The 72,089-nt window shown below is 43.1% G+C and overlaps 1 protein-coding gene across 2 annotated transcripts; it reads right to left on the bottom strand.

Moving 5' to 3' along the window:
• Nucleotides 1-17,241: 17,241 nt before the first annotated feature.
• Nucleotides 17,242-64,281, bottom strand: LOC147453989 (mannan endo-1,4-beta-mannosidase 2-like). 2 transcript variants are annotated; one of them, XM_086516014.1, is made up of 6 exons: nt 64,143-64,281; nt 63,551-63,700; nt 61,093-61,290; nt 60,585-60,707; nt 18,725-18,936; nt 17,242-18,618 (listed from the first exon to the last, which is right to left on the bottom strand). In XM_086516014.1, exons 2-6 carry the CDS (start codon nt 63,641-63,643, stop codon nt 18,225-18,227), a joined length of 1,020 nt encoding a protein of 339 aa, XP_086372140.1. In that variant the 5' UTR covers nt 63,644-63,700; nt 64,143-64,281; the 3' UTR covers nt 17,242-18,224. The 2 variants fall into 2 exon arrangements, with proteins under 2 accessions (XP_086372140.1, XP_086372139.1); XM_086516013.1 differs by lacking the exon at nt 64,143-64,281 and having other exon boundaries at nt 63,551-64,136.
• Between the last annotated feature and the right edge of the window lie 7,808 nt (nt 64,282-72,089).

Genomic DNA, 72,089 nt, shown 5'->3' with positions numbered 1-72,089 from the left:
TCTCTCATTAGACAATGTGTCTAATTCCTGGATAGTAGATTCCGGGGCTTCATTCCATGCGACACCACACAAGCAACATTTCCAAGACTACACCAAAGGTAATTTTGGGTATGTATACTTGGGAGATGATGAAGCTTGTGAGATTGTCGGTGAGGGCGAGCTTTTTGAAATGGGGCCTCTAAACCCAAACCAATGGGCCTACCCTCACAAAATGTTCGTAAAGAGGTACGCACATTACTTGGGGCACCACCTTCTTTTGGGAGTGGAGAAGGAAACCAATCAAAAAAATAACACTTGCACTCACCCACCCAAGCAACACACTTTGAAAACCCCCTTACTCTATATACACTTTGGACACTTGAACACCATCAACGATTATGCAACCCAATGCCGTGCATCAAAAATGAAATATGCAATTTGTGGAATAGCATTCACCTTCTCCCCATAAGAATACCCATAATACATCCAAACTCTTCCTCTCTCAAGCACTCATCAAAAAAATCATGCGCGCAAGACTTGCCTCTCAAACACACAAGAGAATCACTTACATCAAACTAACACACTTTGCATAGAGAGCTCATCTCCATCTATGCAATGCCGTGACACAAATAAAATCACCATGAGAGGTAGCCACATGCATATGTAATGAAGCAAAAGAGAGTTGGAGTGAGAAATTTCTTTAGACCTATTGAATAAGTGTGGAGAAACAAACCAATGGTAAATTGAGAATAGAAGACTTACTTGATTTCTCGCACACCTTTTAAGGGGAGGACAGACGTTGGCTAACCATCACGAAATTGCGACACTTGAAAGTTTTTGAAGATGATTTCATGATCATTAACATAACCATGAGAGAGATCATGATGTATTTACAAGTTATTGAGGTGCTACAAATGATTTATTGGGTTGATGGAGTAAGAGATTGTAGAATGGAGAGAGTGGAGAATAGAGTTGCACTTCCTCCAAAGAGGAGGGTTAGGAGGGAGGATGTGAAAGAGGGAGAGTTGGGGTTTTCTCTACTATTGATCAAGAAACAACATGAATTTGAAAATATAGGTGTGTGTGTGTCCTTGAGTCTCTCCAAGGGGGGCTATTTATAGTTGTGTAGGAGTGGGATTATGCTACACTTAATTAGAGTAAGTGATTAGACCTAATTAAGTGTCCTTTGACCACTCATTGAATATTGGACATAAAAGGGACTATTTATTCACCAAAAATATCATTTTAGACCGTGAAGGCTCCATAGGGGTGCATAATGTAGGTGGGCCCCACCATGAGGCCCTACGGGTGGCTCCTGCGGGGTATCTCCACTTGTCTGTCTTGGCATTTAGAAAGCATCTTTAGGTTGGTCCCATCACATGCCAGTGACCTTGAACACTCATTGCTCTTCTAGAAGATGAGTAGGGGAAAAATAAGATCTCACTCTCTTGATTTACTTGATTTACAGTTCCCTTTTGCTGCGAATCTGACAGATTTACACTATTTTGACCATAACTTTTTACCTGTAGCTCGGAATGACATGCTTCAAAAGGCAAAATTGACCTTCTCAACATGTTTGATATAAATTTGGACTATTCTTCACGCCCATGCACCAAGGAATTCGGTTTGGAAGGTCCACACTAGGCTAGGGAACCTTTTGCTTCAAAGTCTTCTTGTATGGGCCCTTTGCTTGTATGCATCCAAGGGGAATCATGCTTTTTCAAAAAGCTATGATGCTTAAACAAATAGAGGAGGGCCCAATATTATTTGATTGTGAAAAGAATATACAATTGGAGTCTTTTTGAAAGGAGAGAAACTATATGTATATTCTTAAGAGATATTGGGCCACCTATGTAGGGGGCATAGAAGACTTGTGGAGAGGGACCATAATCTTTGGTAAAGACAAGTGGAGAGTTGATTTCCATGGGAATTTATCTATAAGGGGTGGAAGATGGATATATTATTTTTCTACTACTAATTCACAAGAGGTAAGAAAGTTTGGGGGTATATAGTTGGTTATTGTATGCTTATTCTATTTACAAAGCAAAAAAGAAAAGGGTGGTAATATAAATATATGACTAAGGTGACATTTTTGGGAAGAGTATAATGTATGTGTCGCCACAAGGGTTAAACGAAGAGGGGGAATTTACTCTAGATAACTTAATAGCATAGAAAAATATATACACATATGAGGAAGAGGACGTTGAGTAGGCTAACAAATGTTACAAAAGATTGGTTACCATTTTATGCCACTCATCGGCAAAGGTACAGTTTCTGTCAAAACTGCTAATGGAAATGAATGGAAGCTTAAAGATGTTAGACATGTTCCTTCTCTTCGCAAAAATTTGATCTCTACAGGACAATTGGACGATGAAGGTCACAACATTGCATTCGGAAACAAACGGTGGAAGATCTCAAAGGGATCTTTGGTGGTTGCCAAGGGTGAAAAAGTCGGTACACTTTACTTGTGTACTGTTAGCACGCAACCTTCAGCTTGTGACAGAAGTTGACAGTGCATTGTGGCACTACCGGCTTGGGCATATGAGTGCCAAAGGAATGTAAATCCTTCAAACAAAGAAGCTTCTACCAGGTTTGAAAGAAGTGGACTTAGAGTTCTGTGAAGATTGTGTTTATGGTAAACAAAAGAGGGTAAAATTTCAAAAATCAGGAAATGAAAGAAAAAATAAAAAACTTGAGTTGGTTCATTCTGATGTTTGGGGTCCTGCAAGTACACCATCACTTGGTGGCTCATTGTACTATGTAACATTCATAGACGATGCGACTAGAAAAACATGGGTTTATGTCATGAAGAATAAATCCGATGTATTTTCCATATTTCAAAGGTGGAAAGCCTTTGTGGAGAATGAAACAGGTACCAAGGTTAAATGCCTCAGATCCGACAATGGAGGCGAATATTGCAACCAAGCTTTTGAAAGCTTTTGTGCTAGCAATGGCATTCGGAGGCAAAGGACAACCCTAAGGACACCTCAACAAAATGGGATTTCGGAAAGGATGAACAGGACAATCATGGAACGAGCACGAAGCATGCGGCTACATGCAGGCCTACCCGCTTGAGCTTTGGGCGGAAGCTGTAAGTACGTTTGTGTACTTAATCAATCGGTCACCCTCAACGGCATTGGATGGGGGAGTTCCAAAAGAGGCATGGACAGGTAAACCGGTGAATTATGTATTTCTCAAAGTGTTTGGGTGTGAGGCTTTCATGCACATAGATAGAAGGCTAAGATCAAAGTTAGATGCAAAGTCCAAAAAGTGTTTCTTCATTGGCTATGGAGAAGGAGTCTTTGGGTATCGCCTATGGAATCCTGAAGATGGTAAAATCTTAAGGAGTAGGGATGTAATTTTTAACGAACAAAATATGTACAAAGATTACTTGGAAAGAAAAGAAACAAAAGAAACAGGTGATGAGTACATGGAGCTTGAGGACGGTGAAGACTCAAGGACTGCAAACGGTGACAATGTGCAACAACGTCAACCAAATGAGGAGCCTCAACCTATTCCCCAAAGATCTACAAGAGCAAGTAGACCTCCAGAAAGGTTTGTTCCTTCCTTCAACCATCTCTTGATCTCAGATTCTGGAGAGCCAGAATCATATGAAGAAGCTATGCAACATGAATCCAAAGAAGAATGGACGAAGAGCATGCAAGTGGAGATGGACTCACTACATCGCAACCAAACATGGGAGTTGGTTGAGTTGCCTAAAGATAAGCGGGCACTTCAAAACAAATGGGTGTACAAGCTAAAGGAAGAAGAAGGTGGGAAGAAAAGGTACAAGTCTAGGCTTGTGGTAAAAGGTTTTTCTCAAAATAAAGGTATTGACTTCAATGAAATATTTTCTCCAGTTGTAAAAATGAACTCAATTAGGCTTGTCTTAAGCCTTGTGGCTGCTCATGATCTAAATCTCGAGCAAATGGATGTAAATACGGCATTCCCTCACGGTGACTTAGAGGAGGAAATCTACATGCTTCAACCAAAGGGATATGAAGTAAAAGGTAAGGAGAAAATGGTTTGCAGATTAAAGAAGAGCTTGTATGGTTTAAAGCAAGCATCAAGACAATGGTACTTGAAGTTTGATCGATGGATGTTGGATCATGGATTCACAAGATGCAACTCGGATCACTGCGTCTACACGGAGAATTTGGGAGATGGGAAATTCATCATCCTAATGTTGTATGTTGATGACATGTTGATTGCAAGTGCTAACATGCAGGACATCAAAGACCTAAAAGAGCAGCTGTCCAAATCTTTTTCAATGAAAGATTTAGGTGTTGCAAAGAGGATACTTGGTATGAAAATATCAAGGGACAGGACGAAGAAGACAATAAAGCTATCTCAAGAAGATTACATCAAGAAGACTAGAAAGGTTTGCAATGCAAAATGCAAAACCAGTTTCTACACCTTTGGCTGGTCATTTTAAACTAACGAAGGATATGTGTCCAAAGACACAAGAGGAGATAGCCTATATGTATAAAGTTCCATATGCTACAGCGGTAGGTTCTCTAATGTATGCTATGGTCTGGACAAGGCCAGACATTGCACATGCAGTGGGAGTTGTGAGTAGGTTCATGGACAACCCAGGTAAAGAGCATTGGCAAGCTGTGAAGTGGATACTTAGGTATCTAAAAGGGACAACAACAAATGCTTTGTATTTTGGAGGAACTGATATTTTTCTAGAAGGGTATGCTGATGCAGATATGGCAGGTGATAAAGATACTCGAAGGAGCACTACTGGCTATGTGTTCACGGTTGGAGGCACAGCAGTAAGTTGGGCTTTAAAGCTGCAGAAAGTGGTTTCACTTTCTACCACGGAAGCAGAGTATGTAGCAATGACGGAGGTAAGCAAAGAAATTCTGTGGCTTCACAGATTCTTAGAAGAGCTTGGATTCAAACAAGACAATTGTGTCTTGTACAGTGATAGCCAAAGCGCTATCCATCTTGCAAAGAACTCAGCCTTTCATTCAAGGACAAAGCACATTGAGGTGAGATATCACTTCATACGCACTCTTTTGGAAGAGGGACAGCTAAAGCTAGGAAAGGTGCATACAAGTGAAAATCCTGCAGACATGTTTACAAAGTTGGTCAACAAGGAGAAGTTGAGCTTTTGCTCATCTTCAATCGGCATTCAAGGATAAGAAGCCAGAATAGAAAGCAGTCACAGGTTTGGTTTGGAGATCAGTCTCCAAGTGGGAGATTGTTAAGTATGGAGCCTGATTTACTCTTGTAATTTTCTGTGGTAAAAGCGTACATTTGTAAGGCCCCCATTATGAGGAGAAGCCATCGTGCGTGAAGGAAAATCACTCACCGAAAACCAAAATTTTCACGGACAGAAATCAGGGGCAACTTTAAAGGAATATTCGCCGGACTTTTTTTCGCCGGAATATTATGGCCGGACGGCGGCCGGAAAGTGGTTGGAAAACAACTGGTCGGTTGGCCGGTGGCCGGTAGTCAATGGCCGATGGCCGGTGGTCGGAAGTCAATGGCCGGTGGCCGGTGGTCGGAAGTCAATGGCCGGTGGCCGGTGGCCGAATTCAAAAGCGGACTTGTCTTCTCAAGGGCGGCTACACATGGCTGTCTCTCATAAGAGAGGGCAGCCCTTTTGGCCTATAAAAGGAGGCCATTTCTACACACATTTCATAGTGTGAAGTTGATGCAACAAGGTGAGTGTGAGGTGGTGAGAGTGAATCAAGGTGGGAGCTCCATTAAGAGTATAATCCCTTTGTAAACTACTTCTTGTTTTGAAGTACTAAAGCCATTGAGTGGCTGCTTTCCCGTGGACGTAGCCCACATTGGGTGAACCATGTATATCGTGTGTTCTCTCTCTCTCTCTCTCTCTCTCTCTCTCTCTCTCTCTCTCTCTCTCTCTCTCTCTCTCTCCTCTCCTCTATAATCTCGTGTATATAAATGTGTCTCTCTCCATTAAGTAATCTACTCAATTATCTATTTAGCTACGTCTTATTTCCTATCAATTTCTAGGGCCTATTCAGATGTAAATTGTGGAATCACATAATAGTTACTGATTTTGCTATCAATGGGATTGACTGTCTTACACAAGATAACATCAACGATAAAGATTTGTCAACAAGTCAGCCCTACATCATTCCTTCTCCTAATACTCGATTACAACCGCTGGAAGCAGCATCAAATTGGCACACCAATGCCATAAAGGAATTAGTTGTGTTGCAATATCAGATACTGTCTAAATTGACAACTCTAACCACTCCAATGTCATCGGCCAGACAGGTTTTCTCTAATGAATCAAAGAAACAGCCGCAACCTATCCTTACTTTTGGTGACAGCAATCTGTTGGAGCTATATATGGCTCACTCTACTCAACTTGGTCTCACCTATATATTTGTATCTTGTCCTCAATATGAATCAGTCTTTGGGAGCGTATATGGTGTGTCTCTTGTCTGGTCTCTCTCTCTTTCTCTCTACATCTCAACATGGTATCAGAGCAGTAACGATCATGCGCCGATTCAATTCATGGTGACAAAACAGTATGTGTATGCGATTTGCATGTAAGATTCAAAAATTGCTACAAATTTTATTTTTGAGCATTGATTCTTGTTAATTGTGGTTGTTTTGTATTAAGAAGAATATGATTAGTGTTTTGTGTGACGTTTATTGCTAATCAATCTAATCGTTGATTACGTTTTCTTGTTGATGACACCCTGAACTTCATCTCAATTTTTCTTGCTGTTTTGCTCAAAATTTGGAGAAACGGGAAAAGCGCAATGGAGCGTAGCGCAATGGCACTTTTCATCCAAAACTTGTTCGTCTCCTCGAGCTCTTCGATTTGAGTTCTAGGTTTGCGTCAATCGGAGTTCACAGCAGAAAGTTATGCTGTTTTTACTGCAATTGAGCTTGACGCAGCTTTCTTCGTCCTACTTCTTCGTGAAGCGTCCGCGATCGTTTTTCTTATTTTGGCGTTAACTTTTTCGAGAAGATTTAGCTTTTTGCTATTCATATTGTGGCCGTCAATCTTGCGTCTCACGCCACTCTATTTTGAGGACTCTTTTATTATTAACGTCTCCTTTACCCTGCCGTTTTTGGGTGACGTCTCTCACATCTTTGGAAGTTCCTTGAGCATCCTTCTTACGTTTATCGTTGACAGAACGCAGTCCTCATATCTCTCTCATTCTCAATTGCGGCCTTCACCATATATGGTGTGCAAATTCTGCGAACTTATCTTATACGTCTTCTCGCAACAAGATATGGCTATGAATATTCTCGTCAACGGCTTTCCTTCTGGCCAGCGTTCTGTTCCTCCTTTCCAAGGTCAAGGTTTTCCAGGCTGGAAAGCAAAGATGTTGTTAATTCTTGAAGGCGATGAACTCTCCGATGTTGTTCTTGGAAATCGTGTTTGTCCGCCTCAGCCTGTTGATACGGATAATGATAACGTGCTTATCACTGAAGGACCTATATTTGAAGATTGGAATGTTGCTTATACGGATTGGAAACGACGTGATAAAGCAGCTCGTTGGTATATTCTTTCTGCTCTTACCGATTCCCTTTTGCTTGATATGTACGAACTGCCTACTTCCCATGACGTATGGAAGTACCTTATTGCAAACTTTCAGAAGAAATCTATCACAGAAATACTTTATTTGAGAGGGTTGCTTAACAAGTTACAATATGAAGTTGGTACTGCCATGACGGGACACATTGAATCTTTCAAATCTATTATTAATCAACTTGCTGCTGCCGGTGATCCTGTTCCACAAAAGCAACTGATTACACTTCTCCTTGATACGGTGAAGGACTCTTCTTATGATAACATTGTTACTATTCTCTCTAATAAAGATGGTCTTGATTTTGACCAAGCCTGCATGTCCTTCTCTTAAGCATTGGTCTGCTGCAAAGCGTGTGTTGAAATACTTGAAAGGCACTACAGATTTTGGTTTAGTTTATCGACGACAACTCACATCGGATTCTATGCAATCTCTTTCTCTTTTGGGTTACACAGATGCAGACTGGGCAAGCTCACATTTATCTATGCGATCTACTAGTGGAAATTGCTTCTTTATAAATGGTTGTCTTGTTTCTTGGACTAGCAAGAAACAACGTTGTGTTGCAGTTTCTACGACTGAGTCAGAATATGTTGCGGCATCACTTGCAGCTCGTGAGTTGATTTGGCTTCGACAAATGCTGGTTGATATTGGTCACTCTCCTCTTTCTAGCACACCCTTGCGGTGTGACAACCAAAGTGCTATTAGTCTTGCAAAAGACTATGTTCAACATAATAAGTCAAAGCACATTGCTGTCCATTATCATTATGTCAGGTATGAAGTACGCAAAGGAACCATTATGGTTGAACACTGTCCAAGTGACCAAATGATTGCAGACATTTTGACCAAAGGCCTCAACGAGTCACGTTTCATCCTCTTGCGCTCGGAGCTTGGAGTTGCTTCGACCTCACTCTTTCTAGATTAGCTTCTTTGCTATTGTAATAGCTTTGTACATATGACATTGTAATCTTTTAGGTACCATGCACTATGCACACTCCACATTTGCACATTGTGATCTCTAAGTCACTTGAATATTTGTACATAGATGCACAATTCACTTTCACATCATCATCGCTGGTTCATATTTTCACATTGTATAGGGGCTTGGGTTTTTCCCTTGAACTCCCCAAGGGTTTTTTCATCCAAAGCTAGAGACCTTTGTTTGAGTGGGGGTGTTGGAGCTATATATGGCTCACTCTACTCAACTTGGTCTCACCTATATATTTGTATCTTGTCCTCAATATGAATCAGTCTTTGGGAGCGTATATGGTGTGTCTCTTGTCTGGTCTCTCTCTCTTTCTCTCTACATCTCAACACAATCAAGATAAAACATTTCCTAGGATGTTTTTGGTAGTACTACATGAGCTAGTCATCGAGTCTGTCTCTCATTTTCCTCTACATATTTCTTTTTTTCTTCATGAAGATATCGTTGATGTCTTTGATCCTCATCTCCAGTGAGGGGTAAATGCACAGGTCCAAACCTGGTCAAAAAGACAGCAACTTGGGGAAGAGGTACGCTATATCTTGCCAGAGGATAGAGATATATTTGATTGTTTTTAAAGATGATGCGTGTGTTGAATATGAAAAAATAGAACTGGATGAATTGGATGTCTTCCTACCACAAATATTTCCTAATCTAACAGCATCCTCTGAAGACTCAGACATCAGCATTGATGATGAGATTAGGATCATGAATTTTGTCAGTAGAGAATCAGGGAAAATGAAGGTTGAATCCCCACCATCATCATCTACCAGTTTGAAAGGGGTAAGCAAAATTGGAGATATGACCACACTGGACATAGATGGTCTTACCCAAGAAGAGATATGGAAGGTGTATGAATTTTTTTATGATTATGCACATTATGGGATCCTGTATAAAGACCTAACTCAGCGCCAATATGTTTTTATGATTGTTTCTGGATTTCAAGGAATGTTGAGAGCATGGTGGGATGCTCTCAGCGTGGAGAGTAAGACCTATATTATGCAAGGAGGACCCGAAGGTAGGCAAATTTTTGATAATGTCATTTCATTGGTCCTTGCTGCCCTGGTGATGCAGTTTTTAGGGTCTACTAGAAAGATTGAGGATCACAACAGGGAAGCCTTCTTTAGAAGCAAGTTATGTGACCTGACTCAGGTAAAGAAATATCAAGAGCACATGACGCAACTCATGTATCAGTTCCTTGGATGATATTTCAAAACTGAGTACAAGCAATTATATATCAATTCTTTTCAATAATCATTTGCAAATCTTATAAAGAAAAGAATTAAGGTTGCAGGTCTACATTTGGATGAAAACACCTCTATTGCCCAGCTCAACTCATTCATTAATGAGGTCACAGATTTGGAAGGTGCTTGACTGTGAGTAAAAAGAGATATAAAGCAAGTGAAGGGATTCAATTCCAGTTTTTGCACCAAAGAAACCAAAGCCCAACAATTTGAATGCAAGCAGTATGAAGAGTGCCACTGTAAAGTCAAACAACAAAGAAACAAATATGGCAAGCGTTTCAAGGTGGTCAAAAGAAAGCGTAAGCTAAGTAAGGAAGAATGATAGCAGGTAAAATGCTATTTCTGCAACAAACCTGGTCATATTGCACCAAACTGCCCTAAGAAAAAAAGGAAATTTGGCAACATTGTTTTAAAGGACAGATATGAGTATGAGATAGTTTATTGCAATGTTCTTTAGAAAAAAGACTTCCCCATTCGACAGTAAACTCATTATGATTTTGATGATACTGACACTTCTATTGAAGACTCTTCTGCAGAGTCTACACCCCCAGAAGAACCAATTTTCTTGGATGATAGTTCTGTAAAGATGTTTAATATGGTAAGAAAACCCTATGCTTTTCCCAGACAAAAGAGGTATGAATCTTCTACTGAAGATAAGACAACTACCAGTACTACTGATGAATCAAAAACATGGAAGAGTCACGACCTCTAAAGATGAATTTATCAAGAAAAGAACAGCAGAACTACCAACCATTACCTCTTTTCAGAAGCATGGTTGAACAAACCTCAGAGATTGTCAAGCAATAAGAATGGAAGCCAAGAATGTATAAGGGAGCTACTCCTAACAGTCATCTGATTGCAACAGATCAACCTACAAAACTAGCTACAACTGAAGGTGCTTCTACTTCTAGACGACAACCATTTAACCAAGCTGCGGAATACATTCAGGTATGCCGCAAGAATGATAAGGCTATTATGGAAACTATCCAACAAATGCATATGTGTTGTGAAGAATTGTTGCAACGCATGAAAGTGGTAGAAACCCAACTCGCTGCTATTGAATCTAAAGTTGATCATACTTATGCTTTGGCCAATCATATTTCGGATATAGCAGCTTTGCAACAAGTAGCCAATGAACCTATGGAGCAATGGGTACCTGATTGCACTCTGAATGCTTGTGATGTCATTTATTTTGATTATAAATTCAACAGATCATTCTATCCAAAAGTATGGATTAAATTCCCTCAGACACAGTCATTTCATGTTGATGCTCTTTGGGACTCTAGTTCAGTAATGTCTTACAGGCTTTAATACCACCACATTTTATTCAATATTTACCCTCTAGAATAACTGTGTGCTATGGTAATAATACCAGAGGATGAATTCAAACGGTGGTTTCATGCAAAATTGCAATTGGACAAACTAAGTTTCAAATCACTCTTTATATGCACCCACACCCCAATACTGATCTTACCTTGGGAGCAAATCTGGTCTCACAAGTAACGCCATTTACTATTCTACCTGATTTTTCTTTACGATTTTAGATTCAAAACCGGGCTTATGAAGTTCTCACCAAATCAAGAGGAACTCGTCTGCTTGGGGGATGATTTCCACTCTCCCTAATCCTCACAAGGAAGAAAGGTTCAATATTTGGTTTGCATCAGAGAAGGCTAAACATTTTGAGCAACTTGAAGAAATCAAAACATTACTGACACAGCAAACGAGTGATAATCTGTTGGCATTCTGGGAACGTGAAGCATATTGGGTTTCACTTCCATGCAATCCCCCGACTGTTGGGTTAAAAGCAACACATCCAGGAATTTCTTTAGAGGACACAAAATTGTGTAATGAAGAGATTAGTCATCTACTGAAGGATGGATTGATCTCCACATCAAACAATGCTTTTGCATGTCAAGCCTTTTACGTGAATAATCATTCGAAACAGAAAAGGGGGAAGAAGAGGCTTGTAATCAAATATAAGCCTATCAACAATTGGCTAGAGCCCAGGAGATTTCCTTTGCCTCTTAAGGATGAACTACTCTGAAGAATAAAGCACTGCAGGGTTTTTCCTTAATTTGGTCTTAAAAGCGGTTTTTGGCAATTCAAAATACATCCTGCAGATAGGCATAAGACGAGCTTTGTGGTACCACAAGGCATGTTCGAATGGAATGTTTTTCTAGTGGGTCTAAAACCGGCTTCATCACTATGCTAGGAGAGAATAGAATTGATTTTTGCAGATTGTAGAGAATTCTTACTATTATACATTGATGATATCTTAGTATATTCCAAGGATATCGTTAGTCATATCAAGCATCTGCATCTATTCATAGAAACTACTAGATTACAAGGCTTTTAGGCTCATGACAAAAAACACATATCCAAATTTAAAGTATTTCACATAGTGTTTCTTTTACAATGCCTTTCGGTAAAAATGATATGGGTTACATCAAAATTTTAGGCTTGGAGAAGGTGTGGTCACCTAGGAGGGTTCCCATCAACTGCAACCAAACAATATGTTTATATACATGTGTATACACACACATATGTATATATTATGTATGTATGTATGCATATACATACATACATATTTATACATATACATGTGTATGTGTGTGTGTGTGTGTGTGTGTGTGTGTGTGTTCGTTCCAGTAACAATATAATATAAACACCAAAGAATTCTTTCAAATTACAAAAGACGCTAGAAACTATGTCACTGAAAAGGTGGTATAATTCCCATTCATAGTACAAAACAGACTTTATACACACAAGTGTAAGGGAATCAAGAGCTTGAAGATATATATATCCGCCATCTTCAAGCCAAGGAACTTTGAAAACCATAGTTGAGAAGGTAACCCTCACTTGCACCCATAGAAACAACACAACTTTTAGTTAGCATTGTGTGTGTGCGCAATCTATGCAGAGTGTATGAGAGGAAACTTGTAGCAAACTTCCTTGCGAGTGTGTGTTGTGTATAAAGCGGACTCTACTGTATACGTAGACTAGATGGGAGTCCGCGGGCATCACCTTATTGTGTGAAGAGCTCTTATGCATATGCGTACGTTTTTCGATTTCCAAGCCTGCGTTTTTATATGTATAGCGCACCAGATCACCATTTGGTGCTTTCAATACAACCATGTGGCAATATACTTAGTGTAAGGCACCAGCTTTTTGATTTCCTTATGAGGCCCGCACCTCACGGTGCCTTCAATACTTTTTAACGTTTTTTTATTTGTTCCCATCCACGTTCAATGTTTACAATAACTGAGCTTCTTTGAGTTAGGTTTCATTCCCCATTTAGCTTGGATTTCCAATATGTAAGAGGCAGGGGAGGGGGCGGGGGGGGGGGGGGGGGGGGGGGGGGGGGGAGAGAGAGAGAGAGAGTGGATGTAATAACGTCTTTACCACCCCAAGACATGTTTTCCAAAACGTATTGACATAGATTTTCTCCATATCTCGACCAAGATTACCTCAGATAGGAAGAGAGTGAGATGGACAAAGATAGTTATATAGCGAGGACGAGAAGATTCTTTGCAGGTATTTATATGTCGCCCAATATCATCAAAAAATAGATCGAAAAAAAGTTTCTTATGGGAAGTAAACCTTGAGGTGCTGGCTACAAATTGTTGAGAGAGAGAGAGAGAGAGAGAGAGAGAGAGAGAGAGAGAGAGAGACCCACCCCCAACCCTGGGAGTATGCCCACGTGGTGAGAAAAAGAACGAGAGTGAGAACCCATTTTCAAAAAGATCCTGTCTTTACCGATATTGCTCTGTATAGAGAGATAGGGATTGGGTAAGAGAGATAGAGGGGGGGTAAAAAAGAAGGTGTTGCTTATAATGCTAACATCCAGGATTCACAGAGAGAGAGAGAGAGAGAGAGAGAGAGAGAGACTGGAAAAGCGAAAAAAATGATATTAGCAATACTACATGAGTGAATGAGAGTGTATAAATGTACAAAGGAGATAGAGATTATATAGCTCTAGATAAGATGGCCAAGAACTCAGTACTTGGAACAATGAGAGGCATGCTAGTCTAAACTCTAGAGTTGGTTCTCACCTCGTATGGAGACCTATGCTAACATTCTCCCCTTCATCACATAAGGGGGACCACCCTATTAGATTACTCATAATGTGGGAAGAATAGATGCTTAAGGTGGGACATAAAGAGTAGCAAGCTCTTAAAGGAGAGAAAGAACAATATATAAGAGGAAAGAATATGTTAAATACGTTGAGTCTCAAAATCTAGCTTGGCAGAGAGTCATGTTTACTTTGCCTTAGAGGTTGGGTGTACATTACCTACATGAGAGCTATATAAGATTCCCCCTTGGGCAAAAAGAGCCCTAGCAATTCCACCCTTCATGAAAAATAGGTTGATTCTCCTTCATCTAATTGAGAAATATCATTAGCATGTTTCTTCTCTTAAACATTTTCAAACATTGAGCAATAGTGTGACCAAGATTCCTGTGAAATGTATATTTATTGGCTTCTTTGGTTAGCATAGCTTTAAAAGTGAACCCTTGTTCACATTTGGTGCTTGTTCTCCAATCTAACTACATAACAACTTCTACAATCTCTTTGTAAGTTATTAATCTTTCGAGTTTAAGTGTAGTGACATTTTCTACAAAACGGTGTTTCTTAGCAAGACTATTGAAAAGCGCAGCGTTCGTATCATCATCATTTGGAGGGCTATTGAAATAGAAGAGTCTGACCATCGACATGTTTTTTAAGTATGTCTGCAAGTTCATGAGCTATGTAATATCATTTAGAGGAATAGTTTTGATTTGTTAATGTTACCTTCAAGAATAGCTTCAAGGGAGAACCTAACCTCCTTAGTGTCTTGGTTAATTAAAGATGATGAATCAAATTATTGGCCAAGTCAAGTCCAATGAGAGATAATGCCTATTCATTCTTTTCTATCCAATTGTCATGTTGACTTCATTTGTGTGAACATGTTCCTATTCTTCTTGCCGCTTGTTTTCCAAATAGTCCCTTATTGGTAACACCATCTCTCTATAGTGAGCCGCCAAAAAATGGTTGGGAGCTCACCATCCCTCTCTCCCCCTCTCTCACGTCTAAAGGAGAGAGGTCACGCACTTGATTGTACCTAGAAACACCAATGCTTGCCTTGATGAAACTTTCAAGAAATCTTGGGTAGGGCCTTGGAATAAGCGGTAATATTTCTAGCAAGTGAAAAAAAGTTACAAAAATCAAATAAAGTTTTAATTAGAGTTTTTAATCATTTCAAATGGAGTTTTATGTGTGAATCAAAAAATTAACAAACACTTGCAGCTTGATGAGTAGGGCAGTCACATCATGAATTAATTTCTTGTGAAGAATCAAAGACAATGCTCAGCCGAGTGTTCTCTTTCAATTTGTAAAATTGAAGGGGAGAGAAAGGAAGGGTTGTGGGAGTGCAAGTCGAGAAAGCCAATGGTTGTCGCAAGTGATGTCGTGGTGATGAGGGAAGAGGGTGCTACTGTGCAGCCAAATTGAGGATAGAGTATCCTTACTTTAATATGAACAAAAAAATTAAGGAGACACTATCTCTTAAACATTCCAGAGAATACCATTGGCTTTTAATGCTAGTTATCCTATTCACAGTCAAAGTGAACCATTCAGATGGTTTGATGATATTTCAAGTAACTGAAAACTTATCTTGATGAGAGCTCTAAAATCTCCTAAATGCTAACCATGGGTTTAATATCATGTTAGAGATCATAGACACAATAGAGAAAAATGAGAAAAGAAGGGACAAGATAACAAATGCTACTAACAATATTGATTAATGACTTAATCAAAGTGTAAAATACATAATGGATATAGAGATTATATAGCTCTAAATAAGATGGCAATGACCTCACTACTTAGGCCAGTTCTAGTCTAGACTCTAAAGTGGGCTCTCATCTAGGTTAGAGACATGTGCTTATATAATTTTCCCAATCATCCACAAACCTTATATCTACATAACCCGGTCTTAGATCATCATGACTTCACATGATGTTCCAAATGCCCTTTGCAACATGTATCATGTAAGACCATAAAAAATTTTTGCAAAAGTCTCTACAATACACGAAAACCTCCACAAAAAGAATGAAATTTTCTATGAGTATAGCATGTAGTGGAAAGGAGGTCAAGATGAGCCCTCATAAAAGCTTTAAAAATACCACAATCTAGAAGCCAGTCCAAAAGATATGTCACCATATAAATGCTCACCAAGTATTACCTTGATTTGAGAAGTGAGCCAAAAGAGTTCCGGTGGCAACACTCACTGGGATGTGAAAGCCTTCTCTAATACCAATTGCTAGATATAGGGTTGCAAGAATGTATGCAAAGATGGAGAAGAAGAAGGAGAAGCCCAAGGGCACAAACCACACATTGCTGTATTATTAAGGGTGCTAATACAAATCAAGGGTTACACTAAAATGATATGTATATGAACAATGCCCGGGAAGAGAACTTCCTAGTCAAGAATCGATGGTCCTAAACGCATTCACACATGTCACTACCATAACATGGTAGCATGGTGATATTACCATATTACCATAACATGGTAATATGACGTGCACACTCTATTTTACAAGGTTGTACAAAAGTGCTGGAGATGTACACAGAATTTGGTCCTTTATAGTTTTGCTTCTATGGCTTAATTCAAACTATAAAACAACCCTTATGATCAGAGAAAAACACGCTCTTATCTTGAGCTAAAGCTTTACGACCACGGTTGTATAGAGGCAGAATACCACACAATACCACATAGAAGTATACATCTAAACTTTTTTCTCTGATCTGAGCTCACTCCCATGTTGACTTGAGCTGTGACTCTTGAGAATCAAACATCAAGCTCTTGAGCTTTCTATGCAAAATGAAACGAGCCAAGCATTGGCTCTGACACCAATTGTATAAGTGTGGATTTGTGCACAAGAGAGAGACGAGAGGGTACATTGGAGCTTAGCCTACAACTCGCATGTAGCAAGTCCCTTATGATGAATAAACAAAAGGCTAGTTAGTATAAGATACGTGTGGACGGCCATGTCTGGCCGAGCACTCGGCCTTCAGCCCACATTGGTGGGTCTATGGAATCCTTCAAAAGCTCAGACCCATGGAGGAGATGAAGCAATCATGCCTTCAGCTAGGCTCGGTAGAGGTGTGAGGCTCGTGGGCACTCCCCAAGGAGGAGAAGCCATCTCCCAACATCATGAGAAGGTGACCCCATAGCCTAGGTTTTTTTCTCTTTGTGAAGAAGAAAGACCCCACATAAGAAGAAATTCCTCTTTAGAATCTTTGAAATCAGTGAGGAGTGCTCAATACCTTCCTCAATGAAGTTTGCTGGAAAGAAGGAGAAGAATTATTGTGATGGGTATTTGGCTAGGAGAGCAAGAGATACTTCACCTCATGAATTGGAGGACTAGAATGCCCAGTAAACTTGTAATATTACGACACCTTTATGGTACAATTCTGATAGATGTGGTATCTTTATGCTCTAACAAAAAGATTTGAAAGTGATGAGCAAGAGAATTAAGGGAGGTTTTTTGAACTTCAGAAATTAGTGCTTTGTCTTAGAAAATTACATGGTCAATTAATGAAATGGGACTATGCTCATTGGATTTGAAACAATAATAAGCTGAAAGGCACCTTGAAGGAAACAGAGTGGCCTGTGGTTCCAACAGGAATTCTAGTTTAAATCATACCAGCAAGCTATTGAAGCATACTGCTAATGTCAAAACTATAATTAGACTAGGCCTGGAGATTCCCTCCCCTTTGATGTTGTTTACTCTTACTTCTCGGAACTCATTAAAAAAAAGCAGCTATCTGCACACAAAAAGGTTCATGCATTCATCGGTAAAGCATTTCAGTCGTGCATAAATAGTATCGTAGATAAATGAGTGGGTTGTTGCCCCCAAATTCCATGAGAACTCTTCCACGGATTTTTCTTTGCAGGATATTATGCATTGAGTTGTGGTCAAACAAAGCTTAACGGTCCCATTTGTTGGACAAATTCTCCCAATTCCGCATTTCTTCTTGATTTTCTATTTTTTCTTTGCACATTTCTGGGACTGGAATTGAGAAAATCTCCTGAAATGGAATACTCATGGACCCTCAGATACCCAAGTTGTGCAACAGTGACCAAGATACTAATGCATGCTGCCACGATCATAGTCTAGACAGGTCTGCCCAGTAGAGCAACTTTTGCTATTATCCTTTTCTCCATATCTGCTTGGAGAAGCTTGTGTAGTTTGATTTTTTGGGCAGTCTTCCTTGCAAGGCATTACGTTTACCACACCATTGGTAAGTGTCCCTTTTTCTGTGCTTGTAAATTGAAGAGAGTCCAAGCAGACACCACTGGAACTTGAACTTGGGTACCTAGCCATCTCCTCACAAATGCTATCTACCAAGCTGCGACAGCGGCCTGAAAGGAATGGCTTTGAATCTTCGGAATAAAAAGGTAGGAATTGTTATCTCCGGTAGTGATACAGCCACTAAGATCTCATTTGCTACGCTCAAAAATTTATACAAGTAGGGTGTGTTGGATTGTAGATATCTGATAGATTGTAGAGCTTGCAGGACTGCTCTACTATGGCTTTATAGAAATTCGGTTCCCGCCAAGGGATGATGGTGAACTCATCGTGGAAACGGTCCACACCTTCCACCAAAAACTGCCATACTAAGGCTCCCGCCCCAGCACCTCTCTCTTTGGCTGATTCAAAGATTTTATCATAAACAATGTCAGTTACTTCAACCCTGTGCTTTGCGTCATAGCCGTCTGTTTGATCAGACACCCCAAACTCAGTGAAGAGGACCGGCTTATGGAGCACATTTGATGCATCCTCAATGTGAGAAGCCACCCACTTTTCTGCAAATTTCTTCTTTTCCATATTTGAGAAATTTGGTATCCTGAAAAGTTACATTGTACAATTTGCCTTGGTCATTGACTCAATACATACCATATGCATTGCTTTAAGTTAACGTTAGATAACCCATCTTGGCCACTATCACATACCAGATATCAGGGTACACATGTACGGAAGTGAAGTCAATGAGGTCAATTTTGGAGTGCCTGATAAAATCAGACCCTAGGTTATTTGCCCAGTCTCCCGGATTCTTCTCTACTTTTTCTGGACTGGATTGACCATAAAATCCTTCAAAGCCCACTGTAAGCAGATGTTTTTGATCAAGAGACTTTGCATATGCAGCCATCTCCTCAATCCAACTCTATAATCAGAAAACACGAAAAAGATAAATATTCTCAGTTACCACACTTGACGGCTAGTTTAATATGCTATATAACAGCAGACTAGAGAAATGAATTCAAATGAAATGTTATATTACACGTCTTCAAAAGGCCAAAATGACCTATGAGACCAAACTGATACATTCCTTGTGGATCTAATCCAATGTCTGGGTACATAAATAAAATGAAGTAAAGTGAAAGACTAAATTAAAAGACTAAAATCGTCAGATTGAAATCATCATCATCATCATCAATGCCCGAAGATGGACAGCATCGGGGATTCGGGCGTTGTCAAAGAAAGTATTGCATCGGTCGTTGAAGAGCTCCACCTCTGTAAATAGTCGTACTGGGCGTCTCCCATATCGTGCTAGAATAATCTTGATCCTCTGATGGAGCCTCCATCGATGTCGTGGTCGCCCTCATAGACGTGGGCATCTAGCTCTCCCGAGCTCAGTTGGCAGTGGCTATGTCCACTAATATACCTCTGGTACAAGTGGGCTCTGAAGTTTGTTGTGAAGCATGCTCATCTGGCTGATGAGTCCCTGCTCTAAAGAAGTTAGTGATCTCCCTCTGTGAATGTCTCCCACTGCTTGGTCTCCTCAAGAGACTCTCCCCGTGTCTGAGGAGCTCTAGCAAAAACCACCCGAGGCATCTCAGATACCGATATCTCATGACTCGAGCCAACAGTCCAAAGCCCTCTCTCAATAGATAGTGAAAGTGGCCTCGTATGATGTATAATGTAATGTAACTCTGTCTCTGGCTCTATATGGCACAACTCGCATATCCTGGATTCTGCTGGTACTCTTCTAAATCTGCCAATCTCAATCTCTAGCTAATGCGATGATGTGCGCATCTCACCAATAGCACATCGTATCCCATAGGATAAATGAGTGTCCATATAGACCGATCTAATCACATATCCAAAGCCCTCTCTGAATAGACGATGAAAGCGGCCTCATATCTCATAGTATACCGGACAATGACAAATGTGACGTAGCTCTGTCTTTGGCTCTATATCGCACAACTGGCATATCCTGGCGTCTGCTGGTACTCTCCTAAATCATCAATCTCTAGCTGATGCTATGATGCCCAATAGCACATCGTATCCCATAGGATAAATGAGTGTCCATATAAGCCGATCTGATCACATATCCATCCTCTATTAGTTGGAGAAGATGCTCTCTATAGAAAGCCATCTTCGTGCCCAACTCTTGTACCAGCTGTATCCATGTGATTCTGGTATCTAGTTGAATCAAATCCTGATGTATAAGTGTAGTGATCTCTGTCCATGTAAGAGAAAGGGAGGGTGCATCCAAGGAATACTCGGCAATCTATCCATGCTGAAGCCACGTGACTGGAACCATGATGTCATCTGTCCATACCATCATGATGTGTCCCCTTGAAGCGCTAGCTGTCGGGATGATTCAAGGGCTAGCCGAGCGTATCTATCTCTGGGGAGGTCCCATAAATTATGCATGAAGGAAACTGATCTAGTAAGGGCCTCAACTACGAGAAGGGGACAGCTAGCTCCACTCGAATAATCTCATGTGGCACTGAGGCCTTAGCCCGAATCGGTCGAGAGATCATAGAGACTAGATGCCTCTCCATACATCTACATCCATCAGTGCTACTAGATCTTCCATGGTGTTCCACCGAGGGTCCCCAAATCTGAACCCCATAAAGTATAGCTGAAGCCACTAGAGTGTCAAAAAGCCACAGCTTTGTTCGAGGTTCCTGAAACTGAACCAACAAACAGATCTTCTCCAATCCTCCCAAGGATGCATAAGCTCTCGTCAATCTAGTCTTTTGCCGCTCTCCTCAATGAAAACACCGGTCCACTAAAGACTACCCCAAGATAGGTGTATGCATCTGTATACTCCAGCATCTCCTGGCCGTATGTAAAAGTGGGTGCTGACCTCTTGACCCACTATGGTGTGGTGTTAACAGACAATTCACTATCGTGGGCAAATCTGTACAAAGCATCTAAATGACGTTGCATCCCCTCCGGGGAGTCAGAAATCAACACAATATCATCAGCATATAACAATAGTGGGATCCATGTCCCTGCCAACTGTGCTCCTCAATCACCATCCCTCTCAATGTAGTCAGAAACCTCATCCACATACATGCCAAATAGTGTAGGAGATAGCGAGCAGCCCTGTTTCACCCCAATAGTGAAGTCAACCAAACCAGAAATCCCCTCTGGAGTGCGTACATGCCCCACAACTGACTTATCCCCCAAATCAACTCTTTGGGTACCCCCATCTCTTGCAGTCTATGCATCAATCTAGCTTCGGGCACTGTATCAAAGGCTTTGCGAAAAACCACAAAGCAACAATAGAGCCGTCTCCCACGTGATCTCCCCTCCTCAATAATGGCTCTGAGTGTCAAAATACAATCAAGAGTAGAGAAACCTCTATTGAAACCCGTCTGTCCTATTGCACATACACCCTCTCTCTCTCTACCCATCTACTCAACTGCTGCTCAAGGATGGATGCGTACAACCGTGCCAATGTGTGTCCAATCATGATGGTGCGGTAATTCCCATGCTCCAAAGGGTCCCCTGACTTGAAGATAGATACGATAGTGGACAAACTCCAAGTATCAGGTAGGCCCTCGCACATGGCACGGTTGAACATCACTGCTAGAGCAGCTTTGATCTTTGGCATGTATAAAATGCTTTGCTACCAGGCCATCGTGATCATATGCTCTCCTAGTCTTCACCCTGTCAATGGCTTTCTTTACCATTTCGGGGGTAAAGAAAGCACATGTGTGTGGGCATGGCTCTGACAGATCTGAAAAAGGTGGCTGCCCCGAGACTATGTAGAGAGATGATGCATATTGACACCATACCTCCGTAGAAGTGATGAATGGTGGGGGAGAGTGCTCATGGAAGAGTCGCCATGCCTCGCCTGAATCATGGCTCAAAAAGAACTGCTACAAATCCTACTCTAGTCGAACTAGAAACGCCCTCTTCTTCCCTCGTACTAAACGCCAAGAAGCAATCCGTGACTGCCTGTGAGTAATGACTCCTAAAACTACCTCCTTTGAAGTCGGGCTCTAGTCTCTGCACTCCTTGTCATACCAGCTATTATGGGGTATGCTCCCATAGCGTCATCGCTGTCACAAACTGGTGGCATGAACTGCCCAGTGCACACACACTACCCCTAGGTGCGGGAAAGACCTCCTACAGGAAACGTGGCTGGCGGTTTTCACGCATGCTGACGTGGCAAAGTCCCATGATTTATGGCGCAGCTTGTGGGGTTGAAATCAGCGGCAATTTCTGCTTTTTATGCTACGCAAAGCTTGCTGTTTTTTTCTACGCAAATTGAAGGAGACAGTGAGAACTATTTTTGCTAAGAGAGAGAAAGAAAGAGCCTCTGCTTTATTTTTACAAAGCTTTTGGGCTTTTGATTTTCAGCTTTTGGGGCTCTGCTTTTAGCAACCCTTGTACTCGTTAAATAAGTGGGTAGGCCACTCACAACTCAGAGCATCTGGACGCAGAGTTTGAGTGTGAGCGCCTGCCCACACTCTTGTACTTTGAACTCAGATTGAAATACCGAAAGGGGCACCAATCTTTGGGGCCAACATCTCTAGGCACGGAACTCCGTCGGGCCAGTGTTGAATCAATTGTGAACTGTGAACTGTTTTGAAGTGGTTATTTGGTGCTGTCGTGGTAGATTCTTGACTTGGAGTGTCCAAGTTTGTTACAATGGTATCAGAGCATGGCCGATTTCTCTTTTACGGGAAATCGGATCCCCAAAAAAAAAAAAAATCCGCGGCACCTATGGCTTCACGCAAGGATCAATCAACTCTCTCTGCATCCGGAGATGCAGCAAGGGATCACAACGAAGATTCCGACAGGGAGTATGGCCCGCCTCAGCCTACTCACGTGGAGCGACGAGAGATGGAGCGTCGTAAATTGATCGGCGATGCAACAAAGATGATGCTAAATTTTGCGAAGGACACAAAATTTGCAAAATATATGAGCAAGACTTCTTTTCAGGAAGTGCATGCGCAGTGGAAGAAAACCACACCACCCCCAAAACCCACTCTCAAGAAACCTTCTACTCACAAGAAATATTCAAGAAGGAATTAGAAGAGGTGGTTGATGCACAGATTGCTCAGATTTTTGACGCGCAAAACAAACCTAAAAAGCACGGCAAAAAGCAAAAGAAAGGCACTCTGAAAGAAGCGTGTTCGATTTGAAGAAGTACCCAGTTCTTCTTCTTCTTCTTCTTCTTCTTCTTCTAAGAGTTCTTTTAGCTCATCTGACTCAAGCAAAGAAGACCGCAAAGGCAAAAACTGAAGCAAGAAACAACGCTTCGGAAAGGGCAAGAAAAAGGCAAAGAAGTCTAAATCTCGCCCAATGAGTGACAGTTCTACAGAGGCCTCGTCCACAAACAGTTCAGACTCTGACGACAGCAACTTTTATGCAAAGAAGAAGAATTTTTATAAAGCCAACCAATATGACTTTCTGGAAGATAAAAGCAAGAAGGTCCGAGAGTTTAAGGAAGGTGGACAGTCAATTAAATTTGACACATTTTTGGGATATAGAGATGCTTCGAAGGCTTTGTCTTTTGTACAACAGTTTGGCATCGCTTTCGCGGGAGGACGATACTCAGAGCACTCTAAGATTCAGAGAGCTGCCTCTTACTTTAAGGGGAATGCTCGAACTTGGTGGTCCACGCCTCTTTTAAACAAGACTGCGCCAGTTAAATGGCTGAAATTTAAGAAGCTTTTTATTTCTTCTTGGCTGACTCAAGAGTAAGAACGCAATATACGAGCTGCTTGGAACCATCTTTGAATGACCAAGAAAGATACAGTGGACGCTCATTGCGAGAGATTCTGGAGCTCTTTTCTACCCGCCTCTTCATTCAAGAAGATCTCGTTTAGAGAACAGATTGAGCGGTTTACCTTGGGTCTACCTACAGAGATCCGAGATCACTGCTTGGAACAGAAGTCAGCTTCTATTCAGGAGTTGATGAGTCATGTGAAACGGGTCTTTGCCATTCACTCTGGCAGTCTGACCTACCCCACCAATGAGGTCATGACACAAAGAGCTGAACAGACTTCTGCAAATGAAAGTAGAAAGAGAAAGAGCAACTCAGAAAAGAAAGATGCACGACCCAAGCTTACTCCTCAGGAGAGAGCTCGCTTCATCAGGGAGGGGAAGTGCTTTGGATGCGGGGAACCTGGACATATCTCCGCGAAGTGCCGTAAAAAAAGCACAGAAAGAACAGAACGACGAAAGGCCTGAGAGTTCGAGAGCAGCTGAGGAACGTGGAAGAAAAGGCAAGATGAAAACAGGATTGGTTCCAGATTGCGTGGGTACCGATCCCAACACGATGGATGAGAGTATAGAACATTGCCGAGCTTGGGGCAAAGTCAAAGACCTGTTAGGAAATAAGACGTAGCTAAATAGATAATTGAGTAGATTACTTAATGGAGAGAGACAGATTTACATACACGAGATTATAGAGTAGAGAGAGAGAGAGAGAGAGAGAGAGAGAAAGTACACACGATATACGTGGTTCACCCAATGTGGACTACGTCCACGGGAAAGCAGCCACTCAATGGCTTTAGTACTTCAAAAGAAGAAGTAGTTTACAAAGGGATTAAACCCTTATTAAAGCTCCCGCCTTGATTCACTCTCACCACCTCACATTCACCTTGTTGCATCAACTTCACACTATGAAATGTGTGTAGAAATGGCCTCCTTTTATAGGCCAAAAGGGCTGCCCTCTTATGAGAGGCAGCCATGTGTAGCTGCCCTTGTGTGAATAAGTCCAAATCAGACCCTCCAATCCGCCCATGTGTGGCCGCCCTTGTGTAGACAAATCCGCTTTTGAATTCCGCCACCGGCCATTGACGTCCGACCACCGGCCACCGGCCAACCGACCGATTGTTTTCCGACCACTTTCCGACCGCCGTCCGGCCATAATATTCCAACGAAAAGGACTATTCCGGTGAGGGGGGAAAAAAAGTCTCGGAGGTGGAAGAGGCCCCTAAAGTTGCCCCTGATTTTTTACTGTGAAAATTTTGGTTTCCGATGAGTGATTTTCCTTCACGCACGATGGCTTCTCCTCATAATGAGGGCCTTACAAATGTGCGCTTTTACCACAGAAAATTACAAGGGTAAATCAGGCTCCATACTTAACAATCTCCCACTTGGAGACTGATCTCCAAACCAAACCTGTGACTGCTTTCCATTCTGGCTTCTTATCCTTGAATGCCGATTGAAGATGAGCAAAAGCTCAACTTCTCCTTGTTGACTACCTTTGTAAACATGTCTGCAGGATTTTCACTTGTATGCACCTTTCCTAGCTTTAGCTGTCCCTCTTCCAAAAGAGTGCGCATGAAGTGATATCTCACCTCAACGTGTTTTGTCCTTGAATGAAAGGATGAGTTCTTCGCAAGATGAATAGCACTTTGGCTATCACTATACAAGACACAATTGTCTTGTTTGAATCCAAGCTCTTCTAAGAATCTGTGAAGCCACAGAATTTCTTTGCTTGCCTCCGTCATTGCTACATACTATGCTTCCGTGGTAGAAAGTGAAACCACTTTCTGCAGCTTTGAAGCCCAGCTTACTGCTATGCCTCCAATCGTGAACACATAGCCAGTAGTGCTCCTTCGAGTATCTTTGTCACTTGCCATATCTGCATCAGCATACCCTTCTAGAAAAATATCGGTTCCTCCAAAATACAAAGCATTTGTTGTTGTCCCTTTTAGATACCTAAGTATCCACTTCACAGCTTGCCAATGCTCTTTACCTGGGTTGTCCATAAACCTACTCACAACTCCCACTGCATGTGCAATGTCTGGCCTTGTCCAAACCATAGCATACATTAGAGAACCTACCGCTGCAGCATATGGAACTTTAGACATATAAGCTATCTCCTCTTGTGTCTTTGGACACATATCTTTCGTTAGTTTAAAATGACCAGCCAAAGGTGTAGAAACTGGTTTTGCATTTTGCATTGCAAACCTTTCTAGTACCTTCTTGATGTAATCTTCTTGAGATAGCTTTATTGTCTTCTTCGTCCTGTCCCTTGATATTTTCATACCAAGTATCCTCTTTGCAGCACCTAAATCTTTCATTGAAAAAGTTTTAGACAGCTCCTCTTTTAGGTCTTGGATGTCCTGCATGTTAGCACTTGCAATCAGCATGTCATCAACATACAACATTAGGATGATGAATTTCCCATCTCCCAAATTCTTCGTGTAGACGCAGTGATCCGAGTTGCATCTTGTGAATCCATGATCCAACATCCATCGATCAAACTTCAAGTACCATTGTCTTGATGCTTGCTTTAAACCATACAAGCTCTTCTTTAATCTGCAAACCATTTTCTCCTTACCTTTTACTTCATACCCCTTTGGTTGAAGCATGTAGATTTCCTCCTCTAAGTCACCGTGAGGGAATATTGTATTTACATCCATTTGCTCGAGATTTAGATCATGAGCAGTCACAAGGCTTAAGACAAGCCTAATTGAGTTCATTTTTACAACAGGAGAAAATATTTTATTGAAGTCAATACCTTTCTTTTGAGAAAACCCTTTTACCACAAGCCTAGACTTGTATCTTTTCTTCCCACCTTCTTCTTCCTTCAGCTTGTACACCCATTTGTTTTGAAGTGCCCCCTTACCTTCAGGCAACTCAACCAACTCCCATGTTTGGTTGCGATGTAGTGAGTCCATCTCCACTTGCATGCTCTTCGTCCATTCTTCTTTGGATTCATGTTGCATAGCTTCTTCGTATGATTCTGGCTCTCCAGAATCTGAAATCAAGAGATGGTTGAAGGAAGGAACAAACCTTTCTGGAGGTCTACTTGCTCTTGTAGATCTTCGGGGAATAGGTTGAGGCTCCTCATTTGGTTGACGTTATTGCACATTGTCACCGTTTGCAGTCCTTGAGTCTTCACCGTCCTCAAGCTCCATGTACTCATCACCTGTTTCTTTTGTTTCTTTTCTTTCCAAGTAATCTTTGTACATATTTTGTTCGTTAAAAATTATATCCCTACTCCTTAAGATTTTACCATCTTCAGGATTCCATAGGCGATACCCAAAGTCACCTTCTCCATAGCCAATGAAGAAACACTTTTTGGACTTTGCATCTAGCTTTGATCTTAGGCTTCTATCTATGTGCATGAAAGCCTCACACCCAAACACTTTGAGAAATACATAATTCACCAGTTTACCTGTCCATGCCTCTTCTGGAACTCCCCCATCCAATGCCGTTGAGGGTGATCGATTGATTAAGTACACAGACGTACTTACAGCTTCCGCCCAAAGCTCAAGCGGTAGGCCTGCATGTAGCCGCATGCTTCGTGCTCGCTCCATGATTGTCATGTTCATCCTTTCCAAAATACCATTTTGTTGAGGTGTCCTTGGGGTTGTCCTTTGCCTCCGAATGCCATTGCTAGCACAAAACCTTTCAAAAGCTTGGTTGCAATATTCACCTCCATTGTCGGATCTGAGGCACTTAACCTTGGTACCTGTTTCATTCTCCACAAAGGCTTTCCACCTTTGAAATATGGAAAATACATCGGATTTATTCTTCATGACATAAACCCATGTTTTTCTAGTCGCATCGTCTATGAATGTTACATAGTACAATGAGCCACCAAGTGATGGTGTACTTGCAGGACCCCAAACATCAGAATGAACCAACTCAAGTTTTTTATTTTTTCTTTCATTTCCTGATTTTTGAAATTTTACCCTCTTTTGTTTACCATAAACACAATCTTCACAGAACTCTAAGTCCACTTCTTTCAAACCTGGTAGAAGCTTCTTTGTTTGAAGGATTTACATTCCTTTGGCACTCATATGCCCAAGCCGGTAGTGCCACACTGCACTGTCAACTTCTGTAGTTGCTGCACAAGCTGAAGGTTGCGTGCTAACAGTACACAAGTGTACCGACCTTTTCTCCCTTGGCAACCACCAAAGATCCCTTTGAGATCTTTCACCGTTTGTTTCCGCGTGCAATGTTGTGACCTTCATCGTCCAATTGTCCTGTAGAGATTAAATTTTCGCGAAGAGAAGGAACATGCCTAACATCTTTAAGCTTCCATTCATTTCCGTTAGCAGTTTTGACAGAAACTGTACCTTTGCCGACAATCTCACAAGCTTCATCATCTCCCAAGTATACATACCCAAAATTACCTTTGGTGTAGTCTTGGAAATGTTGCTTGTGTGGTGTCGCATGGAATGAAGCCCCAGAATCTACTATCCAAGAATTAGACACATTGTCTAATGAGAGAATTAGAGCATCTTGCTCTACTTTACCTGCCACATTGGCCTCCGATGTTGGCTTGTTGTCTTGAGACTCTGTCTCCTTCTTCTTCTTGGACCAGCAATCCTTCTTGACGTGGCTCTTCATGCCGCAATTCCAACATTCAAGAACTGACTTTGTGCGTGACTTACTTCGCCTTGAGCGATCACGACCCTTTTGGTTTTTGAACCTCTCCTTAGGCCTTCCTCTTGTTTCCATTGACAGTGCAGCACTTGATGATTCTCATGTGCTTCTCCTTCGTATTTCCTCGCTTAGGAGAACACCCACAACATCATCAAACTTAAGAGTATTGGTGCCAGAAATAGAATTACTTACAGCCATCACAAGGCTGTCCCAACTATCCGGTAGAGATGATAGTATAAGGAGAGCTCGCACTTCGTCATCGAAATTGATTTTCACCGATCGAAGTTGACTTACGTTTGTGTTAAAGTCATTTAGGTGTTCTACAACTGAACCATTCTCTGTCATCTTTAGATTGAACAAGCGCTTCATAAGAAATACCTTATTGGATGTCGATGGTTTCTCATAGAAGTCGTCAAGTGACTTCATCAAGTCCTCCGTGGTCTTCATCTCCGAAACATTGAAGGCCACCGTTGACGCCAAGCTTAACCGGATTGTTCCCAGTGCCTTTCGATCAAGGACAATCCATGCTTCATCTGCCATTGTTGCGGGCTTCTTCGCAAGACCGCCTAGTGGCAAATAGAGGTCCTTCTGGTAGAGATAGTCTTCAATCTGCATCTTCCAATGTTGGTAGTTTTTGCCGTTGAACTTCTCAATCTTGAGCTTCCCTTCCTCCACCATAACTCCCACTCAATTCAAGGAATCCTTTCCTTGAGATAATTTAGCTACGAGCAAACCTTGCTCTGATACCAGTTGTTAGGAAATAAAACGTAGCTAAATAGATAATTGAGTAGATTACTTAATGGAGAGAGACAGATTTACATACACAAGATTATAGAGTAGAGAAAGAGAGAGAGAGAGAGTACACACGATATACGTGGTTCACCCAATGTGGGCTACGTCCACAGGAAAGCAGCCACTCAATGGCTTTAACACTTCAAAAGAAGAAGTAGTTTACAAAGGGATTAAACCCTTAATAGAGCTCCCGCCTTGATTCACTCTCACCACCTCACACTCACATTGTTGCATCAACTTCACACTATGAAATGTGTGTAGAAATGGCCTTCTTTTATAGGCCAAAAGGGCTGCTCTCTCTTATGAGAGACAGCCATGTGTAGCCGCCCTTGTGCGAATAAGTCCAAATCGGACCCTCCAATCCGCCCATGTGTGGCCGCCCTTGTGTAGACAAATCCGCTTTTGAATTCGGCCACCGGCCACCGGCCATTGACTTCCGACCACTGACCATTGACTACCGGCCACCAGCCAACCGACCGGTTGTTTTCCGACCACTTTCCAGCCGTCGTCCGGCCATAATATTCCGTCCGGCCCCTGATTCTTGTCCGTGAAAATTTTGGTTTCCGGTGAGTGATTTTCCTTCACGCACGATGGCTTCTCCTCATAATGGGGGCCTTACAAATGTGCGCTTTTACCACATAAAATTACAAGGGTAAATCAGGCTCCATACTTAACAAGACCAAGTGGTCCTGATCTTCTTTGATGGAGGAGCCAAGGCCAACTTCATTTCACCGGAATTGGCGGCACGGCTCGAGATCACTCCCAATCAGATGGGACCACTTGCCGAGATTGTTGGCGTAGCCATTACACGTGTCATTGGCAAACTTCGGTTGCATTGTCAGGGGTATTTGGGGCATGAGGACTTTTACATAATGCCTTTGGAAGGTTGTGGTGTTCTCTTAGGAATTCCCTGGTACCACAAGAACAACGTCGTGGTCGACTATCGAGCGAGGAAAGCAACTTTGACCACAGAGAAGGACAGAACCATTGTACTTGGCATTAAACTGAAGGGCGAGTTTGTCCGTATTGTATCGGCTTCGGCCATTTCTAAATTAATAAAATCCAGTCTGTTTGTTTACTCGATCTTTATGAAAGAGTTGAGTGATGAGGATAGGACAAATATGTCTAAACTTGATAAAGAACGCCAAGATTTTCTCCACTCTCACATCGATTGCTTCTCAGAGGGCCTACCAGGCGAGTTACCAACTGCTCATCCTGAAGATCATACCATTGATCTGATACCTGGAAGCACACCACCAAACCGGCCACCTTACCGTGTGAGCCGAGCACAGAACGAAGAGATTATGAACCAAGTGAAAGACCTCTTGGAAAAGGGTCTTGTCCAACCTAGTACTTCACCGTATTGCTCTCCAGTGTTGTTAGTTTTGAAGAAAGACGGATCTTGGAGAATGTGCATCGATTATAGAGCTCTCAACAAAATCACCATCAAGAACAGATTTCCGATTCCTATGATCGATGATATACTCCACAGATTACAGGGATCCTCGTGCTTTAGCAGGATTCAATTGAAGAGTGGATATCATCATATCAGAATCGCGTCGGGAGACGTCTACAAGACAGCTTTTCGGACGACTTTTGGGTTATTTGAGTTTTTGGTGATACCTTTTGGCTTAACCAATGCTCCTACGACATTTAACAGGATGATGGACATGATTTTTCGAGAGTACACGCTATTTGTTGGCACTTTCTTTAACGATATCATTGTTTTCTCCAAGAATGAGACAGAACATAGAGATCATCTGCTTCAGGTTTTTCATGCATTACGAGATCACAAGTTAGTGATTAATGCAAAGAAAAGTGAATTTTTCCTACCAGAGATACACTTTTTGGGACACATTGTGTCAACAGCAGGAGTGCAAATGGATCCGGCCAAGATAGAGACTATCCGTGATTGGCCCAATTTGAAGAATGTCCATGAAGTTAGAAGCTTCTTGGGACTGTGTTCGTACTACAGGCGGTTCATTCGAAAGTTTATAGAGGTTGCTTCCCCTTTGCATATCTTGACACAGAAAGGAGTCTCTTTCTCGTGGGGACCCACAGAGGTGACTGCCTTTCAGACATTGAAAGAGAAATTGACTACGGGACCAGTTTTGACTCTGTCGGACTTGCAGAAGTCTTTTGAAGTATATTGTGATGCTTGTGGTGGTAGTCTGGGTGCGGTCTTAATGCAAGAAGGCCATGTCATTGCTTACGAGAGCGGATTGTTCTCAAGGCCGGAAATCACAGCACAGATTTATGAGAAAGAGCTTTTGGCAGTTATCCATGCTCTTACTCAGTGGCGGCATTACCTACTCCGAGCGGATTTTACTGTCTTTACAGACCATCAAAGTTTGCGCTACTTCTTGTCCCAAAAGCGGCTATCGGAAAAGCAGATGCGGTGTGGGCGAACATCTTGTCACAATTTCACTTCCAGATTGTCCATGTTCAAGGACAAAAGAATGTGGTGGCAGATGCTTTGTCTCGAAAGCCGTTGGTTCTGGCTATTTCCGCGATACATCATAGGAGCTTCGAGGATATGGTCGACCAGTATGCCACAGATCCAGATTGTGCAGATGTTTTCACACGGATACGGGATGGGGAGACAATAGCAGGATATTCCATTTGGGATGGCTACTTGATGAGAAAAACCATGTTGTGCGTTACACAGCCGTTGAGGGAAAAGGTTATGACTGAATGCCACTGTCCACCTTTTACGGGTCACCGCGGCATCGCTACCACCATGAAAGGGGTAGAGAGATACTTCTTTTGGCCGAGACTCAAGAAGGATGTGGAAGAGTTTGTGCGCAGTTGCTTGGTATGCCAAAAGGTCAAGTTTGACAGGCATAAAGCACAGGGATCGTTACAGCCTTTGACCATACCCACCTGCCCATGGGAAAGTATTGCAATGGATTTCATTTTTGATCTCTCGAGAACACAGAGTGGTCACGATGGTATCTGGATTGTTATTGACAGATTCAGCAAGCAGGCTCATTTCATTCCAGTGAAGAAAACAGTCAAGCCGGATCATTTAGAGAGACTGTTTGTGGCCCAGATCTTCGGATTATATGGCATGTCTGAGACGATTGTCTTCGATAGGGACCCCAGATTTACGAGTTTGTTTTGGAAGGGAATTTGGGAGAACATTGGCACACGGTTGCAGTTCTCATCATCGTTCCACCCGCAGGTTGACGAGCAATCTAAGATCGCCAATTCAGTGGTTTTAGATTTATTGAAGTCTTATATCTCGGATCAAAAGACTCAATGAAAAAAGTATCTACCTTTAGTGGAATTTGCCTACAATAACACGATACACTCTTTGACCGGAAAGACGCCATTTGAGATTGTTGAAGGTGCTGCAAAGATTCCACCCTTCCTAAGCACGAAAGATAATATTTTTGAAGCGGATGAGTATACGCGCGACTTAGACACGACTTTTGCCAAGGTCCGCGAGGCTTTGCAGAAATCTCAAGAACGACAGAAAAAGGCAACGGATCGCCATCGTCCTGATTTGAAATTGAAGGAGGATGATTGGGTGCTCTTACGTTTTGAGAAGGCACGCCTGAGAAAGAAGAAGGGAAAGGAGAGGCTTTTTCCAAAGATTAGTATGCGATACTACGGACCTTTCCAGATCTCTGAAAAGATCAATGATGTCTCCTTCCGATTGAAACTGCCTGACACTTGGAGGGTTCACAATGCATTCCATGTGAGTCTCTTGAAACCTTTTAAAGGTGATGTGCCTGATGATGGGGATGGGGAGCCTGATGAGGAACCCGAAGTGGAAGAAAACGAGGAGATCCTTGTTCCTGAACAGATTTTGGCACATAAGGACACGAAGAATAAAAGGTAAAGTCCGAAGGCGGTTCTTGGTTAAGTTCAAGAACTATCCTGCATTAGTGCGAAGTGGATGGAGGAGGAGGACCTAGCAGATACTCCTCAGATTGTGAAACTTTACCTCGAAGCTTTTGGTTTAGCATAGTCGACTCCAAATGGAACCCAGAATTCAGCTTGGCCGGAGATCTGGTGCAGTGCGATGCACAAGAGGGGAGTTACTCCGCTCCTTTGTCAACAGATGCCTCAATTTTGATACTAGAGTCATTGATATCTCTTTGAGCTTTAGGGATACTGAGAGCTGACAGTATTCTGCTGTATGACTTTATGAAATGGAATTCCTGAATATGAAACTGATTTGTTCTCGACTTGTTTGTAAGTGCAGGAATAGACGAAATGACTGCAGCATTTTGGTCTAATTGATCTCGAATAGACATGGTTGCAATAGGGTTAGTCAATCGGGCATCGATGAGGTCCCGACTGGATCTAGATGCGATTGCTAGCTACATTGCCGATAAATCATGGTCTAAGATCCGAATGAATGTTGGATGTCTAGTGATGTCCTATGATGTCGTGTGATGTGACTGTCGATTGGTACATGTGCTAGATGTGTGTTCCTAGTACATAGGTACTAACAGTCAATGTCTGCTAAGACGGTTTATGGCCTCTATCTGTTTTGCATGCGTAATCGAGGGCGATACAATGATTTCAAGAGGGGGGTATGTCACAAACTGGTGACGAGGCGTGCCCAGTGCACACACACTACCCCTAGGTGCGGGAAAGACCTCCTACAGGAAACGTGGCAACGCGGCTGGCTGCAAAATTCGGGGCAATTTTCACGCATGCTGACGTGGCAGAGTCTCGTGATTTACGGCGCAACTTGTGGGGCTGAAATCAGCAGCAGTTTCTGCTTTTTATGCTACGCAAAGCGTGCTGTTTTTTTCTACACAAATTGAAGGAGAGAGAGTGAGAACTCTTTTTGCTTTATTTTAATAAAGCATAAGAGAGAGAAAAAAAGAGCCTCTGCTTTATTTTTAAAAAGCTTTTGGGCTTTTGATTTTCAGCTTTTGGGGCTCCACTTTTAGCAACCCTTGTACTCTTTAAATAAGTGGGTAGGCCATTCACAACTCAGAGCATCTGGACGTAGTGTCTGAGTGTGAGCGCCTGTCCGCACTCTTGTACTTTGAACTCAGATTAATACAAAAAGAAATACCAAAAGGGGCGCCAATCTTTGGGGCCAATATCTCTGGGGACGGAACTCCACCGAGCCAGTGTTGAATTAATTGTAACTGTGAACTGTTTTGAAGTGGTTATTTGGTGCTGTCGTGGTAGATTCTTGACTTGGAGTGTCCAAGTCTGTTACAATCGCTGCCCAAGCTTAGTGTGGGGGTATGCCTCTGCTGTTGCATCCTGTAGTGTCTCTGTCAATATATATGTGAGCCTCCTAGAGGTCTCCTCGGATCCTTTGTACATAAGCGTTCATAGATACCATCTATGTAGACAAAATCACCTCCGAAGTAAAAGTGTATTGGGTATGCGTAGATTTGGTACCAGTCAAGCTGTGCTGAACTGGTTAAGAGACGATAAACGTGAGGAGGGTATGATCTACTGCTACCCAAATAGGCTTGGGCCCGACTGTAAAATCCTAAATAGAGGGTATGAAACTGAGCTGAGCCAGAACATAATTCACTGTGCTAGCCCCATGTCTATGAGGAAAACAAGTGAATCCACTCGACGCTAGAAATCTCTGGAGGCCATTCAAGATGGCCAGTCCATGTGCAATCCCCAAATTTGTCAGATATCCTGCATATCCAATGTGCTCCTCATCCTACGAACACCTAGCCAATTCCATATCGCTAACATCCAATTCTCTCAACATTTCCTCTGAGGTATCATAGAAAGCTGTCTGAGACTGGCGTGTCCTGGCATTAAAGTCTCCCAGAAGAATGGCATCTCCATCCCTAGAGAACTCCCATATGTCCTCATCCAATTTCATGTAGGGTGACTGCCCCTTTGGCGATGCATAATGAAATGTGCTCGGGGCAAAATAGCATATTGCAATGTAGAGTGGCCTCCCTGTCTCCGCTCTCACTCTGACCTACATACATCTCACTTGCTCATCTCTTCAAACAATACGAATGAGGGGTTGAAGCTCTTCCCTGAAGAGGACTACCACACCTCCTAACCCTCGTCCTCCATGCATTGATCTCACATCCTGCCTACAAGTAGTCTCCCAATGGTATCCCGTCACTCTAGGTAATGTGTCACCAAGAGTCTGATGCGTTTCCAAGTAAAAAATAATGTCTCTTTCCTTAAAGCTATCCTCAAATGCGCCTACATCTAGCTTCATGGATCCATTACAGTTCCATGCTACCATTTTAAGGTTGGTCCCATAGGTCTCGCACCATCATGCGGTGCGTTTTTCCAACACCGCTACTCTCCCTACCCTGTAGAAAGCAATTTTCTCTTTCTCCCTCACTACCGTGATCTTTAGCATTAGCTCTTGCATATGTGCTACCTGTGTTAGAGTGAGATCATCGCCCAAAAATATCTCAGTTTGCTTGAGTGTCGGTCCCTTCTTCATGAATTCCTTCCTAGCTTCCAGCGTAGGGAAACATATAATGAGTGCTCTTTCCTTGGGCCTTCCTTTCTCATCACTTCCCTTCTTGCCAACTTTCCAAGCACTTGTGTCTGTGGGTTCAGATACCCATGCGCTCAAGAGCTCTTGCACCTCTTCTTCTACTTTTCCAGTGTCTTTGAGACTTGTAACACGCACATGAAGGGCTCTAGTCTCTCTCTTTTTCTCCTCCTCAATTGTCATTGATGATAGTGGATGTCATTGTGGCTTCAAGCATCTTATCTTTTCCTTTCTTTGCGTCCTCGGTCCACTTTTTTGCTTTATCAACCTTCTCCTGTGTTTTGAATAGGTGCTGTGTCCACGAAGAGGTTGCTCATGCCTTCTGCTCTTCCTCTTCCCTTAGAGTTTTCACCTGCTTCTTAATGCTTTCAAGCTCCTTTCTCATTGAGGATTGATTTTCTCCCTCCTTTGTGGGGATATATTTTGCAAGCTGCGAGGTCTCCCTTTAGTTCTTGGATGCACGAAAAGATACTTGTTGAACAGAGACTAACACACTAGGACATTCCTGCGTGATTAAAGAGCTCATGCCAGCGAATCTAGACACCTCAATAGGAGTTGTTGGAGTTGCTTCTAAGCGTTCTCTCTTCGCAAGAGAATCACTAATCACATCATGCACACTGCCAAAATCAAACAAGACCACCATTCTCTGACCATTCATATGACCATAAGACTTAATGAGAGACTCGTCAAGATGCTCATCAGAAACTTGGGGTGCACTATGTGGCTCAACCAAGACACTAACAGAAGATGTGGGTTCTTTCTTAGGTGCTTCCTTAGGACAATCTCTTTTCATGTGACCCTTAGTGTGACACTGAAAAAATCTTCCTTCTTTCCCATAAATGGTTTGTTCTTCAAGACTTAACCATCCTCCTACTATTCCTTAAGCAGATTTTTCATCAGGTGTCAACAGGGTGGTCTCGTACGGTCACATACGTTTTGTCCACGTACGAAGACGTACGGTACTCATCGAACTAGAAACTTTTATGTCGTACAACATCGTTACGTACGTTCAAAAAATAAAAACGCGCAATTCTTAAGCCTAGATTTTACACTTGAGACAAGTAGACAATTGATTATCACATTGGATAAGAAGGAAACTTGCAAGTGCCAAGTGTCGACACTCAAGAGTCAAGAGTCAAAACAATGAGACACAAATGGACATGAACCACGATTCGCATTACATGTGTCATAAATCAAAAAGCTAAGTTGAAATTCGAGAATCGATATGATACAAAAAGTAGGCCCTCAAAGCCTCAATGGTGAAAAAAGTCGAAGTAGGGACAAAAACGATATGGGAGACACTAAAGTCTAAGAGCTTCAATGTCGGGCGCCACTATCTCCTCTTGGTCTCTCTTCAACCCCACCTTGCACGTTTTCAAAAATTCAAGGGGAGATACTTCTTCTTGCACTCTTCCAAAATGTCGTCGGGTATATTGGGACATGGACCGGCTTCACCTCCCATCTTCGTCAAGTGGATAATGAGTCAAGTGGAGGAGGAAGTCATGATCTTGGGACAATACTTGCAAGTCCACCTACAAACGTTTCGTTTTTCCCTCACCCTCTCATAAGAGCGGCAATGCTTTTCAAAAGCTTCATGAACAGGGATAGAACACTTGGGAGATGTAGAGCTTGAGGGGTTTATGCCATGGAGAGCTTGAGAATTTTTGGTATTGGAGAGAGGAGGTGTGAGAGAGGAAGACTCAAGAGGCAAGCTTCATGGAGAGCTTGCTTGAAATTGAGAGGCTAGAGCTTCATGAAGATTCAAGAGGATGATTGCTTGAGAGCTATGAGGGAGGAATGGAGAGCTTGCGAGGGTATAGCAAATTGCAATTTCTCATGACTCATGAAAGAGCTTGAGAATGACTCATGAGCTAGAGCCTTGAGTTGAAACTTAATGGAGAAGAAGAGAAAGAGGGCATCCTTATATAGATTTAGAGTGTAGACACTTGCCCTTGAAAGAGAGAGAGAGAGAGAGAGAGAGAGAGAGAGAGAGGAACCTAATGGTCCATGGAATGTTGAATGTACATTCGGTATCCAAGGTTGAAGGAACCAATGCAATGAGAGAGAGAGAGAGAGAGAGAGAGAGAGAGAGATGAGGCTAATTTGCTAAAGGCATGTGGGAGGTGAGGGGGAGGAGGGGGTTGAACGAAAGGAATCCTAAGCTAGGTGGGAGGCATCCAATGCCAAAAAGGCAACCCAATACGTCTCCAACAAAAGCGCAGTCAAACGGTCAACTGTCAATTGGCCAGTCAAACGAACGCCAAATCTGTTGGACCTATCGAACGCCATCGAACGTGACCAAATGGATCGATCCGTTCGTCGAACGAGAACAACCCTAGGTGTCAACTTAGGGGTTTCCTCAGTTTTAGCCTTTTCTTTATTATCGCTGTGAGGTGAAGAGTTATGTGCTTTAGGTGTAGAGGAAGATTGAGAATAGGAAGAATTACCATTGTTCTTACCATTTTGTTTGTTCGGAGGGTTCTCGAGAGCGGTTCTGCCAGCATCATTATAGTCAGTGGATCGAAAGACTCACGTCGTGTCACAAACTGGTGACGTGGCGTGCCCACCACAACACACACACATACACCCTCTCTGGGCCGAAAACGCTGACGTTATGCTGGTTGGCTCCCGGAAATGCCTTGTACGGCACTGAAGCTGCTGACGTGGCCTATTGTATGGACGCCCACGTTTTGCGGCACCATTCGCAAAAGCAGCATACGGAAAAAGCACCTTTTGCGTGGCCAGCTTTTGGTTACATAAAATCTCTACGCAAGGCATTAAAAAGAGAAAGAGAGAGCTTTGCTTTTATTTTTAGGACTATTTTAAAAAAGGGGGCTTTTGAGTTTTTAGCTTTTGGGGCTTTGCTTTTGGCATCCCTTGTAAACCTTTAAATAAGTGGACAGGCTTCCCACTTCTCAAAGCATCTGGACGCAAAGTCTGAGGGTGAGAGCCTCTCACTCCTTTGTACTTTGAGTTGTAGATTAATACAAAAAGAAATACTGAAAGGGGAGCCAATCTTTGGGGCCAATATCTCTAGGCACGGAACTCCGCCGGACCAGTGTCAATTGTGAACTGTGAACTGTTTTGAAGTGAATTCTTGTGGTGTTGCGGTAGAATCTCGACTTGGAGTGTCCAAGTCTGTTACGGTGGTATCAGAGCGCGGCCGATTTCTCTCCTACAGAGAAATCCGATCCTTTTTACGCGGCACTTATGGCTTCAGACAACGATCAGTCGACTTCCTCTACATCCGGAGATGCGGGAAGAGATCACAACGAAGATTCACGCGAGGAGTACGGCCCGCCTTGGCCTACTCAGGCGAAGATCGATGAGATGAAGCGTCGACGATTGATCGGCGATGCAACAAAGATGATGCTAAAATTTGCAAAGGACCCGAAATTTGCAAAATTTATGAGCCAGACCTCCTTCGACGAGGTGCATTCACGGTGGCGGCAGACCACAGAACTACCCCTCAAACCGGCACTGAAGAAACCTCCTACTCCAAGGATGTATACGAAGCAAGAATTAGAAGAGGTGGTTGATGCACGAATTGCTCAACTTTTTCGAACACAACAAAGCAAAAAAGCACGACAAAAAGCAAAAGAAAGGAACTGACTTCCCGGGTTATTTGGGTCGTCAGTCTACATTTGCATCGGCAAGAAAGCAAAAGAAGCGTGTTCGATTTGAAGGAGTACACAGTTCTTCCTCTTCTTCTTGTTCTTCTTTTGAGAGTTCTTCTAGCTCCTCTGACTCGAGCGAAGAAGACAGAAAGGGCAAAAAGCGAAGCAAAAAGCAAAGCTTCAGAAAGGGCAAGAAAAAGGCAAAGAAACCTAAATCTCGCCCCATGGTTGAGAGAGCTTTTATGCAAAGAAGAAGAATTTTTATAAAGCCAACCAGCATGACTTTCGGGAAGATAAAAGCAAGAAAGTCCAAGAGTTTAAGGAAGGTGGACAGTCAATTAAATTTGACACGTTTTCTGGATATAGAGATGCTTCGAAGGCTTTGTCTTTCATACAGCAGTTTGACATAGCTTTCTCTGGAGGGCGTTACTCAGAGCACTCCAAGATTCGGCAAGCTACCTCTTACTTCAAGGGAAATGCTCGAACTTGGTGGTCCACGCTTCTATTAAACAAGACAGTGCCAATTAAATAGTAAATGGCTGAACTTTAAAAGGCTTTTTATTTCTTCTTGGTTGACTCGAGTGTATGAACGAGACATACGAACTGCTTGGAACCATCTTCAGATGACCAAGAAGGATGCATTGGACGCATATAGATTCTGGAGCTCTTTTCTACCCGCCTCTTCATTTAAGAAGATCTCATTCAAAGAACAGATTGAGCGGTTTACCTTGGGTCTTCCTACAAAGATCCGAGATCACTGCTTAGAACAAAAGTCAAATTCCATTCAGGAACTGATGAGTCATGCGAAACGCGGTTTTGCATTCACTCGGGCAGTTTGACCTACCCCACAGATGAAATCATGACGCAAAGGACCCAATAGACTTCGAAAAATGAAAATAGAAAAGAGGAAGAGCAACCCAAAAAAGAAAGAAAAGGATGCACGACCCAAAATCACTCCTCAAGAGAGCTCTTTACATCAAAGAGGGGAAGTGCTTTGGATGTGGAGAAACTGGGCATATCTTCGGGAAGTGCCCTAAAAAGGCACCGAGAGAACAGAATGACAAGGATGAAGACAGGCCAGAGGGTTCAAGAGTAGCTGAGGAGCGTGTACGAAAAGGCAAGATGAAAACAGAACTGGTTCCAGATTGCGTGGGCACTGACCCAAGCACAAGGCCAGCTTCATTTCACCTGAATTGGTGGCGCGGCTTGAGATCACACCCGATCGGATGGCACCACTAGCCATTACACTTGTCATTGGCAAACTTCGGTTGCATTGTCAGGGGTATTTGGGGCATGAGGACTTCTACATAATGCCATTGGAAGGTTGTGATGTCCTCTTGGGAATTCCCTGGTACCACAAGAACAACACCCCCTTTGAATCGAACGAAATTTCTCACGTGAAACCTCTTCGAATTCACCTATACCTGCGGGGGATTAGCAACTAGCTAATACAGTACTTGTGCAAGAGGCTCTTGCCTCAGCAATCGCACATGAACCCACACAGCTGTACATAGGTCAAATGAAGAGCCCTCTTGTGGGGCATCTAATAACTGCACGGAGGGGGAAGAGAGAGAGCAATGAATGTTGTGCAAGGCATCAGTTCTTACACTTCACTGTACATAGAAGGTAAGCAAGCACACGGTAGCTTTGGTACCTGCAACAATCCACCATACGGCTGAAAAATGCAGCCCACATTTTGTTTTAATGCTTCTCTCTCTCTTAAGTTGGAAAATGTCCAAAAATATGCCTAGTGGCACTTATGCATTAATTCCTCGCTTTGGACCTTTTGGTCTAAAAATATCTCAACAAGTTGCTCAGTTAACTTAGCGGCAGAGTAATGAAATGTTCCTCTTGTCATTCCGGAGCTAATGACGCGAACAGATTTCATGGCCCAAAATAGCAATTACCTAAATTTTACAATCCTGTTGTCCATGATGCATGCATGTCAGTTGTTGCAGATTCACATGTGTGGTATTTCGACAGTGGTGCTACAAAGCACATTACCTCACATCGTGAATTGTTCACCTCTCTTGAGTCTGTCCCTCATGCGAATTTAGTCACTTGTGCCAACAATGCCTCTTATCCGGTTTAGGGAGTTGGAAAGATTGTGCTTACTCCTGCAAATGGCAGTTCTTTCACACTTGTCGATGCACTTTATGTACTTGGGATCAAGAAGAATCTTTTGTTTGTATCTGCACTTACTAGACTTGGACTTGTAGTCAAATTTGTGGATGACGGATGTACATACAGTTCATGATCTCAGTTTTGGTGATGAAATTGTTGCATCTGGCCTTTTGTGTCGTGGGCTGTATAAGCTCACTTTGTATGACAAGTGTGAACAAAAATTTTACAAATGCAGTTGCAAATTCAAGGGCTGTTTCAGATGCAAAACTGTGGCATACACGTTTTGGGCATCTGAATTTTGCCAGTTTGCTGCGTTTGCAAAAATCTGATATGGTTGCTTCTTTGCCGCCTCTTGAAGCACCTGTCAAACATGTTTGTGAAGGATGTATTTTGGGTAAAATGCAGCGTTCTAAGTTTCCAAAGGATGGTTCAGTTAGAGCCACATGCAGGTTGCAGCTTGTGCATAGTGATGTTTGTGGGCCCATGCAAACTCCGTCCTTGGACAATTACCTATATTTTGTGACTTTCATTGATGATTACTCCAAGCGTGCATGGGTATTTTCGCTTAAAGTGAAGTCCAAAGTTTTTATGTGCTTCAAACAATTTTTGGCTATGGCTGAAAATGTCTCGAAATGTACTATGGGCACCCTTCGTTCCGATTGAGGGAGGGAGTATATGTCTCATGAATTTTATGCATTTTTGGCTAGTGGTGGGATAAAACACCAATGTACATTGCCTTATACACCTCAGCAAAATGGTGTTGCTAAGAGGAAAATAGGTGCTTACGGAAATGGCACGATGTATGGTCAAAAGTCAAGCTTTGCCAAATTCTTTTTGGCTTGAGGTCATCATGTGTGCCACTTATGTACTTAACAAGTGCATAACAGCTACAGTACGGTACGAGACGGGACGTTTAATACGTGGTGTACAATACACGTACTAGACGTATTTTTGAGACAAATATAAAATACGTCAACTTTTTTAGATACGATACTTTAATAAGAAAAAATGAAGCGGTTCATGGACCTCCTCAATGACTCTTCAATATTAAGCCATAGCATACATAAACAAGCACCCTAAAGCTCTTAAACACAATTAATCAATTAGAAAAAGACATACGTTTTGAGCAGAAAAACATTAGAATAGAAAACGTTATGATACATATTGTACGCTTCAATACGGGACGTCGTGTATTCTAAATAAAATACATGTTTTTTTAGCTGCTATGAACAGGTGTCCTACGAAAGCTTTGCAATCTATTACTCCATATAAAGCATGGCATGATAGAAAGTGTCACAAAGTGATGACGTGGAGGACAGCAGGAACCCTAATTTCTATCAAAAACCCTTAAAAAACCTGCAAACCCTAATTTCTACCAGAAACCCTAATTTCTGGAAATCGCGGAGGAAAAATATATATATTTTAATGATGAGCGACGCAAATCTTGCTTTTTTCTCTACACCATGAGAAAGAGAGAGAACTTGCTTTTTTTTTTTTTTAAAGAGTCTCTAAGAGAGAGAGAGAGAGAGAGAACTGATGCTTTTTATTTTTAAAAGCTTTTGGGGCTCTGCTTTTGGGCATCCCTTGTAACCTTTAAATTAGTGGTGAGGGCCTCACTTCTCAGAGCATCTGGACGCAGAGTCTGAAAGTGAAACCCTAGCCACTCTCTTGTACTTTGAACTGATTAATATAAAAAGAAATACCGAAAGGGGCGCCAGTCTTTGGGGCCAATATCTCTAGGCACGGAACTCCGCCGGGCCAGTGCAAATCTATTGTGATCTGTGAATTGTTTTGAAGTGGTTATTTGGTGCTGTCGCGATTGATTTTTGACTTGGAGTGTCCAAGTCTGTTACAGTGGTATCAGAGCACGGCCGATTTCTCTTCTACGGGAAATCCGATCCCCAAAATTTTTTTCAGCAGCACCTATGGCTTCAGGCAATGATCAGTCGACTCCCTCTGCATCTGGAGACGCGGGCAAGGATCACAATGAAGATTCCGGCAGAGAGTATGGCCCGCCTTGGCCTACTTAGGCGGAGCAAAGAGAGATGGAGCGTCGCCAGTTGATCGGCGATGCAACAAAGATGATGCTCAATTTTGCCAAGGACCCGAAGATGGCAAAATATATGAACCAGACCTCTTTGGAAGAGATACAGATGGAGTGGCAGAGAACCACAACACCACTCCCGAAACCCGCTCTCAAGAAACCTTCTGCCTCCAAGAAAATATACGAAGAAGGAACTGGAGAACGTGGTTGATGCACGGATTGCTCAGCTTTTTGACGCGCAAAAGAAAGCCAAAAAGCACGGCAAAAAGCAGAAGAAAAGCACCGACTTTCCAGGTTATTTGGATCGTCAGTCGACTTTTGACAAGGCAAAGAAACAGAAGAAGCGTGTTCGATTTGAAGGAGTACCCAGTTCTTCTTCTTCTTCTTCTTCTTCTTCTTCTGATAGTTCTTCTAGCTCCTCGGATTCGAGCGAAGAAGACAGAAAAGGTAAAAAGCGAAGCAAGAAACAAAGCTTCGAAAAGGGCAAGAAAAAGGCAAAGAAGGCTACATCTCGCCCAGAGACTGACAGTTCTACTAAGGACTCGTCTACAGACAGCTCAGATTCCGATGACGGAAAGTTTTATGCGAACAAGAAGAATTTTTACAAAGCCAACCAGTATGACTTTCTCGAAGATAAAAGCAAGAAAGTTCGAGAGTTTAAGGAAGGTGGCCACTCGATCAAGTTTGATACTTTTCAGGATACTCAGATGCTTCGAAGGCTGTGTCTTTTATGCAACAGTTTGACATCGCTTTCGCGGGAGGACGCTATTCAGAGCACTCCAAGATTCGGAGAGCTACCTCTTACCTTAAGGGGAATGCTCGTACTTGGTGGTCCACGCTTCTTTTAACAAGAGTGCGCCAGTTAAATGGCTGAAATTTAAGAAGCTTTTTATTTCTTCTTGGTTGACGCAAGAATATGAACGAGATGTACGAGCTGCTTGGAACCATCTTCGGATGACCAAGAAAAATACAATCAATGCTTATTGTGAAAGATTCTGGAGCTCTTTTCTACTCGCCTCTTCATTCAAGAAGATCTCGTTCGGAGAACAGATTGAGCGGTTTACCTTGGGTCTACCTACAGAGATCCGAGATCACTACTTGGAACAGAAGTCAGCTTCTATTCAGGAGTTGATGAGTCATGCGAAGCGGGGCTTTGCCATTCACTCTAGCAATTTGACCTACCCCACAGATGAGGCCATGACACAACGAGCCGAACAGACTTCTAGGAATGAAAGTAGAAAGAAAAAGAGCAACCCAGAGGAAAATGATGCACGACCCAAGCTTACTCCTGAGGAGAAAGCTCGCTTCATCAAAGAGGGGGAGTGCTTTGGATGCGGGGAACAGGGACATATCTCCGCGAAGTGCCCTAATAAGGCACAGAAAGAACACAATGATAAAGACGATGACAGGTCTGAGAGTTCAAGAGCAGCTGAGGAATGTGGCAGAAAAGGCAGATAGAAAAGCAAAACTGATACCACATGGCGTGGGACCTGCACCGAATCTAATGAATGAAAGTACAAACTTTGCCGCTTTTGGGGCAAAGTGAAGGATCAAGAAGCTCTTTTAAAGGAGCAAAGGCCAACTTCTTTTCACTTGGAATTGGTGGCTCGATTTGGAATTACGCCCGACAGACTAACGCCACAGGCAAAGGTAGTTCGACTAGCACCTGGATGGGATGTTGCCATTACACCGAGCATTGGCAAACTTTGTTAGCAATGACAAGGGTGTTTAGGGCACGCGAGTGACGTTCTACTCACGATCCCTTGGTACCACAAGAACTACGCCGTGGTTGACTACTGGGCCGAGAAAGCGACTTTGATAAATGAAGGGCTTAGAGATTGTACTTGATGAACTTCAGTTTCTTACTCATTCTTTTGGGAGAGAGCTGAACACTGGATAAAGGTTGAATATGTTTTGACCTGATCAAAAGAACGCCAAGATTTTTCTCCACACTCATGCCGATTGCTTTTCAAAGGGCATGAAGATCAAACCATTGATCTGATACCTGGAAGCACGCCACCGAATCGGCCACCTTACCGTGTGAGCCGAGTACAGAATGAAAAGATTATGAACCCAGTGAAAGACCTCTTGGAAAAGGGTCTTGTCCAACCTAGTACTTCACCGTATTGCTCTCCAGTGTTGTTGGTTTTGAAGAAAGACGGATCTTGGAGAATGTGCATCGATTATAGCGCTCTCAACAAAATCACCATCAAGAACAGATTTCCGATTCCTAGGATCGATGATATACTTGACAGGTTACAAGGATTCTCGTGCTTTAGCAAGATTGACTTGAAAAGTGGATATCATCAGATCAAGATAGCGCCAGGAGATGTCTACAAGACAGCTTTTCGGACGACTTTTGGGTTATTTGAGTTTTTGGTGATGCCTTTTGGCTTAACCAATGCTCCTACGACATTTAACCGGATGATGGACAAGATTTTCGAGTACAAGCTATTTGTTGGCACTTTCTTTGACGACATCATTGTTTTCTCCAAGAATGAGGCAGAACACAGAGATCATCTGCTTCAAGTCTTTCAGGCATTACGAGATCACACATTAGTGATTAATGCAAAGAAAAGTGAATTTTTCCTACCAGAGATACACTTTTTGGGACACATTGTGTCAGCAGCAGGAGTGCAAATAGACCCGGCCAAGATAGAGACTATCCGTGATTGGCCCGATTTGAGGAATGTCCATGAAGTTAGAAGCTTCTTGGGACTGTGTTCGTATTACAGGCGGTTCATACGAAAGTTTGCAGAGGTTGCTTCCCCTTTACATACCTTGACACAAAAAGGAGTACCTTTTTCATGGGGACCCACAAAGGTGACTGTCTTTCGGACATTGAAAGAGAAATTGACTACGGGACCTATTTTGACTTTGCCGGACTTGCAGAAGTCATTTGAAGTATATTGTGATGCTTGTGGTCGTAGTCTGGATACGGTCTTGATGCAAGAAGGCCATGTCATAGCTTACGAGAGCCGTTTGTTCTCTAGGCCGGAGATGACAGCACAGATCTATGAGAAAGAGCTTTTGGCGATTATCCATGCTCTTACTCAGTGGCGGCATTACCTACTCGGAACGGATTTTACTTTTTTTTTCTTTTTTCTTTTTTGAAAAATCAAGGTTGTATATTACTGAGTACAATATAATCCCCAACGGATGCCAAAATAGCCTATCACGTGGGGTGTACAAGCTGAATGTAAGGGTGAGAGCCACTATAGTGACAACTCGACTAGAACAATCTCATGGTGGTCTGTGTGATGAGTGAGAGGAGAAACCACCGAGGGGGGGCATATTGCCATGTAATCTGGCCACCTGTAAGTGTGAAGAAGAGTGGAGATCGGGCCCAACGCCGAAGGAAGGCAAATCGAAGAGCCTCGGCTGCTCTAGATGTACCTGAGGAAGAATCCCACTGCCAAATCAGGGTGTGAATGATGTCCAGCCAAATGGCAGTGAGGGTATCCTAAAGGAGCTGTGGAGCGGATTTTACTGTCTTTACAGACCAACAGAGTTTGCGCTACTTCTTGTCACAGAAGCAGCTTCCAGAAAAGCAGATGTGGTGGGCGAACATCTTGTCACAGTTCCACTTCCAGATTGTCCATGTGCAGGGATAGAAGAATGTGGTGGCAGATGCTTTGTCTCGTAAATCGTTGGTTCTAGCTATTTCCACGATACATCATACGAGCTTCGAGGATATGGTCGATCAATATGCCACAGATACAGATTTTGCAGATATTTTCACACAGATACGGGATGGGGAGACAATAGCGGGATACTCCCTTCGGGAAGGCTACTTTATGAAAAAGACTATGTTGTGCGTTACACAGCCATTGAGGGAAAAGGTTATGACTGAATGCCATTGTCCACCTTTTACGGGTCACCGCAGCATTGTTACCACCATGAAAGGGGTAGAGAGATACTTCTTTTGGCCGTGACTCAAAAAGGACGTAAAAGAGTTGTGCGCAGTATGCCAAAAGGTCAAGTTTGACAAGAATAAGGCACAGGGATTGTTACACCCTTTACCCATACCCACCCGCCCCTGGGAAAGTATTGAAATGGATTTCAATTTTTGATCTCCCGATTACACAGAATGATCACGATGATTTTCCGATAACATGGCACGTCTGAGAAGATTGTCTCCGACAGAGACCCCAGATTTATGAGTTTGTTTTGGAAGGCAATTTGGGAGAACATTGGCACGCGGTTGCAGTTCTCGTCATCGTTCCATTTGCAGACTGACGGGCAATTTGAGATTGCCAATTCAGTGGTTTTAGATTTATTGAAGTCTTGTATCTCGGATCAGAATACTCAATGGGAAAAGAACTTACCTTTGGTGGAATTTGCCTACAATAACACGATACACTCTTCGACGGGGAAGACGCTATGTGAGATTGTTGAAAGTGCTGCGAAGGTTCCATCCTTCCTGAGCACGACAGATTAGATATTGGAAGCGGATGAATATTCACGAGATTTGGATACGGCTTTTGCCAAGGTTCGCGAGACTTTGCAGGAGTCTCAAGAACGAGAGAAAAAGGCAACGGATCGCCATCGTCGCAACTTGAAATTGAAGGAGGATGATTGGGTGCTCTTACGTTTTGAGAAGGCACGCCTACGAAAGAAAAAGGGAAAGGAGAGGCTTTTTCCAAAGCTTAGTATGCGATACTACGGACTTTCCAGATCACTGACAAGATAAATGATGTCTCCTTTCGATTGAAACTGGCAGATACTTGGAGGATTCATAATGCATTGCATGTGAGTCTCTTGAACCCTGTTAAGGGTGATGTGCCTGATGATGGGGAGCTTGATGAGCGAAGTGGAAGAAAACGAGGAGATCCTTGTTCCTAAACAGATTTTGACACATAACGATACGAAGAAAGGTAAAGTCCGAAGGCGGTTCTTCGTTTAGTTCAAGAACTTTCTTGCATTTGATGCGAAGTGGATGGAGGAGGAGGACCTAGCAAATACTCCTCGGATTGTGAAACTTTACCTCAATGTTTTGGTTTAGCATAGTCTACTCCAAACGGAACCCAAAATTTAGCTTGGCCGGAGATCTGTGTAGTGGGATGCACAAGAGGGGAGTCACTCCGCTCCTTTGTCAACAAATGCCTTGATTTTGATACTAAAGTCACTGATGTCTCTTTGAGCTTCAGGGATACTGAGAGCTGACAGTATTCTGTTGGATGACTTTATGAAATGGAATTCCTGATAATGATACTGATTTGTTCTTGACTTCTTTTGAGTGCAAGAACTGATAGCCGAAATGACTGCAGCATTTTAGTCTGATTGATCTCGAATAGACATGGTTGCAATAGGGGTTAGTCAATCGGACATCGATGAGGTCCCGATTGGACCTAGATGTGATTGCTAGCTACATTGCCGATAAATCATGGTCTAAGATCCGAATGACTCTTGAATGTCCTATGATGTCCTATGATGTCTGGTGATGTCCTGTGATGTGACTGTCAGATTTTGTACATGTGCTAGATGTGTGTTCCTAGTACATAGGTACTAACAGTCAATGTCTGCTAAGACGGTTTATGGCATTTGTCGGTTTTGCAGGCGTAATCGCGGTCGATTACATTGCTTTCAAGAGGGGGGTATGTCACAAAGTGATGACATGGCGGACAACAGAAACCCTTAAAAAACCTGAAAACCCTAATTTTTGGAAATCGCGGAGGTTGAAAAAAAAGAAACAAAAATTAATGATGAGCGCACGAATCTTGCTTTTTCTCTACGCCATGAGAAAGAGAGAGAACTTGCTTTTTTTTTTTTTTAAAGAGACTCTCTAAGAGAGAGAGAGAGAACTGATGCTTTTTATTTTTTAAAGCTTTTGGGGCTCTGCTTTTGGGCATCCCTTGTAACCTTTAAATTAGTGGTGAGGGCCTCACTTCTCAGAGCATCTGGACGCAGAGTCTGAGAGTGAAACCCTAGCCACTCTCTTGTACTTTGAACTGATTTATATAAAAAGAAATACCGAAAGGGGCACCAGTCTTTGGGACCAATATCTCTAGGCACGGAACTCCGCCGGGCCAGTGCGAATCTATTGTGATCTGTGAATTGTTTTGAAGTGGTTATTTGGTGCTGTCGCGATTGATTTTTGACTTGGAGTGTCCAAGTCTGTTACAGAAAGCCTTCTATCGAGCACATGCGTGTTTTTGGTTGTTTGGCATATGCTTTGGTGCCACAAGTGCAGCGCAGAAAACTGGATGATAAGGCTGTCAAATGTATTTTTGTTGGTTATAGTGCTGAAAGCAAAGGTTACAGGTTGTACCATCCGCAAACAAAACGTATTCCGGTTTCTCGGGATGTAGTGTTTGTGGAAGATTCTGTTCAGCCCTTGCTGTCATGTACTAGAGACAGTAATGTAAGCTCACAGGACATTTATGACACTCTGTTGCCTCTTTTCAGTGGTGGAAATACGAATGTAAGTTCCAATGAGGCAAATGTACAGCCTATGGGGGTTTCTGAAAATGTTTTAGATCAGCCTATTACTGATGCAGATGTACATGATGTACTTGATGAGGAAAGGGCTGAAAATGAGCAGGCTAGAGGTATGCCAAAATGGCTGGTGCACACTTTGCATGACAGTAAATTGGATGCACCTTTGTCTAGTCGTACTCGTTCAGGCTCTCGCCATGCATCTTATGCATCAGATTGTTACACTTTGGCTGTGTCTAGCTTACATGATGTTGAGGAACCTCTCTCTTTTGATGAAGCACAGAATTCAGAAAATTAAATGGTTGCCATGCAATCAGAATATGATGCACTTATAGAGAATGACACATGGACTTTATGTGATTTACCTCCTGGCAAAAAGGCCGTTGGTATGAAGTGGGTTTACAAGTTGAAACGCAATCCGGATGGTGAGGTTGATCGCCATAAGGCTCGACTTGTTGCAAAAGGCTATGCGCAGCAGAAAGGCATAGATTATGAAGAAACTTTTGCTTCCACTTGTCGTATGACTATTATTTGTTTTCTATGTGCATTGGCAACTCATTTTGGTTGGGATGTACATCAATCAGACATTGTTACTGCTGTCTTGAATGGTGACATATTTGAGGAAGTTTATGTAACGCAACCTCGCGGTTTTGTCATGAAAGGACAAGAGGACAAAGTGTGCAGATGTAAGAAGGCTTTGTATGGGTTGAAGCAATCTCCTCGTGCTTGCTATGAGAAAGCTGACATTCACTTGGTCAAACGAGGCTTTCGTAATAGTCCAGCAGAAAGCACATTGTATGTAAAGTGTGAGGGTGATGTACTTCTCATTGTAATTCTTTATGTAGATGATTTGTTGATCACTGGACCAAATGAGAGGCATATTGCTAAATTTAAGGCTAATTTGAATGCTACTTTCAAGATGAAAGATTTGGGGTTGTTGCATGATTACTTGGGCATACAGTTTAAGCAGTGTGATGGTGGTATTGCCTTGTGTCAGAAAAGTTACATAGAGACATTGCTATGTAAGTTTGGACTTGAGGATTGCAAACCTATTGCCACTCCCATGGAAACAGGTTTGAAGTTGAGTCTACATGATGTTGGTGATCCTGCTGATGTCACTCTTTACCAAACTGTTGTTGGCTGCGTCATTTATGTATGCAACACGAGGCCAGATATTCAGTTTGCAATCTCACAGGTCAGCAGATTTATGCACAGCCCAAGGTCTAAGCATTGGCAGGCTGTCAAGAGGATTTTCCGCTACCTTACTGGCACTTTACATCTTGGCTTGTTTTATCCCAAAGGGGGATCATTGCTTTTTCGGACTCAGAGTGGGCTGGTTGTTTTGACACGCGAGTGTCCACAAGTGGTTTTTGTTTCATGATTGGCAGTTCATGTATATCATGGTTGAGCAAGAAGCAACCTACTATGGCCACTTCGAGTTGTGAGGCTGAGTACATGGCAGTCTTCACAGCTACGATTGAGTGTGTATGGCTTAAACGCCTTATGGCTGATTTGGGTGTTGGACAGGACACTGCCAACACTATCTACATTGACAGTGAGAGCACATTGGCAGTTGCGAGGAACCCAGCTTTTCATGCTCGCACAAAGCACATTGAGGTGCATTACCACTATGTCAAGGAGAGGCTCTCAGCAGGAGAGATCAGCTTGGCTTATGTGCCAACACAGGACAACCTTGCAGATCTTTTCACAAAGGCATTGTCTCGTGAGAAGCTCGAAGCTTTCCGCAAAGCTTTGGGCTTACTCTCCTTTGTGGACTAACCATGTCCTCGAGGCATGGCACTTCCCTTTACTCATGTGCCAACTCTCGTTCCCCGCATCACTCCAGGGGGGATTTTTTACCATATACATGTGGTAGTGATGTGTGTGAACACACTAGGACCGCTGGGGCATTTTTTCCCTCTTTAGAAGGTTTTTTCCCCATGCATTGTATATACGCCCATCACTCTGGGCTATCTATCTTTCCATTGCACACTAAGTAACACACTCTCTATTGTGTGCCTTGAGCTTCCTCCGTCTTCTCCAAGCTGTGTGTATCTTCCTGCAACTCTAATTCCAACTGTCCGCTCCTCTTTGTCCTTGAAAGTGAGGATACGATGCTTGGGTGGTACAGAACTATGTGTGTCGTTGATCCAACAAACAGTGTTTTGTTGCTCTGAACTGGTTGAAGAATTCCATTAAGTTTAGTGATGGCTTCTTCGAGGGTGTCTCCGTCATTGAGCCCCCCAATGCGGACCTTGAGACCAAGAGATTCTTGTAATCCGCACTCTTGTAGGGCCGCTTGTATCTTGGTGTCAACCTCTTCATGGGCTGCCCCCTGAGCTTTCTTTTGGACTTCTATGACACTCTCAACGAGGGAGAATTTAACTTCCTGTGCTTTTGCAAGGAGAGCTTGGCTCTCTACTTCTTTCCCTTCCTCAAGTTTATACAAGCGTTCCTTCAGTTTTCTGTTCTCCTCGATGAGTTCTTGCACCTTAGCCTCCAGATTTATAATCCTTGCTTCTTGTCGAGCGGCGGAGTCCTTCTTTGGCGCAACTGCCACTACTAGAAAGCTCTTGCTTGTGTGGGAGTTGGAGTACCAAAAGACATATTCTGCTATGATGGCTTTTCAATGTGAACCCGACTTCTTTGAGGAGAACCCAACTTTAATCTGTAGCCTGTGTTCGGCTACAAGCCTTACTGTGTGACCTAAGGCTCAAAGAGAACCCAACCCTATAGCTGTCGATGCTTCTTCGAGGAGCTTCTAAGGAAGATAAATGGACTGGGTCAGCCTATGCTAAGCTCACTTTTGAACGCAAACTGGAACTACCAAAAGCGTGTGTACTGAGGCACTTGTTGCATCATAAACAGAGTCCTCCTGTGGGGGGCATAATGAGAGGCATCACTAGCAGCATTTCTCTCGCCATCGCCAATAAAATCGGACCGATTGTTGAAGAAAGGTTGCTGAAGGTTGATGCGCTTAGACTTCTAGGGGACTAGGCAGGGGTTTGACGCCCTCCACAGGGCCGCCCCTCGCCCTACGGGGATTGTGGAGGCAAAAATGATGCTGTAACTAGGGTTCGCACACAGAGAGAAATGAAATGAAATGATATATTAACGTCTTCAAAAGGCCAAAATGACCTATGAGACCATCAGATACAAAGTGGTGAATCTAATACAATGTCTGAAGTACAAGTACAAAAAAAACTGAAAGTAAAAATGAAAACTGAAATGAAGTGTGAAATATGAGATGTGAAAATGTAGAATAGGCCCTCAATGACAATCTGGGTGTCGTGCTAGAATGCCTCTGATCCTCTGCTGGAGTCTCCGTCGATGTAGTGTGCTCCTATGTCTCGATCGTGGTCGTCTCGATCTCCCGAGCTCAATCGCCCTGTCAATGAGGGTGCCTCTGGTATGAATGCGGGTACAACCCTGTGCTGGTGGTTGGTCTCTTGGTTCCCTCGATCCAAAGAAATCTGTGATCTGTCTCTGCGACTGTCGTACTCCATGTCTCCCCAACAGACTGTCTCTATGTCGGTGTAGCTCAAGTAGATATAAGCCAAGGCATCTCTGGTCCTGATACCTCATGACTCAATCTAGGGGTCCAAAACCCTCCCTGAATAAGCAATGGAAGCGCCCTTGTATCTCATAATACACAGTGCAGTGGCATATGTAGTGTAGCTCTGTCTCTGGCTCTCTACCGCATAGTTGACATATCCTAGACTCTGGTGGTATCCCTCTGAATCTACCCGTCTCAATCTCCAACTGGTGTGAGGATGTGCGAATCTGACCAATAGCACATCGCAGACCATGAGATAAATGAGTGTCCATGTAGTTCGGACGAGTCACAAACCCATCCCCTGAAAGTTGGAGAAGGTGCTCTTTGTAGAAAGCCATCTTCGTGCCCAACTCCTGTATCGGCTCTACCCATGTCCTCCTAGTGTCCAACTGTATAAGATCCTGACGAATGAGTCTAGTGATCTCCGTCCGTGTGACTGGCAGGGAGGGTGCATCCAGGGAATACTAAAAGGGAGACAATCTATCCATGTTGAGACCATGCCTCTGAAACCATGAGGTCATCTGTGCATACCAACATGATGCATCTCCCTGTATCGCTAACTGTCTAGAGGACTCAAGAGCCAGTCTAGTATATCTGCCTCTATGTGTATCCCATAGACTGTGCATAAAGGACACTGATCTGGTAAGAGCCTCAATCTCTATAGGAGAGGCGGCTACCTCTACTCGAATAATCGCATGTGGTACCGAGGCCTTGGCTCTAATCATCCGGGATATCATAAATACCAAGGGTCTCTCCATGTTCCTCCAACTGTCATGATTCACAGATGGTCCCCAAACTTGGACCCCATAAAGCATAGCTGAAGCAACCAAAGTATCAAAGAGCCATAGTTTTGTTCGTGGTTCTTGAAACTGAACCTGCGAACACATCCTCTCTAGCCCTCCTAACGCCGCATAGGCTCTAGATAGTCTAGTCTCTGCTGCTCTCCTCAGGGTAAACCTCGGTCCTGTGAATACCACCCCCAGATATGTATATTCATCTGTGTACTCCACAGCGTCCTGGCCATATACGAGTGTAAATGCCGATCTCTTGACCCACTGTGGTGTGGTGTTAAACACCATAACCTTGGCTTTACCAAGGTTCACAGACAGTCCACTATCCTTTGCAAAGTTGTGCAATGCATCCAAATGCCGTTGCATGCCCTCTAGCGACTCTAACATTAACACAATATCATCAGCATATAATAATAAAGGGATCCATGTCCCTGCCAGCTGAGCGCCTCTGTCACCCTCTCTGTCAATGTAGTCAGAGACCTCATCTACATACATACCAAAAAGTGTAGGGGACAAAGGACACCCCTGTTTCACTCCAATAGTGGAATGAACAATGTTAGAAATCCCCTCAGGAGTGCGTACCTGGCCAGTCACTGAGCCGTATAAAGCCATGATCCCCCATATGATCTCTGTGGGTACTCCCAACTTCAGTAGCCTGTGCATCAATCTGGCTCTCGGCACTGTGTCAAATGCCTTGCGGAAGTCCACAAAGCAACAATACATCCGTCTCCCATGTGCCCGACCCTCCTCAATAATGGCTCTGAGTGTAAGAATATGGTCCAAAGTAGAGAAACCCCTCCTTAATCCAGCCTGTCCTGCTGCTCGTATGCCCTCATTTTCTACCCATTTACTCAGTTGCTGTTCAAGAATGGATGCATATAATCGTGCCAATGTGTGCCCTATCATAATAGTACGGTAGTTCCCTGGTACCGTGGGGTCCCCTGCCTTGAAAAGAGGTACAATAGTAGATAATCTCCAGGACTCGGGTAGTCCATCACACATGACACGGTTAAACAACCGCGCAAGAACCTCTGATAGTAAATCTCTAGCATGTATCAAGTGCTCTGCCACCAAACCATCATGATCATATGCTCTCCTAGTCCTCATCCTGTCAATGGCGTTCTTCACCATCTCAGTGGTAAAGAAGGTACTAGTGGTTGGACATGGCTCTAAAGGGTCTGGTAATGGTGGTTGCCCAAGTACTGTATATAATGATGCTGCATATTGACCCCAAATCTCGGGAGAGGTAATCACTGGAGGAGGTGAGTGCTCATGGAAGAGACGCCAGGCCTCACCTGAATCTCGGCTCAAAAAGAGCTGATACAAATCACGTTCCATCTGGGCTAAAAAGGCCCGCTTCTTCCGTCGCACTAAACGCCGAAGGGCAATCCGAGACTGTCTATATGTAATGATTCCAAGTATAAGCTCGCTCTGAATCTGAACTCTCATCTCTCTGCACTCCTCATCATACCAACTATTCTGAGGCATGTTCCCAGAACGTCTTCTCTGATCTAGTTGAGTGTGTGGGTATGCCTCTGCTGCTGCCCCATGCAAAATCTCCGTCAATAAAGTGGTGATCTCCTCTACTATATATACAGGCTCGGCTGCCCCCATCCGTCTGTAAATCTCTTCCACATAGACTAAATCCGTCTCTGGTGTAAAAGTATACCATGTGTGTGCAATCCTCCGTGGTGTCTGAGAGACACTATACTGGAAAGAGACTGAAAAAGTCAGGAGAGCATGGTCCACTGCTACTCCAACAGGCCTAGGGCCCACATTGAGATCTTGAATATGAGAGATGAAGCTAGGTGAGGTCATGACATAGTCCACTGTACTGGCCCCATGTCTGTGTGGAAAGCATGTGAATCCCCCAGACGAAGGAAAAATCTCTAGACCATTAAGTATGGTCAGACCATCCGTAGTTGTCATCTCCATGAGATATCTCCCATACTCTGTGTGCTCTTTATCCTGTGAGTGTCTGTCAAGTCCCATCTCCGATATATCCATCTCTCTAAGCATCTCCTCCGAGGTATCATAAAATACCGTTTGGGAGTTGGCCATCCTGGCATTAAAGTCTCCCAAGAGAATGATATCTCCATCTCTAGAGAACTCCCATATGTCAGCATCAAGTATAGAGAAAGGGGATTGCCCTCTAGGTGAGGTATAGACTGATGTGCTAGGGGGAAAGTAACATATAGCAATGTACAAGAATCTGCCTGTCTCAGCTCTCAGTCTCACCCACATGTATCTCGCCTGGTCATCTCTCCGGACAATCTGTAATAGCGGTTGCAACTCTTCCTTGAATAAGACTGCTACCCCTCCTAAACCTAGACTTCCATGCTGGGATCTAGCGTCTGGCCGACAAGCTATCTCCCATAAATAGCCAGTCACACTTGGCATCAACTGTCCAGATTTTTGATGTGTCTCCGAGTAAAAGACAATGTCTCTATTTCTGAAGCTATCTTCAAAGGCACCCACATCCAGCCTATATGATCCATTACAATTCCATGCCGCCATCCGGAGTGTGGTCCCATATGTCTCGCACCGTCATGCTATGCGTTTTTCCAAAACCACTACTTTCCCTCCTCTGTAAAAGGCAATTTTTCCCTTCTCCCTTGTTGCCTTGATCTCTGGCATCAACTCTTGCATATGTGCTATTTGTGCTAAAGTAAGGTCATCCCCCATAAATATTCCAATTTTCTTAAGTGTTGGTCTCTTCTTCAAGAATTCCTTCCTTGTTTCCAAGGTCGGGAAACGCAAAATAAGTGCTTTCTCTTTGACGTTTCCCTTCTCATCCACTCCCTTCTTTCCTACTCTCCAAGCACCTGTGTGCATAGGTTCCGGGATGCCCATGCGCTGCAAGAGTTCCTTCACTTCGTCTTCTACATTTTCGGTGTCTTTGATACCAGTAATACGCACATGGAGGGCTCTAGTTCTCCTCTTATGTTCCTCCTCAATGGTCATATTGATGATGGTAGAAGTCTGTGCGGCTTCTGGCATCCGGGCCTTTCCTTTCTTTGCACCTTCAATCCATTTTTCTGCTTCGTCAACTTTATCCTGTGTTTTAGAAAGGCACTCCGCCCATGAGGAAGCCTCTTTCGAGTTTAGTTCTTCCCCTTCGCATAGAGTTTTCACCTGCTCCTTAATATCTTCGAGCTCCTTTAACATCGAGGGCTGATTTCCCCCTTCCGTTTTGGGCATAATTTTGCACGCTGCAAGTTCCCCTTTAAGCTCTTCAATCACTACATCTTTTTCCTTCATGCACTTTTCCACATTGGTTTTCCAAGATTCAAAGCTTGCAATTGCCTCATCCAACTTTTTCTGCATAATACATTCCATCACATTCACTTCTGCCCGCATTAGAGACTGCATCTCCCCTTTCACAGATAGATACATCTCATCATGCTTACCAATCATCGCTTTATCAAATTCTTTCCTCATATCTGCATACATAGAATTCTTATAACTCTCTACGTTTGCGTACATCTCTTTCCTGATGTCATCTCTCATAAAGCTGAGCTCAGACTTAATCATCACTTGAACCCTCTCCATCATTAAATCATCTTGGATTTTGACAGTTTTCCCTGTCCGCAATGAGCTTGGCGAGAGTATGCTATCTCTGTTCCTCCGCTTGAATGTCGCTTTCATTTTTTGTGGCGTGGTGAAGCCACTTGCATCACCATCCTCGATTGGTTGGTCCATCAGAGAGAGAAGAACAAAGCAAGCACTAAGTCAAGGCCCTCACCAGCTGAGGTCTGGCCTCCGCCCTGGTTGGCCTTGCCCTCGTCACCAAGTCCTCGCCCTCGTCCTGGCTGACTTGACTGTTCTCGTCCTCGCCCTGGCACTGGTCTCATCTGGTCGCCCTTGGCTCTTCTAGCCCTCTCCCTTGGTAGGCAGCTAGCTCTCCCTTGGCACAGCTCGCCCTCGTCCTTCAGAGGTTAGGGCCCTCGTACTCGCCCTTGGCAAGCTGCTAGCTCTCTTGACACAGGACCAGCAGCTCGACCAGGTCCACCTGCTCGCCCTCGACCAGGTCCAGCAGCTCGCCCCGCCTTCGACCAGCAGCTCGCCCTCGTCCCTCCTCAGGCTACTCCCCCTCGTCAGACTGCTCGCCCCGGCAGCTCGCCCTCGTCCAGCTGCTCCCCCTCGCCTCGACTGCTCGCCCTCGTCCAGCTGCTCGCCCTCGCATCGACCGCTCGCCCTCGTCCAGCAGGTGCAACTCGTCCAGCTGCTCGCCCTCGCCCTCGCCCTCACTGCTCGCCCTCGCCCTCAGGCCAGCTGCTCGCCCTCGCCCTCGCTCTCAGTCCAGCTGGTCTGCCTGTTGCTTACGGCCTCGCCCATTGAAAATCAGAGAGCAGAGAGAGAGAGAGAGAGAGAGAGAGAGAGAGAGAGAGAGAGAGAGAGAGAGAGAGAGAGAGAGAGAACTAACACCAGATGGGGTCCCAAACCCCCCTCCAAGGGCCCCCTCTCTATCGCTAGAGAGGTATTTGCTTTAGATTGCACAAATGCTGATACAATGGTTATAAATGCTGAGATGCTGATGGTACTTGTGGTAGATGCTTGGAACTGCAAGGCTAAGGGCTGAATTCTGAAATCGTTGGGGAACTCTGACTTGGATTTGCAACTTGCTGGCGATAAGGGGCTGAGAACTGCTATGGCTGAAAACGCTAGGGCTGGTCTTGATCTGCAAGTGCTGGCGATGAAGGCTTGAGGGCTGAGGCTACAAACGCTGATCTGCTACTGATGATGGAACACGCTGAGGGCTGAAAAACGCTGGCTGAAGAGGCTGAAAACACTGGACTGAGGTTGGCTGAAAACGCTGAGGATGAGATACTACGGGTGCTTGGTTCTAGTACTGCAGGGTACTGACTTGCTTTAGAAGTGAACCCCCTGGGCCCCTTATATAGGGATCAAAGGCTGGGTCGAGCAGTCCCCTTTGACCCCCCACAATCTTGGAAAAATGAAGCTAAAATGTCACTTATTAATAAGTGAGAGAACTCTTAATAAGAGGTGCATCGCATGCAGCTTTAACCTGGGCTTGGTATTAATGGTTCTGTATGGGAACACTCCCCAATGCCTACACCTAGTAGACACCGGTTGTGCTCGTGTGCAATCAAAGAGTATGCAGCTACTCTAAAGTGTCTAGACATGCACGTCCTGCATCTAGGCTCACAAGGGTGCCAAAACACTTTCTAGGATGTCCTAAACCCTAGTAGTAGGAGTTAGCTTGTCCACATGCGCATAGGGTTAGATGTGCACGTGACAACGAATCACCAATCCAATTTGAGAGCACGCCGTGGCTCTGATACTACATCAAAGGTGCAGTGGAAAAGGGTGAATCGCGTGATGATCTCATCTGCAACCGCAAGCAAACCTCCTCTCACGACTGGGCAGCCAACGTATCTCGGATTTATCGCGATAAATCTCCTTGTACACAAACTCCTGGCGCAAACCGCCCACCGTATTGGCACCGCAACCACCTGAAATTACAAACACCATGTGTAGGGTGTCTACAAGCTGAAGAGAGAGAGAGAGAGAGAGAGAGAGAGAGAGAGAGAGAGAGAGATCGCTCGAGGGGAAGGTACTCCAAGTGTACCTCTAGCCTTAGTGGAGTTTTTTGGGCAGCGTTCACATCACTTAGTATGAGCAAACCATTAATATCTTGGAGGTTTATTCAAACATGATCCGCATAATGGGGTTGTGGTGAAGCAAGGCTGTCCATTGTCTCCAACCCTCATCAACTTACATCAACAAAGGGGAATCTCTTCTTGATCTCTCACGTTGACTACAAAGAAACTTAGAGGCAGTTGGAGGCCCTATGATTCATTTGTGATGCATAGGACATACCGTTGAGCCTTGTGAAATCCAAGTTACGAGTGTTAATTCTGCCTTGAATCAATCAGCAATTCACCCTTAGATTCACCCTTTTAGGAGAAAATAGAGAGACTCAAATCACAAAGCGTCAGCAGGTCGCTTTTGAAGACTAAGTTTTCAAATTGGCCAAATTAAAATAAACATAAGTGGTACCAGCACCCTTGCAAATAAAATGCTAAAGAAGGGATGTGCAGAAAGGGGGTAATGGGGACAGGCAACCTATAGTGCGACTAGTGGGATCAAGGTAAGGTAGGCAAGAACAAAAATTCAAGAAAAGAAGGGTTGGAATTTGGTGAATACCAATTGCTTAAATTACTAAAATAATGTCGTGTAATCGTGTAATCAACCACACTTCGGAGTGCAAATGCGGATAAGGGATGAAAAAAATGAAATAATTTCACTACCCAAGAGAGCTCAGCCAGTTTCTTCAAAAGTAACAACAGATCGAATAATAAGTAAATTTCAGCTGAATTCTTCATCAATACTGTCCTTATTAATAATCATCACACCTGCAAAGTGTCACCTGATAAGTCTGACTGGCATCGAGGCTCATTAATTAACTCCCATGCAAAAATGGCTGGCTCATCCCGATACGCAACCCCACTGAGGCTGTTTACTCTTGTCAATACTGTCTGAAAAACCAGATTTAGCATCTTAGTTGTCTCCCGACATTGACCACAAAGCACTATTGTAACATTAATAATATGTGCTAGTTTTAAGGGCCTAGGTTGTAGGAGACTTAATAACTTACAGTAGAAGAATAGATGGTTACTACAGGGAAATACTTCAAAAAGAGTGTCTAGTTCGTCTCAAGACAAAGAAACCCAGCGCCTATGGTGCTCATCTGTTAAGATGACTTGTACCTTACTTTTTAATACTGACTGACACATTATGGGCCATGGCTGTCATACTAAACCAAGACACCAGAAAAGAACCACCAGAAAAAGGCACTGTACTATTGATATAACAAACTCATTAGAGAAGTGGATACTAGAAGGAAATGATTTGTAACAAAACCTTTATATGGTGCTTGTAATAATGTCGAACAGTAGAATCTGAGAAAAATGAGTCGTTGGAAGAGCCAAGATCAGCCCCTGCATTGCGGGCCCATTCAACATACTGCCCCTTGCCCCCAAATGCAGGCAAATTATTTACAAGACTTAACAGCAATCGCACGCCATGCCGTCTAGCTTCCACAATAGCATAATCCAAAGCCTACAATCCATGAAACGTATTGGGTGATAAGCAAACCACTAAATCAAGGGATCAGTAACCAAGCTATTAACATTCTTTTAACACTCAACTATTATAGATTGTTTGCAACAAAACCATTGCATGTTTACTTACTTTAGAACCCGAAATTTCAACTATTGGTGTGCACAAACAAATTTAAAGTTGTGCTTGTGTACATATGTGAGAGAGAAAATATGTAAGTCTTGTAGAGGCCAATAGAATAACTGACCTACAAGACAAAACCATATACATTAGTACAGCTGTCTAAATACTCTTGGGCATCATAAAAATACGAAGTACAACCATTATTACTTGTAAGTGGGTAATTGTGATGAACACATGGATATGGCTCGAGGCAAAGTGGCTAAGGATGGACCTCTTCCAAAGAATTGGCTGCTTGGGCCCGAGTATCTCTAGACATCCAAGAGATGAAATGAGATGGAAATGAAATGTTTATTACAGCTACACAAGGCCTAGAATACCTATGAGACCAGAAAATTCTATTGTCGTCATATGATCCAAATGTCTGATAAGAAAATACAAATAAGGTAACAAATACTAAAATGTGAGCAAACAAGTGAACCCGCAGAGAGGGCTGGTGGCCTTTCTCCAAATCTCCTTAGTGGGCTGCCATTGTAAGTACCACCACATGAACTTTCATGGGCCGCTGCAACATGGCATCAATCTCCTCCTCTGTAAAGAACCTTGTAGGAGCTTCTCTATGCCTCTCAATAATGGCTTGGATGCAGCAATGGTAAATATGCCGGTGACGTGATGTGCAAGACGTACGAGCCTCGAGGGCTTCAAGATCTACTAATCTCTGTAGCTCTATCTAAAAGAGTCTATGAGCTGAAAACTTAAGTATGCTAAGGTCTTGCTAAGAGCTGTTGCTAAGAAAGAAATCTGTCACCTGCGTCTGAATGGAGCCTCTGCTAAAGCGTAAAAAGCTCTCTAATACAGCATGTCATGCCTGCGTAGCTCAGCAAGAAAGCCCAAGGCATCTCTGATCAGCATAATCCATCACCCTGGGCAGAGGCCCAAATCCAAAAGATGCTGAAATTGTCCCCGTGAAATTGTCCCTCTATCTCATAATATACTGGGCACCAAAATATTTATTGCTCCTCTGACTCTGGCTCTAAATCGCATAGCTGGCATATCCGCTACTCTAGGGGCCTGTGGTACTGAAGTGTATTGACCTGTCTCAATATGCAACAACTCATGAAAGGAGGTCCGAAGCTATCCTATGGCACATCAAAGCCCTTGTGAAAGGTGTCAATCCATGTATCTCGGACATAAAATAAATCCCTGCTCAATAACGTGAAGAAAATGCTTTTTATGATTCCCCAACTGCCAAGGAGGATTCATTCATGTCCTCTCTGGATCACTCTGCATGAGTTCCTCTCTGATAATCCTGGTGATCTCTAAAGACGAAACGTGTGAATGCAATTGATGGTTTGTCCAAGGAGTACTGAAAGTCTGTCCACACTAAACCTAGGCAACTGAGACCAGGCTAACATTTGTGCATACCAACATCTAGAGTCCCCCCCCCCCCCCCCCTTGGCTAGCTCTCGAGACGACTCAAGGCCCAGTCTAGCACAAAATGACTTGAAAGCGGACAAACCTGAACCCAACGAGGTCAAGTGCTAAGGTTCTCTGCAATAAGTCAAAATAAGATACTTGGTTAATTTGGAAGACTTAACGTTCAAAAAATGATTATCTTTTGAATCTGTGGCTTCTACCAATGGGACATTTTTTTCTACAGAAGTTACTTGAGTCTATAATCATGATCATTGCTGGTAGCTATTGAACTTTATTACGTACAAACTAGCATATAATCTGTCTGAAACTACCAGAAAATTGCACTTGGCAATCCATCAGCTGCACAAAAGATAGGATGCACCTCAACATGCCACCATCTGGCAACATGCCAAGAGATAGGAATGTGTGTACGATAGTATGATCAATGAAACACTCTTGTGGCTTTCTTGTAGAGCAAAAGGAGTCTCAAATTACTAAGCCTGACCGTTCTCCAAGGTAAGACGTATGTGCATATGCATGCCTGCTTAGCTTACATCCCTTCATTGGTATGGCTTACAAGAAAAGTGCACACATGAAAATTCCAAAGCACAGGGGACAACACCACACAACAAAGGTCTGCACAATCCTCAGATCCTGTACAAAAATCCCAAAGCACAGAGGACAATGCACAAAGACTGTAAACAAGGTTATAGGCTTCTCTTACCCGAAAGACATCCTCAGAATAATGCCCTGCTTCTGTTTGGAGCCCTTCTTCTCCGTCATAGAATGCCCACGTTCTGCAAACAGAGAGCCCCATTGCAGCTCCACGTTGAAGAACAGTTTTGACAGCAGATCTAGTGGTGAAGTCGACACCCTGTGCCATAAGCCAATAAGAATTCCATCCATTGACATAAAAAAGTTTGTTGCCGACAACAAAGTGAGTGCCATTTCTCTGCACAAAATCCATCTTGGGCTGGAAGATGAACTCCCAGTGCAGATTTGTAATCACAAGCAATATCAATGCCACACCCATCAGTATGGGTGCAAACCCTTGTGATCCCATGCCACCCCACATCCTCCAAGCTTTCCTTTCCTGCCTTCTAGAGCTATTCTTGTTCTCCACCATCATCATCATTCAGAAAGTGAGCTCGTTTGCGGCGATGAAATACAACCTCACTGGAGGCTGCATTGTGAGCTGATGCCGCAGGTTATCATATTCATGGCTGGTATAGAAGTCAATCCAGGAGACCTAGACACTCTCTCTCTCTCTCTCTCTCTCTCTCTCTCTCTCTCTCTCTCTCTCCCGCGATGCTTACCCAGCTCGGTCAGATCAAGAGCCTCTTTTCGGCAGCACGAAGCGAGGGATTTGAAGGCATGCAGACGAGCCGGAAAGTGGATGATTGCTGCGGGGTCATTGTTGGGCAAACATGTAAACTGTGGGGCAAAGCATTTGGTGAAGAAACGTTGGACGCAAGCGAAAGCCCACGTAGGTAGAAGGAAGGAGGAATGGAGGGGCAGAGCTGGTGGACGGTTGCCCTCGTTCTCCGCATATGCCGAACAACGTGACATACCTGCTCGCTTGCTGATTACTACTCCTTCCCACACGTACCCGCAACATTCAAAATGGCACTTTTGGCCCCGCCAAATCTCTCTCTCTCTCTCTCTCTCTCTCGCCGAGCACGTCTTGGGTTCAACACTTGTGGGATAAACACTTGGAAAAAGTTGGGACTGTCTTTACCACCTTAAAAACTTCTCTTCTCTCTCTTTCTTTTTTCTTACCATCAGCTCGTGGGATTCACAGGCCTAATTTTTGAAGGCTTCGACGCCCTTCGGAGGCACTTTTATCTTTCAGTGAAGGGCAAAAATATTTTTACCCTTCAAAAGAAGGATAAAATATTGAAAAATCTTTGAGTAGCCCTTCTAATGAAAGCATGCATGACATTTGAACAAGTCACTATAGAAGCTCTATATTTATTTGACAATTGTAAGGCCTATAGAGAGGTGACGAAAGACATAGAAAACACGACTAGTGGTGCCTCATCTATGAAGAGCGAATCCACAACAAAGTGATATTTTCAAACTCCTATGGAACCGAGCATTGATCAAGTGGTCAAGGAGGTGATTAGAAGAATAAACCAAGGCTATGAACATAGCTTGAATGAACGACAACAACCCACAAGAAGTTGTCACATATGTGGAGGGGATCATCCCACCCCATGGTGTAGCACTCAGCCAGAAGGATAGGTAAAAATTTACCCTTCAAATGAATCGCCCTTCAAAAATGAGCCTTGAGTGGGAAGACTTTTCACATATCCATGTATTTGTAATTGTACATTGTTATACATCAAACTCACAAGGGGCCATATAGTGGGAACTACTTCCCTAATAGAAAAGTGGGTAGCACCCATCGATCGTAGGCCGTAAACCTCAACCCTCTACATTGGGGTTACATCACGAAGGCTCAATCAACTAAGCCTCTCTCTCTCTCTCTCTCTCTCTCTCTCTCTCTCTCTCTCTCTCTCTCTCTCTCTCTCTTGGAAATTATCTATCCCTGCCTCTCATAAAAGGTCTTGGATTCAAGACTCGTAAGATAGATCTTGAGGGCATCAGGGGATTTTTTCCTATAACATTGAATTTCTTCATTCTTTGCTTCTTATTGTCTCTCTCTAAAATTGAAAGGCGGTGTCATCATTTGCCTGTAGACCCCTTGTTTAACATAGAGAGTGACAAAGAAGAAAAGACAAGAGTAGAGAAGTTTTATTCGAGTTAGAGAGAGAGAAAGGCACTACGATGGTCTGCCTGCAGATGCCTTGTTCAAGGTAAAGAGACAGGGAAAAAGAGTAGAGAAGTTTTATTCATGCCTAGAGAGAGAGTTCCCAATTGAGAAAGAGAGTGCATCTTAGTACCCATCGCCATCTCGCACAGGCAAAAAAGAAACACCCATTGTTTACGGGGTCAAAAATTATCGACATAAGCACTGCCCTTCTCTTGAAAAGTAGTGCCCATAAAAGGTCTTGAGAGCTAGACTTGTCGATGCATCTTTGAGGTTTTTTATGTTAATCCCTAGAACGTTAAAAGTTTTATTTTCTTATGCTAATCCTTAGGACGTTAAAAGTTTTCATTTCTTCTTCTTTCTCTCATGGTTTTTAAATATCCACTTGTGTCCACAACAAGGTCTTGACAATGACAATTTATCGTTTCAGACAAAATGCACCGTGGCAACCACTTTGAGAGTGTACCACGAGAAAATAATAACAAAGTTTAAATTTTCAACAAGAAGATGGATTTTATCTTTGACCTAAATGGAGGGCTCTCATAATGACATGGATACAGAGAGTAATAATTTTTTTTGCAAAACCTTGAAACGACACTTTCATTAGGTCCTCATTAGGACCTTCATGTCATATAAAGTTACTAGCCTAACATCAACTACGTGGGAAAGTAAAATAACCTGGACGATTGAAAGTGTGGAGCTAAGGAAAAAATATATCGTCATCACCTATCTAAGAAAATATGATGTTGGTAAGATGTGAATTTCTTCTATTACATTATTATGTTTTTGATACATCTTTCCTTCAACTCTTGTCATTTTCTTTGGAAATGTTTAGGTTCTGTTTGTGTTGTTGTTTTAAATAGATTACTTAACCACAAAAGAACACCATGTTCAAAAGATAGTTGGCTCTATACAATTGGATAGTATTTACACAAAGATATTTGTGTATCCGAATCATTGTTGTATAGCTTAATCAAAATGAATTAATCATTCCAATTATCTTGTACATTAGCACAAGAATTGAGTTTATAGATAAATAAGGTCTTCATCTTCAAATTGCAACACACTTAGACATTTTTAAGCAAAGGATAGGACTCTCACCTACATCCTGTTACCATATACATGTGGTAGTGATGTGTGTGAACACACTAGGACCACCGGGGCATTTTTTCCCTCTTTAGGAGGTTTTTTCCCCCGTGCATTGTATATACGCCCATCACTCTAGGGCTATCTATCTTTCCATTGCACACTAAGTAACACACTCTCTATTGTGTGCCTTGAGCTTCCTTCGTCTTCTCCAAGCTGTGTGTGTTTCTCTGCAACCCTAATTCCAACAATTGGTATCAGAGCAGGTCACGTCCTCCCGGGCTTAGTCACCAGCTGCTACAGCACACGCCTGCTCACTTTCTCCGATTTCAGTGAGCTTTGGCGAGCGTTCGCAGGTCGACAAAAAATTTGGGCTGCAGAATTTTGATTTGGGCTCATTTCGGCCTCCGTTTCCACTACACGGGCTATTTCATCATTTTGTGCATAATTTTTGTCAGTGCCGTTTTCTGCATAACAGGTGCCTTATAGTCTTCTACGGTTTGTGCTATATAGCACAGGTTGTTCCCGCTCCATTTCTTCTATTTTCGGGTAGTTTTCACATCAGGTGCAGCATTTACCATGGCTGACAACAACAACACAGATGTGTTCAAGATGTTTGTTGTTGAGGACAGGCTGGATGGGGACAACTACCCTATGTGGGCTTATATGATTCAACATGTTCTTGTGTCAAAGGGTGTCTGGAACATTGTGCAGGGCATTGATGTACGTCCTGGTTCTGAGGATGTAGGCGATGTTGAGGATGTTGCAGGTCTTGCTGCAAGGATTGCAGCTGTTAGAGTTGTTTTGCCTACGGTAGAACAAGCTCGTTGGGATGTTAAGGATGCGCAGGCTCATGCATTGATTGCGTTGTCTGTGAAGCGCACCATTGTTCCTCACATCCGTTCAGCAAAATCAGCAAAATAGGCTTGGGATATTTTAGCAGGTCTTTATGCAAGCCGCAATGAGGCTAAAATTGCTTTGCTGCGTAAAGAGCTGGAGTCGAAGATTATGCATGAGGAAGATGATATGGACACTTTCCTTGCTAGTGTCAAGGATATCAATGAGCAGCTTATTTCTGCAGGTGAAGTCATTTCAGACAGTTCCCTTGTGCAGACTGTTCTTGATGCCTTACCAGATTCCTACCAGACTTTTGCTAGTACTTGGAGACTGATGACCCAAGGAAATCCTGAAGTTGTCAAGTTTGATGCATTATGCACATTGCTGTTGCAAGAGTCACTTTCTAGAAAAAACAGGACTAGGCAGCGTGCAGTTGAACATGCTTTTATTGCTTCTCAAAGAAAGGGTGGTAATAGTAATGCAACCACTTCTTATGGTTCTGCTGCGAGTGGCAAAAATTCTGTTCCTAATACTTCTGCTGGCAGTACTTCGTCTGGAAATTCTGGTGATAAAGGCAAAAAGAAGATGCGTTGCCATTATTGTAAAGCCAATGATCACTTGATCAAGTCGTGTCCTAAGTTGAAGGCCAAAGAGGCTAAGAAGAAAGAGGGTGGTTCCATCACAAATGCTGGTTCCACTACAAATGCAGCCATTGTTGAGTCTTCTGTGAAAGGAGACTGTAATGCTGATGTTGATGCAGAATGGGTGTTTAGCGTAAAATGCACTTACAATCCTGTTGTCCATGATGCATGCTTGTCAGTTGTTGCAGATTCACATGTGTGGTATTTCGACAGTGGTGCTACAAAGCACATTACCTCACATCGTGAATTGTTTACCTCTCTCGAGTCTGTCCCTCATGGGAATTCAGTCACTTGTGCCAACAACGCCTCTTATTCAGTTCAGGGAGTTGGAAAGATTGTGCTCACTGCTGCTAATGGTAGTTCCTTCACACTTGTTGGTGCACTTTATGTACCTGGGATCAAGAAGAATCTCTTGTCTATATCCGCACTTGCTAGACTTGGACTTGTAGTCAAATTTGTGGATGACAGATGTACAGTTCATGATCTCAGTTTTGGTGATGAAATTGTTGCATCTGGGCTTTTGTGCCGTGGGCTGTATAAGCTCACTTTGTATGACAAGTGTGGACAAAATTTTGCAAATGCTGTTGCAGATTCAAGGGCTATTTCAGATGCAAAACTTTGGCATGCACGTTTTGTTCATTTGAATTTTGCCAGTTTGCTGTGTATGCAGTAAATCTGATATGGTTGCTTCTTTGCCACCTCTTGAAGCACATGTCAAACATGTTTGTGAAGGCTGTATTTTGGGTAAGATGTAGCGTTCTAAATTTTCAAAGGTCTTTGGTAATTTTGGTTTTACAATACATTCTTTGATATTGTATACAACCAATTTTGGTACTACTGCACATTAGTGGCATTTTACCATTTGATGAAGTTGGAATTTTCTAACTCTTATTGTATTGGTTCCACATGTAGAGCTATACCAAAGATTCAAGAGGACTCACCCTGTAGTGGTCGTGTCTCTTAGATGCTTTGAGGCATTAAATTCGTACTTTGTTCGGAAGTTGCAAGAGCGGTATACCTGCTGCTGTGTATCCCATGTGCAGATACTCTATTTCAAAGAGGCTTTTAATCAGATGCGGCAAAACAAGTTTGGGCATCATGGGAAAGGTCACTTTGCAATTGCTCCGTGTGCTGTAGTAGTGATGATATAGGAGAGTGTTTTGCAAACCAGTTAGTATGTCAACACATCATTAGTATATGGGAATCCATCATGTGCCCAAGGCCAAGACATAGTGAATACCATTCCAAGAAATGCTTGATGGGGGACTGCTCCCAATGTGGTGTACGAAAGTTGACATTTTGTCTAGATGAGATAGCAGAGGATAGTAGGGAGGTGTCTGTGAAGGTCTTCATGGATGTTGGAACATGAAAACTTGATGCAAGTGGGAGTGAGAAGAAGAGAAAGGACTTGATTGTGCGACGGATGAAAAGTGCTGCTTTTCTTAGCCTGTTTTCAACCCACATCACAGGCTTCATCAAGCACAACTTTGTCTTTCGTTAGCAAGCCCAACAATTCAAGGATTGTTTGCTCAAGTTTCCTAGCAATGTCGTTGTATCATTTATTGACCTTGCAGAGAATTATTCTTTTAAAATTTAGAATGAGATTCAGTCAATGCATTGGTGGTCTACCTGAGTCAGAATACTTGTGCACATCACTTATGTAAGAAATGCAACAGTTGGTGTTCAAAAGATGTTGCACTTTTATATATCCGATGACAAGCAGCATGATACATTGTTTGTACAACATTCTCTTGCTTCATGACAGGTGGCTGAAACAACAAGGACATTGTTTGCTGCACCATTGAGTGTGGTCAGATGGTGCAGCTTCACAATTCAAAGCATGTAGACCTTACTATTTTGTGGCCAGGTATTATCAGAAGACAGGCTTGCATATGATTCATAACTTCCCATCATCCGGGCATGGAAGAGGAGAGCATGATGGGGGAGGGGCAGTCATAAAGAGAACCTTAACACATGAGGAATTGAAACCAGATGGCTGGCCTATGAAGTGTGCAGCTGATGTGGTGAACTTTTTGAACGCAACATTTTAGCCAAGAGATCAGTCTCACAGGTGTACTACACAGAGAGTCTTCTGGCTTATTGGCGTGGATGATGTGCAACGCGATCTCCAATGGGACTTTGAGCGCATTGTGGGCTCCCGCTCATTCATGCTTCTATGATCCATGTATGAGTGGGCTATGGAGAAGATGCAAAAATAGACTACACATAGAAGAATGGAAATATGTTTCCATCAAACCACTGGGGAGTCTGTAAATACAGGAAGGTACGATGAAGAGGATGATGAAGAGGACGACAGATATTCATATTTTGTGCTGATGAGCCAAGTTTCTAACCTGCCATTGCATGAAGGAAGCCCTAAAATGTTATGTAAAATGTTGTCCATTGGGAATAACTTTGCAGTCAAAGCAGCCGAGACTAAAGAGGACTCCGTCCTTGGAACAATTACCTGTACTTCGTGACTTTCATTGATGATTACTCCACGCATGCATGGGTATTTCCGCTTAAAGCAAAGTCCGAAGTTTTTATGTGCTTCAAACAATTTCTGGCTATGGCTAAACATGTCTCGAAATGTACTATGGGCACCCTCCGTTCCGATCGAGGGGGGAGTATATGTCTCATGAATTTAATGCATTTCTGGCTAGTCGTGGGATAAAACACCAATGTACAGTGCCTTATACATCTCAGCAAAATGGTGTTGCTGAGAGGAAAAACAGGTCACTGACGGAAATGGCACGATGTATGGTCAAAAGTCAAGCTTTGCCGCATTCTTTTTGGCTTGAGGCCATTATGTGTGCCACTTATGTACTTAACAGGTGTCCTACGAAATCTTTGCAGTCTATTACTCCATATGAAGCATAGCATGATAGAAAGCCTTCTATCGAGCACATGCGTGTTTTTGGTTGTTTGGCATATGCTTTGGTGCCACAAGTGCAGCGCAGAAAACTGGATGATAAGGCTGTCAAATGTATTTTTGTTGGTTATAGTGCTGAAAGCAAAGGTTACAGGTTGTACCATCCGCAAACAAAACGTATTCCGGTTTCTCGGGATGTAGTGTTTGTGGAAGATTCTGTTCAGCCCTTGCTGTCATGTACTAGAGACAGTAATGTAAGCTCACAGGACATTTATGACACTCTGTTGCCTCTTTTCAGTGGTGGAAATACGAATGTAAGTTCCAATGAGGCAAATGTACAGCCTATGGGGGTTTCTGAAAATGTTTTAGATCAGCCTATTACTGATGCAGATGTACATGATGTACTTGATGAGGAAAGGGCTGAAAATGAGCAGGCTAGAGGTATGCCAAAATGGCTGGTGCACACTTTGCATGACAGTAAATTGGATGCACCTTTGTCTAGTCGTACTCGTTCAGGCTCTCGCCATGCATCTTATGCATCAGATTGTTACACTTTGGCTGTGTCTAGCTTACATGATGTTGAGGAACCTCTCTCTTTTGATGAAGCACAGAATTCAGAAAATTAAATGGTTGCCATGCAATCAGAATATGATGCACTTATAGAGAATGACACATGGACTTTATGTGATTTACCTCCTGGCAAAAAGGCCGTTGGTATGAAGTGGGTTTACAAGTTGAAACGCAATCCGGATGGTGAGGTTGATCGCCATAAGGCTCGACTTGTTGCAAAAGGCTATGCGCAGCAGAAAGGCATAGATTATGAAGAAACTTTTGCTTCCACTTGTCGTATGACTATTATTTGTTTTCTATGTGCATTGGCAGCTCATTTTGGTTGGGATGTACATCAATCAGACATTGTTACTGCTGTCTTGAATGGTGACATATTTGAGGAAGTTTATGTAACGCAACCTCGCGGTTTTGTCATGAAAGGACAAGAGGACAAAGTGTGCAGATGTAAGAAGGCTTTGTATGGGTTGAAGCAATCTCCTCGTGC

The sequence above is a fragment of the Adiantum capillus-veneris genome, chromosome 7, assembly GCF_014529385.1.
Source record: "Adiantum capillus-veneris isolate H3 chromosome 7, ASM1452938v2, whole genome shotgun sequence".
Classification (NCBI taxonomy): domain Eukaryota; kingdom Viridiplantae; phylum Streptophyta; class Polypodiopsida; order Polypodiales; family Pteridaceae; genus Adiantum; species Adiantum capillus-veneris.
Note: the sequence above shows the minus strand (reverse complement) of the source record. Positions and strands in the feature narration are given on the sequence as shown.

Bases quoted from the DNA above. Each gene is read 5' to 3' on its own strand.
- LOC147453989 (XM_086516013.1), bottom strand. From the start codon at position 63,961: ATGATGATGATGGTGGAGAACAAGAATAGCTCTAGAAGGCAGGAAAGG. The intron at 61,291-63,550 runs GTAAGAGAAGCC...CATGGATTGTAG, and splicing joins ATTCTGAGGATGTCTTTCGG to GCTTTGGATTATGCTATTGT. The intron at 18,619-18,724 runs GTATGTGATAGT...GTAACTTTTCAG, and splicing joins CATGTGTACCCTGATATCTG to GATACCAAATTTCTCAAATA.